The sequence below is a fragment of the Mytilus trossulus genome, chromosome 13 (genome assembly GCF_036588685.1).
Source record: "Mytilus trossulus isolate FHL-02 chromosome 13, PNRI_Mtr1.1.1.hap1, whole genome shotgun sequence".
In the NCBI taxonomy this organism is placed as follows: Eukaryota; Metazoa; Mollusca; class Bivalvia; order Mytilida; family Mytilidae; genus Mytilus; species Mytilus trossulus.
Window position 1 is genome coordinate 2,522,986 of NC_086385.1, and position 72,089 is coordinate 2,595,074.

Sequence of the window (72,089 nt, forward strand, 5' to 3'; positions counted from 1 at the left end):
TGTTGTACTATAAAATGATTCATAATTGCCAATGGCATTTGTTAGCAAGTACTAAACTATCCCCACAAAAGTTCCCGTAAATTTTGACGTCGTCATCAATATCTGACGTCACAATGGAAAAATAACAACCGACACCGGAAACACCGGAAGTAACTTGCACGAGATGCACTGTTATGGGTTTTTGCACGAGACGCCCCTGATATGGGTTATCAGACCGGGCTGATATGGGTTATCAGCCTGGGTGGGAAATTATAGCTTGTGTACTTCCGTTCGTTACACATATGCAAAAGCTATCATATTAATGCTAAGTATATGATAAAATACCATATTACATACTGTCAACATTATTTGTTTAAATAACAAAAATAGGCCTATCGGATATTGGATCAGATCCGACATTCGTTTTGTTTTTAGAGGGTGTAGTCGGCAAACCTCGGGCCTGAACAGTCAGGGGAAACGACTCTATTACTCTAATGGAAGCGCCATCTTGATGCTAAGAAATGTCTTTTTTCTGTTTACGAAAAGGTTGATTTAGCGGATCGTACATATCAGAATGACAAGTAAGTCAGCCACATAAGATTTTGTGAACATGAGCTTTCGATCTATCTATATGACAATAATAATCGCACCGAAAAAACTATCTAAATCAGACCATCAAAAAGTTGTGCTATAGAAAATAGGCACTGGCTACGGTTACATGGAAATGTAACAATAATAAAAATATTATTGTTACATAGGAGACTAAATGCCGGAATGCAAAGGCGGATAAGGAACCGATTATTTACGAATAATTACTGAGGCTACGGTTACATGGCGTTATTGTTACATGAAAAACAGCAATCATTAAACTTAAATCTTGTATAGTTTTGTTGCCTTAAGGTGGTATGGGTGTCTTTCGCCATCTTGGATTATAAAAAACAGAGAATCTAAGGTCCATATTTTCTATCAAATTAGCAAAATTTGATGCAAGAATGCAGATATTTCATGTGTTTTTACATTTAAAAGGTCCAATTTATAAGAATATAACTTATAAATATAAATATATGTACAAGTGTAGATTATTTTTGGTTGTATTTAAATATTTTGAAATTGTCATTTTAAGGGGAGGTAACTCTAAAACAGTGCATTTTCTGTTGGATTGTTCATGGAATTTTCCTACTTTGTATTTTAGCCGGAAAAAAACGTACGGTGACCCTGTCTTTTCTTTTGATATTATCAAAGCATTGTTTGAAAGCTATATTCTCCTAATTTATTTTACAATTCTATCATTTCGTTTAGTTTCTATTCACAAAATGGTGTTTTTTCCTGTATAATCCATACAAAATATGTCATTTTGTCACGACCCGTAGCTTGAAAAAATGCACGGTGACCTATCATTTTTATAATATTTTTTAACATGTATCAATAGATACTACATTTTGGCAAAGTATGAACAAATTCTATCATTTTTATTTTAGACTCCATACCACCTTAATCTTGCATATGTACGAAATAATACTTGTAATAATGATAAATAATAAATATTATCGTTAACAAATGGTGTTTAAAATTTTTTTTTTAACGTATAAATGTTTTTGGTGTTTTAAAGATACTACTTTAGATAAGTATTGCCAAAGGCGAAAATATAAACCAATGGTTTGTTGTTGAGAACTCGGGCTGAGAAAAGTGTTCACTTTAAGTATTTAACTGCACACCTACTCGTATTACTGTCAAAAAGGGATATTGCAGAATGGAACTGTACAGTATGTGATACGGACGTTCACAGTGCGGCATCACTGGTGTGTGATGGCTGTTGGAGTGGTTTCACCAAAAATGTGTCGAACTCAGAAATGCTCCAAAAACCACTTACTGGATATGTAGAAAATGTCATTGCAAATAAATAATTAAAGAATTTGTATTTAAGGTTTATGTACCCTTCTGTAGCAATTTTTGTACGAATTTTTCAAACCTCAATTGTATCAAAACTACAGATATAATGAATAATAGAGATAGGCCATTTAGGTCATATTCCAAGGGGAAACATGATGCAAAGCATTATTTTTTACTGTTTCGTTGCATTTGATAGAATAAGAGGACTTTGTGGCAAATAAATCAAGATTTTTTGTAGAAAATCCACAGCCTTTAATACAGAGATATTTTTTTTAAAATTTGAAACATAAATTACTCACTTGATATTCTATGATGTGCTAGTGTTTATTTTTTACAAAAAGTTCTAAGCAACCTGTAAATTCCAAAACACCTCGTGCTGAGTCACTAAAGTCGAGCGCACCCTAAAAGGTGTACTTGATTTTGGCAATATTTATATTTGTTTTAACCAATAACTACATTTCTAAACTTGTTTTAAGGAAATCAATGCTAGCACTGCATGCAATAATCCGATATCTATCAGTCATCACACTGTCAAATATGAGCTTACAAGGATAAAGGCTGTGGATTTTCTATAAAAATCTTGATTTATTTGCCACAAAGTCCTCTTTTTCTATTTAATGCAATGGAACAGTAAAAAATAATGCTTTGCATCAAGTTTCCCCTTGGAATATGTACAAAATGGTCTAACTCTGTTATTCATAATATCTGTAGTTTTGATGCAATTGAAGTTTGAAAAGTTCGTACAAAAATTGCTACAGAAGGGTACATAAACCTTAATAATTGTATGTATTGTAAATATAAAATAAATGTCTTTAATTTTTATTATCTAGTACATTTTAATAGACCCATCGTATATTGCTATTTTTCATGTTACAATAACGCTATGTAACCGTAGCCTCAGTAATTATTGTTACATTCGTAATTAATCGGTTCCTTACCCGACTTTGCATTCCGGCATTTAGTCTCCTATGTAACAATAATATTTTTATTATTGTTACATTTCCATGTAACCGTAGCCAGTGCCATCATTGAAAGGAAATCGCAAGGTACTTGCGATTTCAACTTTTTTCAAGAAAATGGCACATAAAGTTTAAATATTCATTTTATTTACATAATATCATGTACACATAGTGTTTAAAGTTGTACTTCTCGATATTGGAAGACAAAAATGAAATCAAACACCAAAATAACGAGTTTACAGTTGCATGCTTACTTTGTTGTTGTTCTATTGTTATGCTAATCAAACACCACGTCAGAAAATATTTACCACACAGTCATGACGAATCCAAGATATAGTTCCTACTTCAAGTGTTGGCAGAATGTAAGTGAACAACATCCTAAATTTTTATATAATTTACATTGGTTGATATACATAATATAAACATGTATTTTTTTTCACAAAAAAGTACCATGTTTGTACTCTCAGTCATTGTTTAATTACTAGCCTAGATCATTTTTAAATTGTTGTATTGCACATGGTAAGCATTTTTGCTAATTTTATAAAGGCAACCAAAGATGTGATAGGATTGCCAATGAGACACCTCTCTACAATGACACAGAATCATTTCTATATCTCAATATACATGTAGTATTGTACATCCTACAACATGACAACATGACAAAAGCCCATACAACAGTCAGCTAAAAAGGGCAGAAAAAATTACAAATGTATAACAATTCAATAGAGAAAACTAACTAATTTATGTAACATAAAAAGCAAACAAACAAATATACATGTAACACATCAACAAACGACATCCAATGAATTGCAGACTCCTGACTTGGGAAAGGCACATATATACATACAGAATATGGCGGGTTAAACATGTTAGCTAGATACCAACCCTTTTATGGGAAAATTTTGGTTGATTTTATAGCGAATCACTGAAGCTGAAGCAAGACTGGAGTGCCCCCCCCCCCCCCCCCCCTAAAGGAAAAGTTCTGGCTCCGCCACAGCTTGTTCTCTAATATGAACCAATTCAAGTACATCTTCTAATTGTGCACTCTACTTGAGTGACTCACCAGGTTTTTTAGAATGTTAAGGTTATTCAGTATATATAAAAAAAAAAGGGAAGATGTGGTACATGTATGATTGCCAAGAAGACAACTCTCAACAAGAGACAAAAATTACACAGAAATTACCAACTATACATTGTAGGTCACTGTACAGCCTCCAACAATGACCAAAGCCCATACGGCATAGTCAGCTATAAAAGGCCCTGAAATGACAATGTAAAAAACTCAAAGAAAAAAATGATGGCCTTATTTATTCTAAAAAATGAACGAAAAACAAATAAATGTATGTAACACATAAACAAACACTGAATTACAGGCTCCTGGCTTAATTGGGACAGACACTGTGGCACATACATGCATATAGTGGCTGGGTCAAACATGTTAGCTGGATCCCCCCCCCCCCCCCCCCCAATACCTGGGACAATGGTATAAAAAACCATTGCGTCTCATTATCACTATTTTGTATTTCATGCAATAAAACATTGAATAATATAGCTGCTTTGAAAGGAGTTTCCTCTTGGGTTACATGATCTTACATGTATGTGTGCAAAATGAAACATCTCTTATATTAATCATCTTTGCTGTTTTGACATACATGATTGATATCATTGCACTAAGAAAATTCCACCTTTTTTTTCTTCAAACTTTAGATTTTGAGTGTTGCAGATGATGTTCAGTTTGCAGAGGTATTTGAAATGGAAAAAAAGAGAAATATGAACATACATTGACTGCTTTGAATATAAGGTGTAAGTAAATTGTATATGTACATGATATAATTATTAGAAATGATCAGCTTATCAGTGAGTATAAAAACATTTATTAGAGTTCAATATTTCAGTTAAAGTAATTTGGGTATAAAGCAAGGCAAATGTAAAAGATGGTTTGTTAATAGTCATGATAGTACATTACTCATCTGAATTACAATATCATACTTCTAAAAAATCACAATTTTATTGGACTGTTTTCTCCTGTTGAAAATACAATTGATATTAAAATGAATCATCAGTTACAAGAAAATCGTATCTTCAGAGGCAGATTTAGGGGGCAGTGGGCTGACCCCCCCCCCCTTTTGTGTGAAGAATTTAGTTGATTATACAAGGAATCACTGAATAATGACAAGAGAAGGCCCCCCTCTGATGAATATTTCTGTATATGCTAATGATCTTTTAATCCTTATATAATAACATTTTGTTTTATTCTTGATTTATATTATCTGATTATCTATATGATTCTTCTCTTTTGTATGTAAAAAAGAGTTACATGTGCCAAAAAATATGTTGAAAATTTGAAAACTGTTAACAAGAGCATCAACGAATAGAAAAAAGAACAATACCAGGTCTGGACATTTGTGGCAACATGCAATTATTACCAGGAAAAAAATGTAGCTGCACAGAAGACACCCCAGATCATAAAATTGCATGTAAAAAAGGAAAGCATTCCTTTTCATAGAATCAAAGAACTCTTTTAACCAAGTCAAGATGTTATTAGACATGTTATCATATATATAGTACATTTGTATTTACAAATATAAGAAGTATGTGTGACTATGTCATGTTACATGTATGCTGAGAATATTTTAATGTCACAAGGATATGAAATGGATAAATGAAATATTGTCAACCATTTAAATAAAACAGACAGGCTCACATAAAAATCAACTGCCTATGTGAAAGTTTAAGTTGAATTTATTGTCTAGAATTAACATACCATATATCCAAAGCACAGAATTGCCTTTCTCAGAATTTTTATATGTTAAATAGAATGATATTTGTAGCTTTTATTTTCTTGGAACTGTTTCAATATAAAATAAGGGAGATGTGGTATGATTGTCAATGAGACAAATTTCCACCAGAGACCAAAGTAAATGTTAGAAAATACACGTCACAGTTATGTTTGACATTGTGTAGCAATATATATGAAAGACACAAAGATTATAGTGTAAAATAATTCAAACAAGATAATGAACTATAATGATTACTCTTAAACCTGGCAGCAAACTCACTGAAACTAAACATAAAAGCCAATTACAGTCAACTCATATTCACAAAAGGAACTATTGAATTCAAAAAACCATCAAAGGCAATGAAAGTCAACATTTAGATTGTTTTCCTTTTGCACAAAACTTGCCATATATTTGGAAACAACATAAATCCGCCATAGATTAGGAAATTAAAAAACTTGCCATAGATTTGGGATGGCATGACGTCACATTTACCATAGATTAGGAATCTGCCATAGATTTGGAACCCACCATAGATTTGAGTCCTACATATTGACTTTAGGTTAATTTTAATCTACACTGCTACTTTTGCAGGTACAAATCAAGTACTGTAAAATACAGATACATCTACCTAAATATTACAATAATTTTAAAGTAACACAATTGTACTGAAAATTAAAATTAGTACTACAGTTTTATGTACAAATATAGTACCTATGCAAAAGTAGCTGTGTAGGTTTAATACACATGGTTCAGTTTTCAAGAACATATGGAATGGAATCAAATGTTACAGGAATATTCAGGCTGTCCAACACTTGAAAATTTGTTTTGTGCTTTGCAACATTACAAAATGCATACCCTACATAAAGTATTATTTGTGACTTCATATTTGAAAAAGTTCATCGAAATGATAGCAATAATGGAACTAAATTACTTCTACCTTATTGAATTTGTTATCCTTAATTTTGTGTATTTGTATATAAGGTGCACAAATTTCTCTGCTTTTAAAACTTCCTATATGAAGCCGTCCAGGTTTCTTACTATTGGAATTTTCTCATTATTATCTGCATACATCGCTTATTACCCTAGAGAACCTCATGTTTATCATTGAAGATGTGCTTCACAACGGTTACCTTGGAAGTGTACTTGCTCACAATATGCTATGCCCCAACAGGAAAAAATATATTCCATTAAAAAGTAGCAGTGATATTGTTGGCTTTTTTCAAATCATTCAACCTCTACCCTTTTTTATTGGGAAAATATGCATCTTTTTCATCAAATTGGGAAATTTAAAATACACTGAATTTGACTGAAACTTCAATTTACAGACCCATTTTAAAGAGTCAAACCCTGCTTTAAAATAAGACCCCATTTTGTCAGTGATGACCCTAAAGTGTTCACATATAGTTATGTTAAGCATGAACATTTTTTAAATTAGTGTTTTTCAGTTTGTATTCATGCAACTTCTTCTGAGACTGCACTGTTTAGGAAAAAGTTGTCTTTTTGGGAATAATTTTAAGCCATTTTTTTTTTAATTACGATTCTTCTCCAGGGGGAAAGCCTTTATTCTCCATTAATTTAAGGCAAACAATATCACTGAGGGACACTGAGTAGTTAGCTGGTTTGTATTCTGTAATTATTGCATGGAACACAAAAATATAAAAGAATGACAGGATATAAGGGGACGACCATTTGATATTCTGGGGGGGGGGGGGGGGGGGGGGGGCAGGAGGATTTTGAAAATAAATAACTCAGCCTTGATAATCACAAAAATAAATGGTTTGTTCTGTGGTAGTTTGAAAATAAATAACCTGACTTGCAACGTATTGAAAATCAATAACTTAGCAGGTCTATAGCTTCTTGGGCCTTCAGCGGTATCAAAACCCTTTAGAATATGTTTAACAATGCTTGCTTTTGAAAAAGGCTAGATAAAACCAAACTAAATTAACTTTAATACTACATGTATGTTGTATGCCATACATGTATATTGCTTGGGAATATAAATGATTCATTTTGTGAAGAAAATTTTAAAATACTTAATCTAATTATACCAATTGTCTTTTATAATATACTTATTACTATGTATTTGTGTTTCGTTAGTTCTGTCTCGCTATGTATTATCTTAGTTTATTTGTATATATATTGTCCTCTTGTACACAAGTCATGCAAGTATGTGTCTGAGGTTATGAAATAAATCTTGAATCTTAAAATTTCTGCAGGGGATACTGATCTTTTCTGATTAAATGGTACATAATGACTTGACTATACATGTATTATTCATAATTAACAAATATTTAAAAAAAATGTATGTTTTCGTCTATCATAAATATAGTTGTGAAAATGAATAATCAGTCCCTTGCTTTAATGAAAATGAAAAATCTTGCTTCAATAGTGCAGAAAATGAATAATCTGTCCTCTCAGTTTACAAAAATAAATAACCGATCAAAAACAAATCCTCCTGCCCCCCCCCCCCCCCCCCCCAGAATATCAAATGGTCGTCCCCTAAAGCAAAGTGGGGAATACAGATTAACAAACAATGTTGATAGTGCTCCTAACATGCATCTGCCTGCTGAGATAACACAATTAAATCCATGCTAAGAAACCTACAAATTATTTGACTGCCTATTTCCTCAAATAAAAAAAAAAGACACAATGAACCCAGTGAAATAATTGGCAGATCCAGGGTATTTACCTAGGTTCGGAATTTCTTTTCAAAATGACTGGATCCTCGCCTGGAATATATCACAGCTTGGTGTCAAAGGGTGTTTTCCTAGGGTCGGAATTCCTTTTCAAAATGACTTGATCCTCGTCTGGAATATATCACAGCTTGGTGTCAAAGGGAAATGCTATCTTGTTTATCATGTATTAAAATACAAGGAGAATAGATGGTACAGTCTGTTATTGTTAGATGTATTTCTATTTGTAACCATCTGATGATCTGAGTCTAATGGTTTGTTCTTATATTGGAATATTCTACCATAGCCCATCTAAGTGGAAGGTAGGCGCCCAATACCATGTTTAAACCCCTTATTCTGTATGTGTTTTCCCCAAATCAGGAGCCTGCAATTCTGTGGTTTTCGTTAGTTTCTATATTTCATACTTGTTTTTCGTTCATTATTTTGTACATATCAGTGGCGGATCCAAGATTTTTCATAAGTGGGGGCCCACTAACTGACCTAAGAGGGGGTCCGCTACAGTCACACTTCAGTGATTCCCTATTTAAGCAACCAGCAAATTTTTTTCCCCCAAAAAAGGGGGGCGGGTCCCTGGCCCCCCTAAATCCGCCTCTGTATATTTACAACATTAGTTTTCTCCTTTTAATAGTTAGCTTTTGGGGCCATCAGATCTGGTTGCATGACCTATATATATTTGTTAATTTCTTTTTCATATTGGTATCGATATCTTGTGGAGAGTTGTCTCATTGACAACCAAGCCACTTGACTTTGTGTTTGTTAAGTCTACCTTTTGTATCAAAGGCGAGAAGGCGATCCTACATTTCTTCGTCGGCGGTGCTATGTCCACAAATGTTCACTCTTTGGTTAAAGTTTGTGGAATTTTAATAACTTTCTGAAACTGTTTTCGATTTCTACCAAACTTTGAAGGAAGCTTGTTTATGATGTAAAGAAAGTAACCATCCAGAATTAAATTTTGAAAAAAAGGTACGTATTCCTTATTTTACTTATGATTAAATGGACTTAGTTTTCCTGCCAGCTGTCATTTCATTAACTCTGGATTTTTATGATCTTTTATGCCCTACCTACTATAGTAGTCTGTCCCGCTTCAGGTCAAAGTGTTTGGTCAAGGTAGTTTTTTTATGAAGTTGAAGGCCTTTCAATTTGAAACTTAGTTTATGATATGATCTTTTTAATATTAATGCCAAATTATAGTTTTAACTCCAAATTTCACAATCCATTGGACATATTAAATGATTGTGCGAGTGGGGCATCCGTGTATTGGGACACATTCTTGTTTTTTTAGTTTTTTTTAATAACACTTAACTTACTATAATGGATTCGTACATAACTTGGATAGACTCTAGATTATGACCAAATGCTAGTATCTAGAAGGATATTTTATGATAATTTATTTTCTGTTTTCCGTATATTAATTACTTTTAAATGGACTTTTTTCACATGACACAGGGTGCCTTAAAAGTTTGCTTTTATCAGATTCATCAAGGATTTGTATTGTAACTATACAAATCCATTAATTCATAATCACATATGGATTTTGACCACACATAGACAAAATCAAAATATATATACAGTATCTATAAAAGACTGCGATTTTTTTTAAATCTTTTTTCCTTATTTTTTGTTGAGCCTACTATACATTTGAAAATACCTGTACCAAGTCAGGAATTTGACAGTTCTTGTCCATTCGTTTTTAGATGTGTTTTGTTATTTGATTTTGCCATATGGACTTTCCGAATTGATTTTCTTCTAAGTTCAAATTTTTTGTGATTTTACTTTCTACTATATTTTGTGCTTACACTCTTTTACAACAGAAGTATGCGAGACACTGGGTCAAAAAAGTAAAGAAAAATCAGAAAACTGGAATAAAGTATACTACTTGTCTAGGGTACTGTCATAAGTACAATTACTACTGACAAGCCGCTTTTTCAGTGTTATGATTAAATAGCTTAATTATGCATTCATGTTTTAGAACAAGAAAACTCTATAAATGATGAAAATGACACAAATTAAATAATCATCACTGACTCAAGAGTAACAAAGTTAAGAATCATAATACAACGGCCTGGTGACATGTGCACGTGTAAAGGAGCATTGCAGATAGAATGCAAATTAACTGTCACTGGATTCGAAGCGTTATTGAGATTCGTTAATAATCTTCAAAAATGTGTGCACAACAGAAACAAATAAATTGAAGGTTGCCATTTTACTAATCATATATAAATGAGGGGGAGGACCGGGGGTACCCTTCTCCCTCCTCCCATCCCTTTTCTCCTTTCTCCTACCCCTCTTCTCCTTATTTTTTTTTTTAATTTACCGAAAAAAAGAGATATTTTATTTTTTCATATTTTATTTTTTCATATTTTATTTTTTTCTCCTTTCTCCAAGCCTTCCTCTCCTTTCTCCTTTCTCCCACCCTTTCTCCTTTTTCCTACCCCCTTTCTCCCTGTATCCCTTACCCCTGTTCTCCCCCCTCATAAATATCATGAGTCGAACAAGCCCATGGATGTAATTAATACGCGTTAGTTTGTTATCAAACTGTGTATTGACCTTTCAATTTTAGAATAATAGAGTTCAAATATATCAATATTCATGTTCTAAGTTATTGTCATTTTGACGTAAACGTTTTTAAACCAATGACACGATACGATTTATTTTTCGATTATCTCTGATACTTACTCATTTGATATGGTAAAGTCCCAACAGGTTCGAATAAGATCGTCCCAGCATATTAACATTGGTTTCCCTCCCCTTACTTATATTCCCCTGGCCTGAACGACATCAGGAGTGTTGTTTTGACTGCGAGGCTGACACGACGCAATGGTTACTCGACTCTACGAAGAGCTCCGCGATTTTTGGAAAAACTCAGGGAACTCGGAATCAATGCCACTGAGGAATAGTTGTGCATTGTGTCCACTTAAAATCATCAATTGTAATGGCACAGGAGACTGGTCCTTTAGTGATGCAACGTTAGAATATACTACACGAGATGGCTGTTTGCTGGAACAGTGGTTTTTGAGTGGTATTAATTGGGTCACTGCAGCGCTATCACACCGAGGGAAAAATGAAATGAACCATGTTCAAAAAAAGGCATTTGATAGTCTTCTGAAATATGTTGGTGATATAGGTAATGAATTATTTACTTTATTCTCGGGCATACGATTTTAACCAGTCAGGGGACTTACTTAAACAAGTGATTTTCGAAATCACTGATTCAAGTAACATTATTTCCATAAAGGTTGGAAGTTAGAGTTGTCTTTCTTTAATAATCACCTATTTGGTCCGAGACCACAAATGTCGTCCCTTGATTTTCGTTGTTCACAAATATATAGTCCCTAGTGTTAACAGTGGGTTACTTGCCAAAATTTTTTATACCCCTTCCAAATTTATTTCTCCATTTTTAATGCCTCAAATTGTAAGTAGGGGGGTGAAATTACACTGTAAAAAAATTAGGGTCCAGAATTTTACAAGAAAGTAGTGATTTGGTCCAGCTGAAAAAGGTTAAAAATTAGCACAAGACACCCTAAACACAAAATTGTCCATATTTTGAGTTAGAGGCGATGAAGTTTTCTATAATTTTGATATAATTTGTCCCAAAAGTAGTACAACACACTGTAAAAATTTCATTGAGAAAGCGCAGGTGGGATTTTTTTAATTTTCATTTATGTTCTAAAAGAAATGCACTACGAATTAATTGTGTTCTCGGACCTAAGAGGTGAAGTCTGTAAATATAGAATCTGTACTTTGGCACCTTCCCTAAATGATTTGGTGGTGTCAATTTGTCAAATAGCATGAAACTAAAGGATTTAAACTTTTATTTTATAGAATTTCTGCAAAAGTGACCAATTTTGGCATTTATGGTCAAAATAGGCATTTTAAGGCTTTTTCAATATTGATGCATACATGGCATCCTGACTTTCTATCTGACAGGTTTTCATGTGTCAATACTTGTGTTTCTATGCCTTTATCTAGTTCTTTTACTTCTTTATGAACTCAGAATCTACAGAAAAGAAGATTATCTTAGACAATATGTACAAAATATGTTGTATAAATGACCCTTGTCTAACGCCCTGTTTGCATGAAGTCAAAAGTGGTGTTCTTGGTACATAAAATTTGAAGTCCACAATAAAGACCTCACTAAATTTGTATCAAAAGCACTTTACAATGTCTATTGTACCTGTTCCATCTCACATAATATCTTTCTCTTCTTCTGTAGGATAGCAAGTGGTTTAAATATAAGCCTGTTGAGACTAAAATTGCATTCAAGTTTTTCATTAAAAAGGCAAAAATCTTTGTATCAGACCATACTGTCTGTAAGAAAAGTCAATTGCAAGAGCCTTTTTGTGCTCAGATTTCTTGTATCATGTCACATGAGTATAGAAATGATAAAAAAGACACAATTTTTTATTTCTTATAGATCAATATGCATTTTTTAATGTAAACATGTGGCACGGCCTAAATTGACCCTTATTTTTTTCCAGTCTTACTTGGCTTAGGACCCTTTTAAACTAATATGATATGTTATTTGTGACTTTTCTTTCCATTTAAAATACATTAAATACATATGTAAGGATTATTTATAACCAAAAAGCTTCACAAATTTAAAATTGCTTGAAAATATTACATCTTCATGTAAGGCCCCCTTTCATTGAAAAACCTCAATTTTTAGGCCCAGGCTGATATAGATTGGACTTTTGAATAATTATGCTAAGTCTGATAAATCAAAGGAGTACTCTATTGCTTTTAGTTCATAATAAATGATATATTAGGGCATTTAAAAAGTATTTTTTTTGCAATATTTTAATTTTCAAAACCCAAAGTGTTGATAGTTGAAATTATTCAATTTTAACGTCAAAATTTAACACGCAAAGATGAGTATAGAATTTAACATATTGTCTATAATATATATTCTATTGTTATGAAACTTTGCAAGCAGTGTTATAATTTATTAAGCCTTGGTCATACCAAGTTTTTTTAAGATTTGTCAACTCTTTCTATCCTAAGAGGTGAAGTCTGTAAATTTAGAATCTGTACTTTGGCACCTTCCCTAAATGATTTGGTGGTGTCAATTTGTCAAATAGCATGAAACTAAAGGATTTAAACTTTTATTTTATAGAATTTCTGCAAAAGTGACCAATTTTGGCATTTTATGGTCAAAATATATAGGCATTTTAAGGCTTTTTCAATATTGATGCATACATGCATGGCATCCTGACTTTCTATCTGACAGGTTTTCATGTGTCAATACTTGTGTTTCTATGCCTTTATCTAGTTCTTTTACTTCTTTATGAACTCAGAATCTACAGAAAAGAAGATTATCTTAGACAATATGTACAAAATATGTTGTATAAATGACCCTTGTCTAACGCCCTGTTTGCATGAAGTCAAAAGTGGGGTTCTTGGTACATAAAATTTGAAGTCCACAATAAAGACCTCACTAAATTTGTATCAAAAGCACTTTACAATGTCTATTGTACCTGTTCCATCTCACATAATATCTTTCTCTTCTTCTGTAGGATAGCAAGTGGTTTAAATATAAGCCTGTTGAGACTAAAATTGCATTCAAGTTTTTCATTAAAAAGGCAAAAATCTTTGTATCAGACCATACTGTCTGTAAGAAAAGTCAATTGCAAGAGCCTTTTTGTGCTCAGATTTCTTGTATCATGTCACATGAGTATAGAAATGATAAAAAAGACACAATTTTTTATTTCTTATAGATCAATATGCATTTTTTAATGTAAACATGTGGCACGGCCTAAATTGACCCTTATTTTTTTCCAGTCTTACTTGGCTTAGGACCCTTTTAAACTAATATGATATGTTATTTGTGACTTTTCTTTCCATTTAAAATACATTAAATACATATGTAAGGATTATTTATAACCAAAAAGCTTCACAAATTTAAAATTGCTTGAAAATATTACATCTTCATGTAAGGCCCCCTTTCATTGAAAAACCTCAATTTTTAGGCCCAGGCTGATATAGATTGGACTTTTGAATAATTATGCTAAGTCTGATAAATCAAAGGAGTACTCTATTGCTTTTAGTTCATAATAAATGATATATTAGGGCATTTAAAAAGTATTTTTTTTGCAATATTTTAATTTTCAAAACCCAAAGTGTTGATAGTTGAAATTATTCAATTTTAACGTCAAAATTTAACACGCAAAGATGAGTATAGAATTTAACATATTGTCTATAATATATATTCTATTGTTATGAAACTTTGCAAGCAGTGTTATAATTTATTAAGCCTTGGTCATACCAAGTTTTTTTAAGATTTGTCAACTCTTTCTATCCTAAGAGGTGAAGTCTGTAAATTTAGAATCTGTACTTTGGCACCTTCCCTAAATGATTTGGTGGTGTCAATTTGTCAAATAGCATGAAACTAAAGGATTTAAACTTTTATTTTATAGAATTTCTGCAAAAGTGACCAATTTTGGCATTTTATGGTCAAAATATATAGGCATTTTAAGGCTTTTTCAATATTGATGCATACATGCATGGCATCCTGACTTTCTATCTGACAGGTTTTCATGTGTCAATACTTGTGTTTCTATGCCTTTATCTAGTTCTTTTACTTCTTTATGAACTCAGAATCTACAGAAAAGAAGATTATCTTAGACAATATGTACAAAATATGTTGTATAAATGACCCTTGTCTAACGCCCTGTTTGCATGAAGTCAAAAGTGGGGTTCTTGGTACATAAAATTTGAAGTCCACAATAAAGACCTCACTAAATTTGTATCAAAAGCACTTTACAATGTCTATTGTACCTGTTCCATCTCACATAATATCTTTCTCTTCTTCTGTAGGATAGCAAGTGGTTTAAATATAAGCCTGTTGAGACTAAAATTGCATTCAAGTTTTTCATTAAAAAGGCAAAAATCTTTGTATCAGACCATACTGTCTGTAAGAAAAGTCAATTGCAAGAGCCTTTTTGTGCTCAGATTTCTTGTATCATGTCACATGAGTATAGAAATGATAAAAAAGACACAATTTTTTATTTCTTATAGATCAATATGCATTTTTTAATGTAAACATGTGGCACGGCCTAAATTGACCCTTATTTTTTTCCAGTCTTACTTGGCTTAGGACCCTTTTAAACTAATATGATATGTTATTTGTGACTTTTCTTTCCATTTAAAATACATTAAATACATATGTAAGGATTATTTATAACCAAAAAGCTTCACAAATTTAAAATTGCTTGAAAATATTACATCTTCATGTAAGGCCCCCTTTCATTGAAAAACCTCAATTTTTAGGCCCAGGCTGATATAGATTGGACTTTTGAATAATTATGCTAAGTCTGATAAATCAAAGGAGTACTCTATTGCTTTTAGTTCATAATAAATGATATATTAGGGCATTTAAAAAGTATTTTTTTTGCAATATTTTAATTTTCAAAACCCAAAGTGTTGATAGTTGAAATTATTCAATTTTAACGTCAAAATTTAACACGCAAAGATGAGTATAGAATTTAACATATTGTCTATAATATATATTCTATTGTTATGAAACTTTGCAAGCAGTGTTATAATTTATTAAGCCTTGGTCATACCAAGTTTTTTTAAGATTTGTCAACTCTTTCTATCCTAAGAGGTGAAGTCTGTAAATATAGAATCTGTACTTTGGCACCTTCCCTAAATGATTTGGTGGTGTCAATTTGTCAAATAGCATGAAACTAAAGGATTTAAACTTTTATTTTATAGAATTTCTGCAAAAGTGACCAATTTTGGCATTTTATGGTCAAAATATATAGGCATTTTAAGGCTTTTTCAATATTGATGCATACATGCATGGCATCCTGACTTTCTATCTGACAGGTTTTCATGTGTCAATACTTGTGTTTCTATGCCTTTATCTAGTTCTTTTACTTCTTTATGAACTCAGAATCTACAGAAAAGAAGATTATCTTAGACAATATGTACAAAATATGTTGTATAAATGACCCTTGTCTAACGCCCTGTTTGCATGAAGTCAAAAGTGGGGTTCTTGGTACATAAAATTTGAAGTCCACAATAAAGACCTCACTAAATTTGTATCAAAAGCACTTTACAATGTCTATTGTACCTGTTCCATCTCACATAATATCTTTCTCTTCTTCTGTAGGATAGCAAGTGGTTTAAATATAAGCCTGTTGAGACTAAAATTGCATTCAAGTTTTTCATTAAAAAGGCAAAAATCTTTGTATCAGACCATACTGTCTGTAAGAAAAGTCAATTGCAAGAGCCTTTTTGTGCTCAGATTTCTTGTATCATGTCACATGAGTATAGAAATGATAAAAAAGACACAATTTTTTATTTCTTATAGATCAATATGCATTTTTTAATGTAAACATGTGGCACGGCCTAAATTGACCCTTATTTTTTTCCAGTCTTACTTGGCTTAGGACCCTTTTAAACTAATATGATATGTTATTTGTGACTTTTCTTTCCATTTAAAATACATTAAATACATATGTAAGGATTATTTATAACCAAAAAGCTTCACAAATTTAAAATTGCTTGAAAATATTACATCTTCATGTAAGGCCCCCTTTCATTGAAAAACCTCAGTTTTTAGGCCCAGGCTGATATAGATTGGACTTTTGAATAATTATGCTAAGTCTGATAAATCAAAGGAGTACTCTATTGCTTTTAGTTCATAATAAATGATATATTAGGGCATTTAAAAAGTATTTTTTTTGCAATATTTTAATTTTCAAAACCCAAAGTGTTGATAGATGAAATTATTCAATTTTAACGTCAAAATTTAACACGCAAAGATGAGTATAGAATTTAACATATTGTCTATAATATATATTCTATTGTTATGAAACTTTGCAAGCAGTGTTATAATTTATTAAGCCTTGGTCATACCAAGTTTTTTTAAGATTTGTCAACTCTTTCTATCCTAAGAGGTGAAGTCTGTAAATATAGAATCTGTACTTTGGCACCTTCCCTAAATGATTTGGTGGTGTCAATTTGTCAAATAGCATGAAACTAAAGGATTTAAACTTTTATTTTATAGAATTTCTGCAAAAGTGACCAATTTTGGCATTTTATGGTCAAAATATATAGGCATTTTAAGGCTTTTTCAATATTGATGCATACATGCATGGCATCCTGACTTTCTATCTGACAGGTTTTCATGTGTCAATACTTGCGTTTCTATGCCTTTATCTAGTTCTTTTACTTCTTTATGAACTCAGAATCTACAGAAAAGAAGATTATCTTAGACAATATGTACAAAATATGTTGTATAAATGACCCTTGTCTAACGCCCTGTTTGCATGAAGTCAAAAGTGGGGTTCTTGGTACATAAAATTTGAAGTCCACAATAAAGACCTCACTAAATTTGTATCAAAAGCACTTTACAATGTCTATTGTACCTGTTCCATCTCACATAATATCTTTCTCTTCTTCTGTAGGATAGCAAGTGGTTTAAATATAAGCCTGTTGAGACTAAAATTGCATTCAAGTTTTTCATTAAAAAGGCAAAAATCTTTGTATCAGACCATACTGTCTGTAAGAAAAGTCAATTGCAAGAGCCTTTTTGTGCTCAGATTTCTTGTATCATGTCACATGAGTATAGAAATGATAAAAAAGACACAATTTTTTATTTCTTATAGATCAATATGCATTTTTTAATGTAAACATGTGGCACGGCCTAAATTGACCCTTATTTTTTTCCAGTCTTACTTGGCTTAGGACCCTTTTAAACTAATATGATATGTTATTTGTGACTTTTCTTTCCATTTAAAATACATTAAATACATATGTAAGGATTATTTATAACCAAAAAGCTTCACAAATTTAAAATTGCTTGAAAATATTACATCTTCATGTAAGGCCCCCTTTCATTGAAAAACCTCAGTTTTTAGGCCCAGGCTGATATAGATTGGACTTTTGAATAATTATGCTAAGTCTGATAAATCAAAGGAGTACTCTATTGCTTTTAGTTCATAATAAATGATATATTAGGGCATTTAAAAAGTATTTTTTTTGCAATATTTTAATTTTCAAAACCCAAAGTGTTGATAGATGAAATTATTCAATTTTAACGTCAAAATTTAACACGCAAAGATGAGTATAGAATTTAACATATTGTCTATAATATATATTCTATTGTTATGAAACTTTGCAAGCAGTGTTATAATTTATTAAGCCTTGGTCATACCAAGTTTTTTTAAGATTTGTCAACTCTTTCTATCCTAAGAGGTGAAGTCTGTAAATATAGAATCTGTACTTTGGCACCTTCCCTAAATGATTTGGTGGTGTCAATTTGTCAAATAGCATGAAACTAAAGGATTTAAACTTTTATTTTATAGAATTTCTGCAAAAGTGACCAATTTTGGCATTTTATGGTCAAAATATATAGGCATTTTAAGGCTTTTTCAATATTGATGCATACATGCATGGCATCCTGACTTTCTATCTGACAGGTTTTCATGTGTCAATACTTGTGTTTCTATGCCTTTATCTAGTTCTTTTACTTCTTTATGAACTCAGAATCTACAGAAAAGAAGATTATCTTAGACAATATGTACAAAATATGTTGTATAAATGACCCTTGTCTAACGCCCTGTTTGCATGAAGTCAAAAGTGGGGTTCTTGGTACATAAAATTTGAAGTCCACAATAAAGACCTCACTAAATTTGTATCAAAAGCACTTTACAATGTCTATTGTACCTGTTCCATCTCACATAATATCTTTCTCTTCTTCTGTAGGATAGCAAGTGGTTTAAATATAAGCCTGTTGAGACTAAAATTGCATTCACGTTTTTCATTAAAAAGGCAAAAATCTTTGTATCAGACCATACTGTCTGTAAGAAAAGTCAATTGCAAGAGCCTTTTTGTGCTCAGATTTCTTGTATCATGTCACATGAGTATAGAAATGATAAAAAAGACACAATTTTTTATTTCTTATAGATCAATATGCATTTTTTAATGTAAACATGTGGCACGGCCTAAATTGACCCTTATTTTTTTCCAGTCTTACTTGGCTTAGGACCCTTTTAAACTAATATGATATGTTATTTGTGACTTTTCTTTCCATTTAAAATACATTAAATACATATGTAAGGATTATTTATAACCAAAAAGCTTCACAAATTTAAAATTGCTTGAAAATATTACATCTTCATGTAAGGCCCCCTTTCATTGAAAAACCTCAATTTTTAGGCCCAGGCTGATATAGATTGGACTTTTGAATAATTATGCTAAGTCTGATAAATCAAAGGAGTACTCTATTGCTTTTAGTTCATAATAAATGATATATTAGGGCATTTAAAAAGTATTTTTTTTGCAATATTTTAATTTTCAAAACCCAAAGTGTTGATAGTTGAAATTATTCAATTTTAACGTCAAAATTTAACACGCAAAGATGAGTATAGAATTTAACATATTGTCTATAATATATATTCTATTGTTATGAAACTTTGCAAGCAGTGTTATAATTTATTAAGCCTTGGTCATACCAAGTTTTTTTAAGATTTGTCAACTCTTTCTATCCTAAGAGGTGAAGTCTGTAAATATAGAATCTGTACTTTGGCACCTTCCCTAAATGATTTGGTGGTGTCAATTTGTCAAATAGCATGAAACTAAAGGATTTAAACTTTTATTTTATAGAATTTCTGCAAAAGTGACCAATTTTGGCATTTTATGGTCAAAATATATAGGCATTTTAAGGCTTTTTCAATATTGATGCATACATGCATGGCATCCTGACTTTCTATCTGACAGGTTTTCATGTGTCAATACTTGTGTTTCTATGCCTTTATCTAGTTCTTTTACTTCTTTATGAACTCAGAATCTACAGAAAAGAAGATTATCTTAGACAATATGTACAAAATATGTTGTATAAATGACCCTTGTCTAACGCCCTGTTTGCATGAAGTCAAAAGTGGGGTTCTTGGTACATAAAATTTGAAGTCCACAATAAAGACCTCACTAAATTTGTATCAAAAGCACTTTACAATGTCTATTGTACCTGTTCCATCTCACATAATATCTTTCTCTTCTTCTGTAGGATAGCAAGTGGTTTAAATATAAGCCTGTTGAGACTAAAATTGCATTCAAGTTTTTCATTAAAAAGGCAAAAATCTTTGTATCAGACCATACTGTCTGTAAGAAAAGTCAATTGCAAGAGCCTTTTTGTGCTCAGATTTCTTGTATCATGTCACATGAGTATAGAAATGATAAAAAAGACACAATTTTTTATTTCTTATAGATCAATATGCATTTTTTAATGTAAACATGTGGCACGGCCTAAATTGACCCTTATTTTTTTCCAGTCTTACTTGGCTTAGGACCCTTTTAAACTAATATGATATGTTATTTGTGACTTTTCTTTCCATTTAAAGTACATTCAATACATATGTAAGGATTATTTTTAACCAAAAAGCTTCACAAATTTAAAATTGCTTGAAAATATTACATCTTCATGTAAGGCCCCCTTTCATTGAAAAACCTCAGTTTTTAGGCCCAGGCTGATATAGATTGGACTTTTGAATAATTATGCTAAGTCTGATAAATCAAAGGAGTACTCTATTGCTTTTAGTTCATAATAAATGATATATTAGGGCATTTAAAAAGTATTTTTTTTGCAATATTTTAATTTTCAAAACCCAAAGTGTTGATAGATGAAATTATTCAATTTTAACGTCAAAATTTAACACGCAAAGATGAGTATAGAATTTAACATATTGTCTATAATATATATTCTATTGTTATGAAACTTTGCAAGCAGTGTTATAATTTATTAAGCCTTGGTCATACCAAGTTTTTTTAAGATTTGTCAACTCTTTCTATCCTAAGAGGTGAAGTCTGTAAATATAGAATCTGTACTTTGGCACCTTCCCTAAATGATTTGGTGGTGTCAATTTGTCAAATAGCATGAAACTAAAGGATTTAAACTTTTATTTTATAGAATTTCTGCAAAAGTGACCAATTTTGGCATTTTATGGTCAAAATATATAGGCATTTTAAGGCTTTTTCAATATTGATGCATACATGCATGGCATCCTGACTTTCTATCTGACAGGTTTTCATGTGTCAATACTTGTGTTTCTATGCCTTTATCTAGTTCTTTTACTTCTTTATGAACTCAGAATCTACAGAAAAGAAGATTATCTTAGACAATATGTACAAAATATGTTGTATAAATGACCCTTGTCTAACGCCCTGTTTGCATGAAGTCAAAAGTGGGGTTCTTGGTACATAAAATTTGAAGTCCACAATAAAGACCTCACTAAATTTGTATCAAAAGCACTTTACAATGTCTATTGTACCTGTTCCATCTCACATAATATCTTTCTCTTCTTCTGTAGGATAGCAAGTGGTTTAAATATAAGCCTGTTGAGACTAAAATTGCATTCAAGTTTTTCATTAAAAAGGCAAAAATCTTTGTATCAGACCATACTGTCTGTAAGAAAAGTCAATTGCAAGAGCCTTTTTGTGCTCAGATTTCTTGTATCATGTCACATGAGTATAGAAATGATAAAAAAGACACAATTTTTTATTTCTTATAGATCAATATGCATTTTTTAATGTAAACATGTGGCACGGCCTAAATTGACCCTTATTTTTTTCCAGTCTTACTTGGCTTAGGACCCTTTTAAACTAATATGATATGTTATTTGTGACTTTTCTTTCCATTTAAAATACATTAAATACATATGTAAGGATTATTTATAACCAAAAAGCTTCACAAATTTAAAATTGCTTGAAAATATTACATCTTCATGTAAGGCCCCCTTTCATTGAAAAACCTCAATTTTTAGGCCCAGGCTGATATAGATTGGACTTTTGAATAATTATGCTAAGTCTGATAAATCAAAGGAGTACTCTATTGCTTTTAGTTCATAATAAATGATATATTATGGCATTTAAAAAGTATTTTTTTTGCAATATTTTAATTTTCAAAACCCAAAGTGTTGATAGTTGAAATTATTCAATTTTAACGTCAAAATTTAACACGCAAAGATGAGTATAGAATTTAACATATTGTCTATAATATATATTCTATTGTTATGAAACTTTGCAAGCAGTGTTATAATTTATTAAGCCTTGGTCATACCAAGTTTTTTTAAGATTTGTCAACTCTTTCTATCCTAAGAGGTGAAGTCTGTAAATATAGAATCTGTACTTTGGCACCTTCCCTAAATGATTTGGTGGTGTCAATTTGTCAAATAGCATGAAACTAAAGGATTTAAACTTTTATTTTATAGAATTTCTGCAAAAGTGACCAATTTTGGCATTTTATGGTCAAAATATATAGGCATTTTAAGGCTTTTTCAATATTGATGCATACATGCATGGCATCCTGACTTTCTATCTGACAGGTTTTCATGTGTCAATACTTGTGTTTCTATGCCTTTATCTAGTTCTTTTACTTCTTTATGAACTCAGAATCTACAGAAAAGAAGATTATCTTAGACAATATGTACAAAATATGTTGTATAAATGACCCTTGTCTAACGCCCTGTTTGCATGAAGTCAAAAGTGGGGTTCTTGGTACATAAAATTTGAAGTCCACAATAAAGACCTCACTAAATTTGTATCAAAAGCACTTTACAATGTCTATTGTACCTGTTCCATCTCACATAATATCTTTCTCTTCTTCTGTAGGATAGCAAGTGGTTTAAATATAAGCCTGTTGAGACTAAAATTGCATTCAAGTTTTTCATTAAAAAGGCAAAAATCTTTGTATCAGACCATACTGTCTGTAAGAAAAGTCAATTGCAAGAGCCTTTTTGTGCTCAGATTTCTTGTATCATGTCACATGAGTATAGAAATGATAAAAAAGACACAATTTTTTATTTCTTATAGATCAATATGCATTTTTTAATGTAAACATGTGGCACGGCCTAAATTGACCCTTATTTTTTTCCAGTCTTACTTGGCTTAGGACCCTTTTAAACTAATATGATATGTTATTTGTGACTTTTCTTTCCATTTAAAGTACATTCAATACATATGTAAGGATTATTTTTAACCAAAAAGCTTCACAAATTTAAAATTGCTTGAAAATATTACATCTTCATGTAAGGCCCCCTTTCATTGAAAAACCTCAGTTTTTAGGCCCAGGCTGATATAGATTGGACTTTTGAATAATTATGCTAAGTCTGATAAATCAAAGGAGTACTCTATTGCTTTTAGTTCATAATAAATGATATATTAGGGCATTTAAAAAGTATTTTTTTTGCAATATTTTAATTTTCAAAACCCAAAGTGTTGATAGATGAAATTATTCAATTTTAACGTCAAAATTTAACACGCAAAGATGAGTATAGAATTTAACATATTGTCTATAATATATATTCTATTGTTATGAAACTTTGCAAGCAGTGTTATAATTTATTAAGCCTTGGTCATACCAAGTTTTTTTAAGATTTGTCAACTCTTTCTATCCTAAGAGGTGAAGTCTGTAAATATAGAATCTGTACTTTGGCACCTTCCCTAAATGATTTGGTGGTGTCAATTTGTCAAATAGCATGAAACTAAAGGATTTAAACTTTTATTTTATAGAATTTCTGCAAAAGTGACCAATTTTGGCATTTTATGGTCAAAATATATAGGCATTTTAAGGCTTTTTCAATATTGATGCATACATGCATGGCATCCTGACTTTCTATCTGACAGGTTTTCATGTGTCAATACTTGTGTTTCTATGCCTTTATCTAGTTCTTTTACTTCTTTATGAACTCAGAATCTACAGAAAAGAAGATTATCTTAGACAATATGTACAAAATATGTTGTATAAATGACCCTTGTCTAACGCCCTGTTTGCATGAAGTCAAAAGTGGGGTTCTTGGTACATAAAATTTGAAGTCCACAATAAAGACCTCACTAAATTTGTATCAAAAGCACTTTACAATGTCTATTGTACCTGTTCCATCTCACATAATATCTTTCTCTTCTTCTGTAGGATAGCAAGTGGTTTAAATATAAGCCTGTTGAGACTAAAATTGCATTCAAGTTTTTCATTAAAAAGGCAAAAATCTTTGTATCAGACCATACTGTCTGTAAGAAAAGTCAATTGCAAGAGCCTTTTTGTGCTCAGATTTCTTGTATCATGTCACATGAGTATAGAAATGATAAAAAAGACATAATTTTTTATTTCTTATAGACTCAATATGCATTTTTTAATGTAAATATGTGGCACGGCCTAAATTGACCCTTATTTTTTTCCAGTCTTACTTGGCTTAGGACCCTTTTAAACTAATATGATATGTTATTTGTGACTTTTCTTTCCATTTAAAATACATTAAATACATATGTAAGGATTATTTATAACCAAAAAGCTTCACAAATTTAAAATTGCTTGAAAATATTACATCTTCATGTAAGGCCCCCTTTCATTGAAAAACCTCAATTTTTAGGCCCAGGCTGATATAGATTGGACTTTTGAATAATTATGCTAAGTCTGATAAATCAAAGGAGTACTCTATTGCTTTTAGTTCATAATAAATGATATATTAGGGCATTTAAAAAGTATTTTTTTTGCAATATTTTAATTTTCAAAACCCAAAGTGTTGATCATGTTGATAGTTGAAATTATTCAATTTTAACGTCAAAATTTAACACGCAAAGATGAGTATAGAATTTAACATATTGTCTATAATATATATTCTATTGTTATGAAACTTTGCAAGCAGTGTTATAATTTATTAAGCCTTGGTCATACCAAGTTTTTTTAAGATTTGTCAACTCTTTCTATCCTAAGAGGTGAAGTCTGTAAATATAGAATCTGTACTTTGGCACCTTCCCTAAATGATTTGGTGGTGTCAATTTGTCAAATAGCATGAAACTAAAGGATTTAAACTTTTATTTTATAGAATTTCTGCAAAAGTGACCAATTTTGGCATTTTATGGTCAAAATATATAGGCATTTTAAGGCTTTTTCAATATTGATGCATACATGGCATCCTGACTTTCTATCTGACAGGTTTTCATGTGTCAATACTTGTGTTTCTATGCCTTTATCTAGTTCTTTTACTTCTTTATGAACTCAGAATCTACAGAAAAGAAGATTATCTTAGACAATATGTACAAAATATGTTGTATAAATGACCCTTGTCTAACGCCCTGTTTGCATGAAGTCAAAAGTGGGGTTCTTGGTACATAAAATTTGAAGTCCACAATAAAGACCTCACTAAATTTGTATCAAAAGCACTTTACAATGTCTATTGTACCTGTTCCATCTCACATAATATCTTTCTCTTCTTCTGTAGGATAGCAAGTGGTTTAAATATAAGCCTGTTGAGACTAAAATTGCATTCAAGTTTTTCATTAAAAAGGCAAAAATCTTTGTATCAGACCATACTGTCTGTAAGAAAAGTCAATTGCAAGAGCCTTTTTGTGCTCAGATTTCTTGTATCATGTCACATGAGTATAGAAATGATAAAAAAGACACAATTTTTTATTTCTTATAGATCAATATGCATTTTTTAATGTAAATATGTGGCACGGCCTAAATTGACCCTTATTTTTTTCCAGTCTTACTTGGCTTAGGACCCTTTTAAACTAATATGATATGTTATTTGTGACTTTTCGTTCCATTTAAAATACATTAAATACATATGTAAGGATTATTTATAACCAAAAAGCTTCACAAATTTAAAATTGCTTGAAAATATTACATCTTCATGTAAGGCCCCCTTTCATTGAAAAACCTCAATTTTTAGGCCCAGGCTGATATAGATTGGACTTTTGAATAATTATGCTAAGTCTGATAAATCAAAGGAGTACTCTATTGCTTTTAGTTCATAATAAATGATATATTAGGGCATTTAAAAAGTATTTTTTTTGCAATATTTTAATTTTCAAAACCCAAAGTGTTGATAGTTGAAATTATTCAATTTTAACGTCAAAATTTAACACGCAAAGATGAGTATAGAATTTAACATATTGTCTATAATATATATTCTATTGTTATGAAACTTTGCAAGCAGTGTTATAATTTATTAAGCCTTGGTCATACCAAGTTTTTTTAAGATTTGTCAACTCTTTCTATCCTAAGAGGTGAAGTCTGTAAATATAGAATCTGTACTTTGGCACCTTCCCTAAATGATTTGGTGGTGTCAATTTGTCAAATAGCATTAAACTAAAGGATTTAAACTTTTATTTTATAGAATTTCTGCAAAAGTGACCAATTTTGGCATTTTATGGTCAAAATATATAGGCATTTTAAGGCTTTTTCAATATTGATGCATACATGGCATCCTGACTTTCTATCTGACAGGTTTTCATGTGTCAATACTTGTGTTTCTATGCCTTTATCTAGTTCTTTTACTTCTTTATGAACTCAGAATCTACAGAAAAGAAGATTATCTTAGACAATATGTACAAAATATGTTGTATAAATGACCCTTGTCTAACGCCCTGTTTGCATGAAGTCAAAAGTGGGGTTCTTGGTACATAAAATTTGAAGTCCACAATAAAGACCTCACTAAATTTGTATCAAAAGCACTTTACAATGTCTATTGTACCTGTTCCATCTCACATAATATCTTTCTCTTCTTCTGTAGGATAGCAAGTGGTTTAAATATAAGCCTGTTGAGACTAAAATTGCATTCAAGTTTTTCATTAAAAAGGCAAAAATCTTTGTATCAGACCATACTGTCTGTAAGAAAAGTCAATTGCAAGAGCCTTTTTGTGCTCAGATTTCTTGTATCATGTCACATGAGTATAGAAATGATAAAAAAGACACAATTTTTTATTTCTTATAGATCAATATGCATTTTTTAATGTAAATATGTGGCACGGCCTAAATTGACCCTTATTTTTTTCCAGTCTTACTTGGCTTAGGACCCTTTTAAACTAATATGATATGTTATTTGTGACTTTTCTTTCCATTTAAAATACATTAAATACATATGTAAGGATTATTTATAACCAAAAAGCTTCACAAATTTAAAATTGCTTGAAAATATTACATCTTCATGTAAGGCCCCCTTTCATTGAAAAACCTCAATTTTTAGGCCCAGGCTGATATAGATTGGACTTTTGAATAATTATGCTAAGTCTGATAAATCAAAGGAGTACTCTATTGCTTTTAGTTCATAATAAATGATATATTAGGGCATTTAAAAAGTATTTTTTTTGCAATATTTTAATTTTCAAAACCCAAAGTGTTGATAGTTGAAATTATTCAATTTTAACGTCAAAATTTAACACGCAAAGATGAGTATAGAATTTAACATATTGTCTATAATATATATTCTATTGTTATGAAACTTTGCAAGCAGTGTTATAATTTATTAAGCCTTGGTCATACCAAGTTTTTTTAAGATTTGTCAACTCTTTCTATCCTATTAGGTCCGAGACCACAATTGTCGTCCCTTGATTTTCGTTGTTCACGAATATAGTCCCTAGTGTAATCAGTGGGTTACTTGCCAAAATTTTTTATACCCCTTCCAAATTTATTTCTCCATGTTTAATGCCTCAAATTGTAAGTAGGGGGGTGAAATTACACTGTAAAAAAATTTGGGTCCAGAATTTTACAAGAAAGTAGTGATTTGGTCCAGCTGTCAAAAGATTTCAAGACACCCTAAACACAAAATTGTCCATATTTTGAGTTAGAGGCGATGAAGTTTTCTATAATTTTGATATAATTTGTCCCAAAAGTAGTACAACACACTGTAAAAATTTCATTGAGAAAGCGCAGGTGGGATTTTTTTGATTTTCATTTATGTTCTAAAAGAAATGCACTACGAATTAATTGTGTTCTCGGACCTAAGAGGTGAAGTCTGTAAATAAGGCTTTTTCAATATTGATGCATACAATGTATTATCCTCCTACAGATAAGAAATTTGCTCCTTGACCTTGGTTGAAAACTGAATATTTTCCACAATGAATCAGGAATTAATAGTAAAAAACTTGATGACAGCTCTGTGAATTTGGGCTATTTCGGCCACTACAAATGAACTTCCAAAAAATTAAAAGTAATAGGTTCAGAAAGATAATTTTTGAAATGTTTAAAAAGATCTCTTTACTGGACAATAATAAACAAAAGGTTGGAGGTGAAGTGAAAACACCAATAAATATTATAATACGACAACAAAACAATTTTTGAGGTTGTATAATGGTATGATGCAGTCGTCTGCGGTGGCATCTGTAGACGCTTCACTTCCGGACGATAACTTACATCCAAGTTCTAGTTGACCAATCCTTATAGAATTTTAACACAATGTTCCTTGGCACAAAATGAAGGCTGGTATTGTGGCCCGTCCGTTTGTAAAAAAAAAAGGACCCAAAGCTTAGCTCTGACTGTTTCCGAGTTATAAAGGGCCAAAATCACACTTTTTTTAAATTTTATTTTTCATGGCATTTGTTTCTTTGGATTCCTCATGACCTTAGTTTTCGGTAGGGTGTTGATAGATTTTGCCTGGCTACCGTTTCTCAGCTATAAGGGGCCAAAGGAGGCCAAAATAGCAATTTTATAAAGTACATTAATTTTAAGCTCACCTGACCCAAGTGAGCTTTCCTCATCACTTGGCCTCCATTATCGTCCGTTAACTTTTTACATTTTGAACTTCTTCTAGAGAACCACTAAATGGAATGAAACCAAACATGGCATGAATGTTCCTTATGAGGTGCTAACCAAGTGTTGTTTTTTTGTTGTCGATCTGTGATCCGAGATGGCCGCCAGCAGGGGACTTAGTTTAACATAGGATCTTATGGGAAATACATACAAATATCTTCTCCTAGAGAACCACTGAATGGATTGAAACCAAACATGGTATGAATGTTTCTTATGAGATGCTGACCAAGTGTTGTTACTTTGTTGCCGATCTGTCATCCAAAATGCCCAACAGGGGGGGGGGCTTAGTTTAACATAGAACCCTATGGGAAATACATACAAATATCTTCTTCTAGAGAACCACTAAATGGATTGAAACCAAACATGGTATGAATGTTTCTTATGCGATGCTGACCAGGTGTTGTTACTTTGTTGCCGATCCATCATCCAAGGTGGCCACCAGGGGGAACATAGTTTAACATTGGACCCTATGGGGAAATGCATTCAAAGATCTTCTCTTCTGAAACTACTATACCAGTTGGAACGAAACTTGATCACAATAGCCCTTGGATGGTCCCCTTTAAAAATTGTATCTGACAGTTCCACACACGATCCAAAATGGCCACCAGCGGTGAACATAGTTTATCATTGGACCCTATATGGAGATATGCATTCAAATGTCTTCTCTTCTGAAACTACATGTACTATACCATTTGGAACAAACCTTTTTACATTCGGACTTGGCTACCAGAATAAAAAGACTAATTTTGATGCCTGCCTTCAGCAGGTGAGCGATACAGGCTCTTAAGAGCCTTTTGTTTTATTTTTCATCAGATTATATGAGGACTTGTTTCTTTGCATTCCTATTGACTTCAGCTTCCAGTAGAATGATGGCAAATTTACCCTAGCTCCTACATTTTTGAGCTATAAGGAGCCAACAGAGGCAAAAATCACACTTTAACAAAGTACCACAATTTTTAAAAATTTGAAACTTTATCTCACATTTCTGTGTATGACCAAGGTTGGGCGGTAAATTCAACCCCCGGTATTTACCTGACTGGCAAATATGACTCAAGTGGCAAAAACTGGCAAATACTGGTCGATTGAACTTTTTTTTACCTTAAAATGCTTTAAAAATCATAACTAAGTTAATTTAAAATAATACTCTAATAAATATAATGACTTTTAAATGGATTTGTTAATTATTTATATGATTTTAACCATAGGTTATAACATATTTAACAGTTAAAGCTGAATTTTTCCCACACAAATTTATTTGGTACATGGTATCTTAAATTTTAACCATATAAAATTTAATTTAAAAAAAAAATCTTATTATCAGTTAACTTTAGCCTTATATCTATCCCATACCACATAGCTACAAAAGGCCCCAAAATTAATGTAAAACATTTCAAACGAAAAAATTTATGGCATAATTTATGTACAAAATAATGAATGAAAAAAATTTGTTACACTGCAACAAACGACAACCACTGACTTACAGACTCATGGCTTGGGACATCACCACAACAAAGACACTAAGTACTGATATGAGAGAACTCGCAGTACTGACTGCTAGTTCAAAGTCAATCAAAAATAATTTAAAAAAAATATTCATCTTAGACTAAAATGTTTTTAATTTTTGAAAAGACTTCATATTATATTATATAATACTTCAATTGTACCTTCTATGAGCAAAATAAAATATGAAAACAAATTAATCACTAAAGAAACAGTTCCCAATTGTCCCACATTTAAACTTCCCAATTGTCCCACAAACATATTCCAGATTGTCCCACAAAATTTCATTACCTTTTTACCTGTAATTTCATAAAGTGGGACAATCGGGAAGACACCGGCCTAATTAAGAAGAACATGGGTCATAAATTGTAAAAACAACATGTTTCAAGAAATTGTTTATCCAGGGTAACATAGGACAGTCAGAGACAGGGATCATGGGGATGAAAACAATAAAATAAATGATTTCCTGTTCTAAACAGAGGTTAGAAAATTAATTTAGATGAAAGGAAAAAGAGGGGTCATAGGTACAGATTGAGCTATGGTATGGCTTCAACCCTTGAATACATTATAACAGTCAGACAATTTCTGGTCATATTCACTGATATTACAGTACTGTTAACTTGTACCAATTCACAATGAAATCCAAAGATCCCATTTGCAATATGTTTTAAGTAGTAGACAAAGACAACAAGACCACTGTTACATGTCTGGAATCCATTTCCATTTTTATTATTGTTTTGGGAAGGTTAACTTTCTGGTAATAAGACCCGTCACGGCCTGGCTGGGGAATTGGGTAGGCAAATGCTCACATTAATCTGTACCGATACAGGCTCCAAATGTCCTCCTTTATACGCCATAACTATGGTGGTGCTCCTATTTAAAGGAGGCTCATACGGAGACAAGAAGAAGTTATCCTGATTTTCTGTGAAATAGAGAGTGAAAGTGTGAATATTTGCATACCTGCCAAGTTTTCAAAATGCCCATGGGGGTTTTGCGTGCAAGATGGCTGCCGTACTCCTAAAAAAACCTTCAAGGGGGCCTTCAAATACAGTGTAATGTTGTTTTTTGGCTTCTTCATACTTTAATAAGCCTCAATTCATTGTAAAATTAATAGTTTTGTTAAAATTTTGAACAAAATTGCTCTTTGAAATTTCAATTTGGGAGCCTCCATGGGGGAAATCCCCCGCAAATAGTGACAGTTGGCAGGTATGTATTTGATTAGTTTGAGTATTGAAGGCTGAATTTGTTAATTATTTTTAAAATAGTATTTTCTATAATGGAAATATTACTCTAAGTCATTTATTTTTATAATAGTAAAATTAATTGTATTCAATATAAATAGTAAAATAAAAGTGTAAAACTAACCATTAAAATCCTTTATTCAGTATAAATAGGTTTAACTTTATCTTAAACACTAAGCCAATTGACCAGGATAAATAAAACTACTCTAAAAGGACATGTTAATATATAAATTCCAGGATGGTCAATTCAATTGACCAGTATTTGCTGGTATTTACCGGTATTTACCGCTGGCATGGAATTTATGGATAAATGCCGGCATTTTGCCAACCCTGTGTATGACCAACATAATATTGTCTCCATACTGGTTTTAAATGTACACTTATTCAACATGCTGAGGTTGTATCTGATGCGCTTTTGGGATTGTCCAATGTATGCACTACCGTGCATACTTTCTGGCAGCTTTAACTTGAATGTTTATAACCCTTGAATAATGAAATGTGGATGAAAACTGTCTCCGGACGAAAATTGTCAACGTTGCTCTATATACCTTACTATATGGGGGTTATACTAAAAAAACACCTTGCAAATTTTTGCATTTAATGTTCATACATGTATTTATGTAAATATTTTGAATTTTTTAAACAGTTACAAGGTTTTTTACAGGTGTACAAAATATATACATGTATGTTATTTCTATTGCTCCTGTGTGTTTGTTTGGCTGTAAGAGAAAAAAACTCTTTTAGTAGAGCTACATGTATAATTGTAGAATAAAGTTGAGGCCTTAAAAAAAATGTGTTGTTTCCGGTAAAGTCTTTTTCAAAATCAGAAAAATCTTTCAAAATTTTTTTTTTTTTTTATGGTCATAGTTTGGGTAACTTCAAACACTTCCCCATTCATAACACATTCAGCTTTTAAATCATCTGGTTTTTGAACATCTCTGTTTAAAAGTAGTAATGGACCTCCACATCAGAGAGCAGCATTTGATGGGAGGAATCAGGAATGGACACGTAGGCCAAATTTTTCGGATTTATGTTTTGCCGACGCCATAAAAAGATTAGGGTCGGGGGTAAAAAATAGGGTTAGTCGGGTTACCCGAAACACTTAATTCTTTTTTTAGGCTGGAGAATGTGAAAAATGGTTAAGTTGTATTATCGTGAAGAATTATTCTGGTTTCTGTGACTTTATAACATGCAAAAAATTGTAAACACAAAACTTTTTACAATTACTTGGGACACCTGCGTTAGGAAAAGTTTTGATCATGTTGTTAACCAAATCAATTAATGCAAAATGTGTATAATTTGTGTTGATTTTGTCACATTGTAAATACATGTGACACAAAATAATTTTTATTTAGGTGACATCATTCACACAACAAATAATCCATGTAAGTGAAGCTTCTAGTTATTCTTCTTTCACTTTATTTTCTGACAGATAAACACCAGAAATGTCTTTCGATTTTATGGAATCGTAAAATCAAAACAGAATCTGAGATTGTTGGAATATTAGCACATCATTTATTTGGACCTCTTGTGGATGGAGTTAATATAATTGAAGGCAAATCTAGGAAATCGTTTTGTTGTAAAGCAGATTTAAAAGTTGGAAATACATCATTTGGTAAGTAAAGTACATGTACAAATGCTAGGTCTATTGGTTATTTCACTTAAAAAAGTGAATAGAAAATAATTTCATTATATCCATGCACATACATGTGATGTCTCTTCATCTTCCAAGAGTCTCCCTGATCTAACCAAATGAAATCTTACTCCTGCCAGGAGCAGCAAATCTCCCGGATCTGTAGAAATTATTTCAGGTGTCAATTTTAAATAAATACAGATTAATACATGACCTTTTCCATATTGGCCTGGTTATCCCGGGACCCCTTATCAGCCCAAGGCATTAATTAGCATTCAATACATATTTATGTACCATTGTAACCTATATAATCCAGATTTGACCTTGACCCATGATTTCTCGAAAACTGCAAGATATAAAATTATGTGAAAATTATATCAAATTCTCAGTGTTTCCGAAGATCTGCTGTCATTTTCTGGACATTCTCTCCAGTAGTAGTTAAATTTTTAATCTACCACATCACATATTACCTGACCGAAAACTTGTTGGGCAAAGAAAAACAATTTTTGGTGGAAATTTCACTTAATTCAAGACTAAATTCAAAAATTTTGAACAACTTGTCCATTTCATTTGACCACCCCTCACAATTATTATAATTGTCATCATTGTCAGTATTAAAGAATGTTGTCATTCATTGTCAGTAAGAATGTTGTCATCATTGTCAGTAAGAATGTTGTCATCATTGTCAGTAAGAATGTTGTCATTCATTGTCAGTAAGAATGTTGTCATCATTGTCAGTAAGAATGTTGTCATTCATTGCATTAGCATCTTCCTGTTCTTCATATATCACTTGTAAGGCCTCAAGTTTTCAAAAATCAGTTTCTTAATTTTTTTCCCTCCTTTCCTCGTCAGTTTCTTCATGTTTTTTTTATTGCTTTTGCCAGGGATGGCCCCTGCCATGTACTTCAGCCCCAACATCATTTTTATACGACCACAAAAAATTTGAGGTCGTATAATGGTATGATGCTGTCGGCGTCTGTTGTCTGTAGATGCTTCGTTTCCGGACGATAACTTTATTTCTAGTTGACCAATCCTTATGAAATTTTAAACAATGTTCCTTGGCACAAAAGGAAGGCTGGTATTGCTTTTGGGTATTGTGGCCCTGTCCTTTTGAAAAAAAGGCCAAACGGGGCAAAATTGGGTGTATTCGTATATTTTGATGTAGAACCTTTACTATTTGTCAGTTTTTGATGGAGTTTCTTTCATTGTGTTCCTAACAAAATCCCCCATCTGGAGTATGTCAACTGATTTATTGTGGAATTGACCATTTTCGGGATACATTTTGCCCAAAAAGTGTAATCTCAAAAAAAATATTGTCTTTTTTAGCTCACCTGGCCCGAAGTGCCAAGTGAGCTTATGCCATCACTTGGCGTCCGTCATCGTCTGTCGTCTGTCGTCCGTCGTCTGTCGTCGTAAACTATTTCAAGAATCTTCTCCTCTGAAACTACTGGGCCAAATACTTTCAAACTTTAACTGAATGTTCCTTAGGGTATCTAATTTATAAATTGTATCCGTATTCCGAAGTTTTGATCTATCAACAAACATGGTCGCCATTGCTAAAAATAGAACATAGGGGTCAAATGCAGTTTTTGGCTTATAACTCAAAAACCAAAGCATTTAGAGCAAATCTAACATTTGATAATATTGTTTATCAGGTCAAGATCTATCTGCCTTGAATTTTTCAGATGAATCAGACAACCCGTTGTTGGGTTGCTGCCCCTGAATTGGTAATTTTAAGGAAATTTTGCTGTTTTTGGTTATTATCTTGAATATTATTATAGATAGAGATAAACTGTGAACAGGAATAATGTTCAGCAAAGTAAGATTTACAAATAAGTCAACATAACGGAAATGGTCAGTTGACCCCTTTAGGATTTATTGCCCTTTATAGTCAATTTTTAACCATTTTTCGTAAATCTTAGTAATCTTTTACAAAAATCTTCTCCTCTGAAACTACTGGGCAAAATACTTCCAAACTTTAACTGAATGTTCCTTAGGGTATCTAGTTTGTAAATTGTATCCCAAGGTATGATCTATCAACAAACATGGTCGCCATTGCTAAAAATAGAACATAGGGGTCAAATGCAGTTTTTGGCTTATAACTCAAAAACCAAAGCATTTAGAGCAAATCTGACCTGGGGGTTATATTGTTTATCAGGTCAAGATCTATCTGCCCTGAAATTTTCAGATGAATCAGACAACCCGTTGTTGGGTTGCTGCCCCTGAATTGGTAATTTTAAGGAAATTTTGCTGTTTTTGGTTATTATCTTGAATATTATTATAGATAGAGATAAACTGTGAACAGGAATAATGTTCAGCAAAGTAAGATTTACAAATAAGTCAACATAACGGAAATGGTCAGTTGACCCCTTTAGGAGTTATTGCCCTTTATAGTCAATTTTTAACCATTTTTCGTAAATCTTAGTAATCTTTTACAAAAATCTTCTCCTCTGAAACTACTGGGCAAAATACTTCCAAACTTTAACTGAATGTTCCTTAGGGTATCTAGTTTGTAAATTGTATCCGAAGTTATGATCTATCAACAAACATGGTCGCCATTGCTAAAAATAGAACATAGGGGTCAAATGCAGTTTTTGGCTTATAACTCAAAAACCAAAGCATTTAGAGCAAATCTGACCTGGGGTTATATTGTTTATCAGGTCAAGATCTATCTGCCCTGAAATTTTCAGATGAATCAGACAACCTGTTGTTGGGTTGCTGCCCCTGAATTGATAATTTTAAGGAAATTTTGCTGTTTTTGTTTATTATCTTGAATATAATTATAGATAGAAATAAACTGTAAACAGCAATAATGTTCAGCAAAGTAAGATCTTCAATTAAATCAATTTGATAAAAATTGTCAATTGACCCCTTAAGGAGTTATTGCCCTTTAAAGACTTTTTTCACAATTTGTTCATCATGTTGACTTACTTTAAAAAATCTTCTCCTTTGAAACTGCTGTATCAATTTCAGCCAAACTTAGGCTAAATGCGTTTCAGAGTATCTAGTATAAATTTTATATTTTATTTCCTTGTATGTCAAGAAACATAGCTACTATGGCTAAAATAGAACATAAGGAGAAAATGATTATTTTTTTTGGCTTTTGAAGAAAATAGGACGATCCAAAAAACATTTAAATAAATTGATAAGCCAAAATAATCATTGATGAGAGATTTAACCAAAAGAATTAAGGTGAGCGATTCAGGCTCTTGAGAGCCTCTTGTTTTATTTTAAGTCTGATTTTGGCTGCATTTTTTTTTTTAATGGATTTCCTATAAAAATTAAACATAGAGCTCAGCAATATTTTTTTTTTATAATTCTTTCAATTTCTGAGCTATAAGGGACCAAAGGAGGTCAAAATCACACTTTTACTAATACAAATTACCTAAATTTTTTTATTTTTCATCAGATTTTAGTGGGATTTGTTTCTTTGGATTCCTCTTGACCTAAGCTTTCAGTAAAGTGTAGAGGGATTTAAATAGCTTTTACCGTTTCTGAGCTACAAATGTATAAGGGGCCGAAGGGAGCCAAAATCACACTTATTCAAAGTACCTCAAATTTTTATTTTCCCATCAGATTTTCATGGGATTTGTTTATTTGGATTCCTCTTGACTTCAGCTTTCATAAGGGTGTCATTGGAGCTATATAAGGGCCAAAGGGGGCCACAATCACACTTTTTCAAAATGCCTCAAATTTTTGTTTTTATACAGTTAGCTCATTGTGATCAGGACATCTGTCGCTGTCGATTACTGTGTATCGTGTCAAACCGTTAATTTCAGATTAAACTCCCAGATTTCTCCTAACCTTTCCTCTAAACACCGCCAGATTTATTGCTGTGTAGTCCAATAAAATTTAGTTAAATGTACCTGTTGTAAATTCAATAATCAGCATGGTTTTTTTTTGGATGTGATGAGCATTTTGTTTAAATTATTTTTTCATTGCTGGGAATGACATTGTTTAACCATTTAAAATATAAATTAACCCCTTTGATATTTTTGTTTTGAACAACACTAATTTAAAGATTGAATTCATTTGCGTGGTTGCAGAAAAAGTGCATCAAGATCCAAAGACGTACATTTTGGTACACACAATTTTTGTCAAAACACATGGCACACGTTTTGTGTAACAGACACGTTTACTTCATGTTTTCTAGAATATTTCATACTTCACGGCGGTTTTCACATTTTACAAGAAGACAATGCATTTAAAATTATTAAAAATATGCAAACTTGAGTGTTCTTCACGATTAAGAGAATTCAGCCTATTGTACCCTGCTCCCGGATGATGTACAAACATCTTACAATGGCAGTATTGTTGGAAACTCTGGTTTTCCATAAGTAAACGCAGCTTGTTGGAAAATATGCAAATTGTCTAAAAATAGAATTTAAATCATTCAGTCAAAAATCTTTGTATTTATTTATTAGATCTACATAGGTCAAACAATGTGAATGTTGCAATTTTATGCATTTTCGTAGACCATGTGTACCCAACACATCAATTTATTTTCAACACATGTGTCCCCGTAATTTTCAAGGGCGATTTATTTATTTTTTTATCAAGGACAATTTATATTTTGTATCAAACTATGATCATTAGCACAAACTATAATCTTTGTAACAGTACAAGTGTTTAAATGTCAATGACACTGCAATCAACTGGTGTGTTGGTCAGTAATAGATCAAACGAACACAGGTAATAAACTTCGCGGTGTTTTGGGTATTTTCCTTTTCTGGGCAACTATAATGACACCATAATTCGAATTTTTCCTCCAGGTTTACGCCGATGAATTTATGGTAAATATAGGCGTTTGGCAGTGTCTCACTGTTTTATTACTTGGTGATGGAAGGGAGGGAACCTTTTCGCGTTGAGCTAACTGCACTCACTTCAAATGTACACTTGTTCAACTTTCCTGTGTCAACATGCTGAAGTCATATCATGAGCTTTGGCAACTGATGTCTAGCATCTGATATTTATGCTGATTGTATTAATAAAGCAATTGATTTCAATGAAAACTTAAAGAATGTTAAATTCAGAATTGAATCAAAAGTTAAGAAAAAAGTTACCAGGTACAACGAAACTATGTGCATTCAGCACGCTCATGCGATCAATGGTATTCAATAAATCCATGTAAAACATCCATATTCCATGGCTTTCTGCAAATACTTTTTGAGCATTTTCTAAAATCACACTTTTACAAAGTACCTCAATTTTTAGCTCAGCTGACCCAAAGGGTCAAGTGAGCCTTCCTCATCACTTGGCGTCCGTTGTCGTCCGTTAACTTTTTATACGCCCGTCGTCTTTTAAAACGGGACGTATTATGGTATACCGTTGTCCGTCCGTCTGTCCGTCCGTCCGTCGTCCACACTTCGGACAATAACTCAAAAACACTTTCACCAATTTCCATGAAACTTAAGTGAATTGTTTAGATCTATTGACATAAGCTCCCTTTCGTTTTTTATTTATTTCACATTTTAAGTTTTGGATTTATGGGGCTTTATTCATAAAAAAGGGGGGCTTTTCAACACTTCGGACAATAACTCAAAAAGTCTTTCACCAATGTCCATGAAACTTTGTTGAATTGTTTATATCTATTGATGTAAGCTCCCTTTCAATTTTTATAAATTTCAGATTTTAAGTTTTGGATTTATGGGGCTTTATTCATAAAAAAAAGGGGGGCTTTTCAACACTTCGGACAATAACTAAAAAGGGTTTCACCAATGTCCATGAAACTTTGGTGAATTGTTTATATCTATTGATGTAAGCTCCCTTTCAATTTTTGTAAATTTCAGATTTTAAGTTTTGGATTTATGGGGCTTTATTCATAAAAAAAAGGGGGATTTTCAACACTTCGGACAATAACTCAGAAAAGCTTTCACCAATGTCCATGAAACTTTGTTGAATTGTTTATATCTATTGATGTAAGCTCCCTTTCAATTTTTATAAATTTCAGATTTTAAGTTTTGGATTTATGGGGCTTTATTCATAAAAAAGGGGGATTTTCAACACCTCGGACAATAACTCAAAAAGGCTTTCACCAATGTCCATTAAACTTTGGTGAATTGTTTATATCTATTGATGTAAGCTCCCTTTCAATTTTTGTAAATTTTAGATTTTAAGTTTTGGATTTATGGGGCTTTATTCATAAAAAAAAGGGGGATTTTCAACACTTCGGACAATAACTCAAAAAGGCTTTCACCAATGTCCATGAAACTTTGGTGAATTGTTTATATCTATTGATGTAAGCTCCCTTTCAATTTTTATAAAATTCAGATTTTAAGTTTTGGATTTATGGGGCTTTATTCATAAAAAAAGGGGGATTTTCAACACTTCGGACAATAACTCAAAAAGGCTTTCACAAATGTCCATTAAACTTTGGTGAATTGTTTATATCTATTGATGTAAGCTCCCTTTCAATTTTTGTAAATTTCAGATTTTAAGTTTTGGATTTATGGGGCTTTATTCATAAAAAAAAGGGGGATTTTCAACACTTCGGACAATAACTCAAAAAGGCTTTCACCAATGTCCATGAAACTTTGGTGAATTGTTTATATCTATTGATGTAAGCTCCCTTTCAATTTTTATAGATTTCAGATTTTACATTTCCGTGTTATGAATTTTCATGCTTAAAAAAGGGGGGATTTTCCAATTTTTGGACAATAACTAACAATTTCACAAAATTTTATGCAACTTTGATAAATTGTTTATATCTATTGACATAAGCTCCCTTTCCATTTTTATAAATTTTAGATTTTACGTTTTCTTAAGTAATGAATTTTTATACTTAAAAAAGGGGGATTTTATGAAACTTTGGTGAATATATTAATGTAACATCCCTTTTGATTTGTATATATATTTCTAGTTGATCATATAAATTCATTTAAAGCATAAAAGACAAGTTAAAAGAGTAACAGGCGTATCATGCGCTAAAGCGCAGCCCTTTATTACATTTTGAACTTCTTCTAGAGAACCACTGAATGGAATGAAACCAAACATGGTATGAATGTTCTTTATGAGGTGCTGACCAAGTGTTGTTACTTTGTTGTCAATCCCTCATCCAAAATGGCCTCCAGCGGGAGACTTAGTTTAACATACATGTAGGACCCTATGGGAAATACATGCAAAGTACTTTTTTAGCTCACCTGGCCCGAAGGGCCAAGTGAGCTTTTCCCATCACTTTGCGTCCGTCTTCCGTCGTCCGTCGTCCGTCGTCGTTAACTTTTACAAAAATCTTCTCCTCTGAAACTACTGGGCCAAATCAAACCAAACTTGGCCACAATCATCATTGGGGTATCTAGTTCAAAAAATGTGTGACGTGACCCGGTCAACCAACCAAGATGGCCGCCAGGGCTAAAAATAGAACATAGGGGTAAAATGCAGTTTTTGGCTTATAACTCAAAAACCAAAGCATTTAGAGCAAATCTGACATGGGGTAAATATGTTTATCAGGTCAAGATCTATCTGCCCTGAAATTTTTAGATGAATCGGTCAATCGGTTGTTGGGTTGCTGCCCCTGAATTGGTAATTTTAAGGAAATTTTGCTGTTTTTGGTTTTTATCTTGAATATTATTATAGATAGAGATAAACTGTAAACAGCAATAATGTTCAGCAAAGTAAGATCTACAAATAAGTCAACATGACCAAAATGGTCAGTTGACCCATTTAGGAGTTATTGCCCTTTATAGTCAATTTTTAACCATTTTTCGTAAATTAAAGTAATATTTTACAAAAATCTTCTCCTCTGAAACTACTGGGCCAAATCAAACCAAACTTGGCCACAATCATCTTTGGGGTATCTAGTTTTAAAAATGTGTGGCGTGACCTGGTCAACCAACCAAGATGGCCGCCACAGCTAAAAATAGAACATAGGGGTAAAATGCAGTTTTTGGCTTATAACTCAAAAACCAAAACCTTTTGAGGAAATCTGACATGAAATAAAAATGTTTATCAGGTCAAGATCTATCTGCCCTGAAATTTTCAGATGAATCGGTCAATTGGTTGTTGGGTTGCTGCCCCTGAATTGGTAATTTTAAGGAAATTTTGCTGTTTTTGGTTTTTATCTTGAATATTATTATAGATAGAGATAAACTATAAACAGCAATAATGTTCAACAAAGTATTATCTACAAATAAGTCAACAAGACTGAAATGGTCAGTTGACCCGTTTAGGAGTTATTGCCCTTTATAGTCAATTTTTAACCATTTTTTCGTAAATCTTAGTTATCTTTACAAAAATCTTCTCCTCTGAAACTACGGGGCCAAATTAATCCAAACTTGGCAACAATCATCTTTGGGGTATCTAGTTTAAAAAATGTGTGGCGTGACCAGGTCAACCAACCAAGATGGCCACAAAGGCTAAAAATAGAACATAGGGGTAAAATGCAGTTTTTGGCTTATAACTCAAAACCAAAGCATTTAGAGCAATCTGACTTGGGGTGAATTTGTTTATCAGATCAATATCTATCTGCCCTGTAATTGGAAGATGAATCTGACAACCTGTTGTTGGGTTGCTGCCCGTGAATCGGTAATTTTAAGGAAATTTTGCTGTTTTTGGTTATTATCTTGAATATTATTATAGATAAAGATAAACTGTAAACAGCAATAATGTTCAGCAAAGTAGGATCTATAAATAAGTCAACATGACCGAAATGGTCAATTGACCCCCTAAGGAGTTATTGTCCTTTATAGTCAATTTTTAACAATTTTCATAAAATTTGTAAATTTTTAATTAACATTTCCACTGATACTACTGGGCCAATTTCATTATAGATAGAGATAATTGTAAGCAGCAAGACTGTTTAGTAAAGTAAGATTTAAAAACACATCACCATCAACAAAACACAATTTTGTCATGAATTCATCTGCTTCCTTTGTTTAATATTCACATATACCAAGGTGAGCGACACAGGCTCTTTAGAGCCTCTAGTTATGTAAATCTAATCAAATGTTTCTCTTTTGATTCTAAGAAATTCGTTATTAAGTTAATATACTTTGGTGCCGATCAGTCAACAAACATGGCTGCCAGACGCGGACTTAGTTTAACATTGGACCCTATGGGAAATACATGTAAAGTACATTTATATCAGAACCGTTGAACTGAATGTAATCAAACTTTACACAATTGATTCTTAGAAAGACGTTATTAAGTTAATATACTTTGGTGCTGATATGTCAACAAACATGGCTGCCAGGCGCAGACTTAGTTTTAACATTGGACCCTTTGGGAAATACATGCAAATACATTTCTTTCAGAACAATTGAACCAAATGTTATCAAGTTAGTATACTATGGTGCCTACCAGGCACAGACTTAGTTTAACATTGGACATACATTACATGCAAAGTACATTTATTTCTGAACCGTTGAACCAAATATAATCAAACTTTACACAATTAATTCTAAGAAGGACCTAATTATCAAGTTGATATACTTTTGTGCCGATAGGTCAACAAACATTGTTGCCAGACGCGGACTTAGTTTAACATTGGACCCTATGGAAATACATGCAAAGTACATTTTTTTGCTCACCTGACCCAAACTTTGGGTCAAGTGCGCTTTCCTCATCACTTGGCGTCCGTCGTCCGTTAACTTTTTACATTTTGAACTTCTTCTAGAGAACCACTGAATGGAATGAAACCAAACATGGCATGAATGTTCCTTATGAGGTGCTGACCAAGTGTTGTTACTTTGTTGTTGATATGTCATCCAAAATGGCCGCCAGCGGGGGACTTAGTTTAACATAGGACCCTATGGGAAATACATACAAATATCTTCTTCTAGAGAACCACTGAACGGATTAAAACCAAACATGGTATGAATGTTCCTTATAAGGTGCTGACCATGTGTTGTTACTTTGTTGCTGATCGGTCATCCGAAATGGCCACCAGCGGGAGACTTAGTTTAACCAAGGACCCTATGGGGAAATGCATACAAATATCTTCTTCTAGAGAACCACTGAATGGAATGATCCCAAACATGGCATGAATGTTCTTTATGAGGTGCTGACCAGCTGAAGGACGCCTCCGGGTGCGGGAATTTCTCGCTACATTGAAGACCTGTTGGTGACCTTAATTAGCTTCTGCTGTTGTTTTTTATTTGGTCGGGTTGTTGTCTCTTTGACACATTCCCCATTTCCATTCTCAATTTTGACCAAGTGTTTTTACTTTGTTGTTGATCCGTCATCAGAGATGGCCGCCAGCGGGGGACTTAGTTTAACATAGGACCCTATGGGTAATACATACAAATATCTTCTTTTAGAGAACCGCTTAATGGATTGAAACCAAACATGGTATGAATGTTCCTTATGACATGCTGTCCAAGTATTGTAACTTTGTTGCCGATCCCTCATCCAAGATGGCCGCCAGCGGGGGACTTAGTCTAACATAGGACCCTATGGGAAATACATACAAATATCTTCTCCTAGAGAACCATTGAGTGGATTGAAACCAAACTTGGTATGAATGTTCATTTCATGTTATAAGTGGAACCCATGCCCAAAATTTGTTGAAAGGGGCCCTCATAAGGGGCTCAGATGTTGCACGGAGGTCTAAAAAAAGTTCTGAAACTTAATGGCCGAACTTTAGCAGAATATTTTGACAATATTATTGGATCTATATGGACAAGTTGTAACAGGGATGTATCCAGGTGAGCGATACAGGCTCCTGGGAGCCTCTTGTTTTAATAAAAATTGAACCAAATGTAATCAAACTTTACACAACAGATTCTTAGAAAGACCTTATCAATTGAACTGTTTGAATAAATCTCCTGTTTCACATTTTGTTAAATACAGGTGAGAGATTTAGGCAACTGTGAGCCTCTAGTTTATTTTTTATTGGATTATAAGGCCACGGTTTTTGTCGAGCCTGCAACTTTTGTTGCAGAAAGCTCGACATAGGGATAGTGATCAGGCGGCGGCTACGGCGGCGGCGTTGGCTAACTTCTTAAAAGTTTTATATTTTAGAAGGTGGAAGACCTGGATGCTTCATACTTTGTATATAGATGCCTCATGTTACAAAGTTTCCGTCAGTCACATGTCCAATGTCCTTGACCTCATTTTCATGGTTCAGTGACCACTTGATAAAAAAGTTCAAATTTTTTGTAATGTTAAATTCTCTCTTATATGTAATAGGATAACTATATTTGATGTGTGCGTACCTTGCAAGGTCATCATGTCTGTCAGACAGTTTTCACTTGACCTTAACCTCATTTCATGGATCAGTGAACAAGGTTAGGTTTTGGTGGTCAAGTCCATATCTCAGATACTATAAGCAATAGGGCTAGTATATTCGGTGTATGGAAGGACTGTAAGGTGTACATGTCCAACTGGCAGGTGTCATCTGACCTTGACCTCATTTTCATGGTTCAGTGGTTATAGTTGTATTTTTGTGTTTTGGTCTGTTGTTCTCATACTATATGCAATAGGTCTACTATATTTGTTGTATGGAATGATTGTAAGGTGTACATGTCTAGCGGGCAGATGTGACCTTGACCTCATTTTCATGGTTCAGTGGTCAAAGTTTAGTTTTTTCGTCGTATATTGCTATCACGTTGGCGTCTGCGTCGTTGTCCGAATACTTTTAGTTTTTGCACTCTAACTTTAGTAAAAGTGAATAGAAATCTATGAAATTTTAACACAAGGTTTATGACCATAAAAGGAAGGTTGGTATTGATTTTGGGAGTTTTGGTCCCAATATTTTAGGAATTAGGGGCCAAAAAGGGCCCAAATAAGCATTTTCTTGGTTTTCGCACTATAACTTTAGTTTAAGTTAATAGAAATCTATGAAATTTTGACACAAGGTTGATGACCATAAAAAAAGGTTGGGATTGATTTTGGGAGTTTTGGTTTCAACAGTTTAGGAATTAGGGGCCAAAAAAGGGCCCAAATAAGCATTATTCTGGGTTTTCGCACAATAAATTTAGTTTAAGTAAATAGAAATCAATGAAACTTAAACATAATGTTTATGACCACAAAAGGAAGATTGGTATTGATTTTGGGAGTTTAGGTCCCAACAGTTTAGGAATTAGGGGCCAAAAAGGGCCCAAATAAGCATTTTTCTTGGTTTTCGCACCATAACGTTAGTATAAGTAAATAGAAATCTATGAAATTTAAACACAAGGTTAATGACCATAAAAGGAAAGTTGGTATTGATTTTGGGAGTTTTGGTCCCAACAGTTTAGGAAAAAGGGGCCCAAAGGGAAACTTTGTTTGATTTCATCAAAATTGAATAATTGGGGTTCTTTGATATGCCGAATCTAACTGTGTATGTAGATTCTTAACTTTTGGTCCCGTTTTCAAATTGGTCTACATTAAGGTCTAAAGGGTCCAAAATTAAACTTAGTTTGATTTTAACAAAAATTGAATCCTTGGGGTTCTTTGATATGCTGAATCTAAAAATGAACTTAGATTTTTTATTATTGGCCCAGTTTTCAAGTTGGCCCAAATCGGGGTCCAAAATTAAACTTTTTTGATTTCATCAAAAATTGAATAAATGGGGTTCTTTGATATGCCAAATCTAACTGTAGATGTAGATTCTTCATTTTTGGTCCCGTTTTCAAATTGGCCTACATTAAGGTCCAAAGAGTCCAAAATTAAACTAAGTTTGATTTTAACAAAAATTAAATTCTTGGGCCTCTTTGATATGCTGAATCTAAACATGTACTTAGATTTTTGATTATGGGCCCAGTTTTCAAGTTGGTCCAAATCAGGATCTAAAATTATTATATTAAGTATTGTGGAATAGCAAGTCTTTTCAATTGCACAGTATTGTGCAATGGCAAGAAATATCTAATTTCACAATATTGTGAAATAGCAAATTTTTTTTTAATTAGAGTTATCTTTCTTTGTCCAAAATAGTAAGCAAGAAATATCTTATTGCAAGATTTTTTTTTAATTGGAGTTATCTTTCTTTGTCCAGAATCAACTTAAATCTTTGTTATATACAATATACAATGTATATTCACTTTTTACTACCAACTGATAAATTTAAATAATCTTTACCATTCAGTGATAACAAGCAGTTTTTTTTTTACATTTTATTTACAGTTTATTTTATGATGTATTTAAATGAGTAGTTATTGTTGCAAACTCCATTAGAATATTTTAATTGAGATTAGTTTTGGAATAAGGGAAAGGGGGATGTGATTAAAAAATTGGGTTCAATTTTTCTCATTTGAAATTTCATTAATAAAAAGAAAATTTCTTCAAACATTATTTTGAGAGGATTAATATTGAACAGCATAGTGAATTGCTCTAAGAGAAAACAAAAATTTTAAGTTCATTAGAACACATTCATTCTGTGTCAGAAACCTATGCTGTGTCAACTATTTAATCACAATCCAAATTTAGAGCTGAATCCAGCTTGAATGTTGTGTCCATACTTGCCCCAACCGTTCAGGGTTCAACCTCTGCGGTCGTATAAACACTGGTATTAGAGATAATAGTAACTGCAATTACGATTATCCCAATATGGCGACGGTAGATATAGGTAAAATCTTTACACTCGTTTTTCTTAAATGTAGCATGTATTTGTGAATAGTTACTCAGCTGCAAGGTTTATATTTATACCATTTCATCATATTTGAATCATAACGGTGCACTGGAATTGTCTAAGCGCTGTGAAAATAGCCGTTGAAAAATTCGGGATGATAATCTTAACTCGGAAAAAAGATAATCGTAATTTTGGTATCTAAAAATAAAAAAGATAATCGTAACTGGAAACTGTTTTATATATATTGACACTAAAAACGTAAATCTGATAGCATATTATGAAATTATGGCGATGAATTATTTACGAAACGTACCAACATCTCATGACATTTCTTTTTATGCATATTTAATTAATAGTTCTTATGAAAACAGCTACATACTAGTATATCATAAAATTGGAAGGGTTAACAAGCTTCAAGAAATTTCGAAATGGGAAATCACGAACTTTGTTAATTTACAGAAATTTCCAAACACTAGGTATGCCACAAAATATGTGAATGAGCGATGGAAATTATGATACATGACAATAATTGTCAGGCGACACGCATGTGTCACCTTATATCAGATTTCTGATTAAGACAGTAAACAAAAATTAATTTATCCTGAAGTAAATAGTAAATATAGTCAATATTGTTTAAATTCATTTATTGCAGGTGGTTATATGTGCTATTTCTGCCCCCAGGAAGCCACTGCTGATTTAATTCTAGAACATACCCTATTTTATCATAACAAAGTAGGAAAGACATTTAGTATTCGTCAAAAACCGTTTGACGAGAAATTAGTTGCTACAGTTTTCATGTCACTTCGATCATTTTTCATTGATGATATCACAACTTAAAAGTTATGATGAACAAGGGATAACTTTGAAAAGTGTTTTACAGTGTCATTTCGGAGTCTTTTATAGCTGAATATGCGGTATGGGCTTTGTTCATTGTTGAAGACCGTATGGTGACCTATATTTGTTAATGATGAGTCCTGTCGGTCTCTCGTGGAAAGTTGTCTCATTGGCAAACATACCACATCTTCTTATTTATATTGGCTACTTCATGACTGTCACTGAAATTTCAGTATCTCAGATATAAACTTTTAAAAACACAAATTTAATTTTGAATTATGATAATATGACATCCTTAAAACATTTAATGCTATATAAGACTAGAGAAAGATTGGCCCTACACGGGATTCTTTGTGTATTATGAAAATAAGTAACGTGGAGTTCATTGACAAACATGTATTTGTGTTCTTTTATAGTTTGGCCAAAAGCCTAAAATCAAGAAATAAAATTGATGTGGCTTTAAATTTTCTAACAAGAAATACTTATTCAACGAATGACTGCAAAGTTGAGAATTAAATAACGCATATTCCGCAAAAAAAGAAACAAACTTATTAAAAATTCATAAATACTCGGTATATGAAAAGTATGCTGCATACATATGCATGGAAGATATTGTAGAGAAAAATATTGAAGGTACTAAACAAGGAACATTTTTGTATTTGCATGCTTGCCATATTATTAGTACTTTTCTATTAAATGAAAACAAAAATTAGCCTTTATTACCTAATTTTCATGCATTTTTCTGAAGCACAAAATATTTGTTTCAAAATCTATAAAAATCTTTGTAATTAAACCAGTTCCGACTGTGATGATCTACATGTTATGCCCTTTGATGTAATTTATCAATATACATATTGTGGTTTTTTTTCCGTCTGTCAAATGCTTCGTAAAAACAAAAGTAACAATAAACAAAATTAAAAAAAAAAAAAAAAAAGTGACAATAAACAATAGTAACAATAAACTGGTAACTATTCTAGATCCTTTACCATTGCACTGTTTAAAGAAACGTCCTAAAATACATGGGTATAATTTGATCAAAACATTTGAACTTAATTTTTCAAATCATATATTATATCAGTATATAATAGAAAAAAGTAAATCCAAGGGAAAAATATGTACGGCTGAATTTATTGAATTATAAGGAAAAGGGAGATATGGGGGGGGGGGGGGGGGGGGGGGGGGGTCAGATATGAACACTAAATCCGATAATGCAGTTTTATAGATTATCGTTAATTATCTCAACGAGATTGATTTTCTCGCTTGAGCTGGTACAGAGAATCTGTTTATCGCTATTTTACCGATGACGACGTTGTCAATTTCAATGTCAATTTCGTTAGCAACGCCACGTGGCCTCCTTAGTTTCTAGCGATATTTTTTCCATCTCAAGCGAGAAGCATGATATGAAAATTATCACAAAAAAGATCAAAGGAAAAATGCACAAAATAGCGATAAATAAAGTTATTAACGGAAACTTGTTCATTTCGCACAGAATTTTAGTATAAACGTGATATAAGAGGCAAACAACATATGACATATGAAAATGTGGTATACGTGACTTTCATTTTGAGCAATGAATTGAAAGGATTGCACTTTTGGAATATGGGATATAGTTTATCCATCCTTTTTCTCATCAAATAGAGATATATAGGTAAATTTATCCTAGATATTAACCTGTAAGTTTCTTCATTTATTTGTATAGGCGTTAATGTCATCGTTAAACTGGGCATTTACAGTTTTAACACACAAAATACCATTGAAATGCTGATAGACACATTTATCATGTTTCAGTTACTATTATCCGATTAAGAAAATTACGATTATCAAAGAAGAAAAATACCATAGAGTTACGATTATCATCCCGAATTTTTCAACGGCTATTTTCACAGCGCTTAGACAATTCCAGTGCACCGTTACGATTCAAATATGATGAAATGGTATAGATAAACCTTGTAGCTGAGTAATTATTGACAAAAGCATGCTACATGTAAGAAAAATGAGTGTAAAGATTTTACCTATATCTACCGTCGCCATATTGGGATAATCGTAATTGCAGTTACCATTATCTCTTTAATACCAGTGATAAAGCTACGCCCTGCGAAGCATCTGGTTGAGTTTTGGTCTTTTTATCTAATACTATATGCCATAGGTCAACTATATTTGGTTTATGGAAATATTTAATGATCTTTATGTCAGTCGCGCAGGTTTTATTTGACTGTGACCTCATTTTCACGGTTCATTGCACAGTGTTAAGTTTTTGTGTTTTGGTCTATTTTTCTTAAACTATAAGTAATAGGTCAACTATATATGTTGTATAGAAGCATTGTTAGCTGTACATGTCTGCCTGGCATGGTTCATCTGACCTTGACCTCATTTTCAAGGTTCTTTGGTCTTTGTTTAGTTATCTTGGTTAATGTTAAGTTTATGGTACAGTTGTTATAAAATATTCTTGCTCAGCTGTCATAAATATCGCATGACATTGTCCATGTTGTCTAATGATTTGCCGTAAAAAAAGGGGGGTGTTTACAGACAAAGACGAAATTAAATCGTCTTTTCACAAACAAGAAAAACAAATTCGCGTAGCTCTTAATCAATTCCAGAAAACTTGGTGAGTAATGATCTTCAAAAACGAAAACTGATAAAGAAAAAAATGTAAAAAACGTCGTACGAAAATAAGTTTCAACACACGTGTCAAAAACGTAATAGACTCGTCCACGGAAAAATTGAGAATATCGGGTTAATCTAGTGTCATGCATCCCCTTTTTAATCCAAATGGACGATATGTTTTTTTATTATCCATGAAACAAGAAAATTCTAAATGACTTGTTGATATTCAGAACTTTTACTTCCAAGGTGCTTTCCACCTGTCCACATTTGGACAAGTCTATTTCTATGAGATTATGCATCTTACAGACTGATAAGACAAATAAGGGAAACGAACTTATTGTGTAATGGGTTTTAAACACAAATTTCGTTCCGCAAAATTATTTGGGTAAACGACATTTCAAGGTCAGTAATAATTGATTTGTCTATTTTTAGAAACGTAAACTGGAAGTTTTATTTTTTCACAACAGACAAATGACTGAGAGTGTTATCAATTTTGTTAGTGATTCATGCATTTCATTTCATAAAAAAAGAAAAAATTAATTTTCAGCGATAATGTATTTGTTTGGGTCGTGGGAATAAAAAAGCATGAAAAGTCAATTTTATTTTTATACTAGGAATCGGCAAAATCGGGTCGGCGGATCCGTAAACCAACAAATTAAAAAATCCTGGCCTAATGAGACTCATTTCTTATATAACTCGAGCTTCTGGTAGAGTGTTGATGGATTTTATGTAGCTCTTACTCTTATAAGGTGTCAAAGGGGGCCATGATCGCAAGTTTACTAAGTACAAATGTACCTCATTTTAAAGCTCACAGTGAGCTATAGTCGTCACTTTGTGTCCGTGGGAGTCGTTGTTGCCGTAAAACATCTCCTCCTAGACAGCTGGGCCAATTGAAACCAAACTTGGCAGGAATGTTCTTTGCTATGAAGACATGAAAGTTTGCTCATTTAAACCTGATTAGAAAATCATGGCCTAAAATGCAATTTTATTGGTAGATTACATTTTGATCAAGTCCCCTGAAACATGGCTGCTAGCGCAGAACATACATGTAGTTTAACTTTGTCCCCTATGGGAAAACATGTTAATCATCAACTCCTCTGAAAGTACTAAAGAAAATTGAACCAAACTTGGCAGAATTGATGTATGGAAGGTCTTGTACAAACATTACCAATTTTGTTCCGATCTATCAAAAACATGACTGCCAGCGTAGAACATAGTTTTAACATTGGAACCTATGGGAAAAAAACCATGTGAGTGATATTTGGTTATCTAACAGTTTACCAGGTGATTTGCTACATACTTCAGGGGGCCTCTGGTTATATATTTGATGTAGCTATAGGACTAACATTATATTGTGTTCACACTCACTTTAAATGTACACGACGGGTGCCGCATGTGGAGCAGAATCTGCTTACCCTTCCGGAGCACCTGAGATCACCCCTAGTTTTTGGTGGGGTTCGTGTTGTTAATTCTTTAGTTTTCTATGTTGTCATGGTTGTGTCATGTGTACTATTGTTTTTTCTGTTTGTCTTTTTCATTTTTAGCCATGGCATTGTCAGTTTGTTTTAGATTTATGAGTTTGACTGTCCCTTTGGTATCTTTCGTCCCTCTTTTATTTAACTTTAATGTGTCAACATGCCGCAGTCATATCCTGGGCAGCAACCAAGCCCTTCATTTAAATTCCTGATGATTATTAGAAGGGTTTATTTCAGTATAAGGAGTCATCCCAACCCACTCATTATAGTGAACTTTGATAAGTTCTAAATCAGTTGAGATTCCCACACGAAAACCATACATTTTTCATTCCTCTTTGCAAGACAGCTCATTTAAGAGTATGTCTAGGTCCCTGGAGTTGTTCCCAATAATCTTTGTTATCTACATATTTGTTTTGAGATCCCCAAAAAAACAAAATGACTTTACATTGCTGATGATGGTAAGGCAATATTTCCGTGTGGATTTTGATCCTGGGGTGTTATCCCCACCCCGATAGGGGAATGAAGCAGAGACACATGTTTTAGTCCTCTTAAAGAGGACCTCCTAGTTTGTATTTTGTTCATAAACATACCAAGTTATTGCATTCAAAATTGCTCTGCTGATGTGAAATCTATGAGGATGTGTTGAGTTGAGAGTTAAAGGCTGCTTACCATAAAAAATTATGTTAATTAAGTATGTACATATGAATAACACTAACATTGTTTTAAAGATTAAATTCACTTATCAACCAAATAATAGTAAGTTAAAAGTGGGTTATGTGCAAAACCATGTTATTAAAAAATGTGAAATATTTCTCTCTTCTTTTTTTTTTGAAGGCAACAAAGCAGTTTGGCATGGAAATGCAGATATTGTGGTTAGACATAGTATTGTGGAAGTTAATACAACAGAAGAAGATACTGGTGCATGTGGTGATGAAACGTACCCGGAGGAGAAAGACCTGGCAGAAGGGAGTGGTGAACTAGGACAAATGAGCTTAAATGAAAGTGATTTGGAGGGGCATGAAGATGAGTGCTCCACGTCAGTTTTAGGGCATGGTTGGTCAAGCATTATTGAGCTCAAGCTTCAAACAGCACCAAAGAAAAAAATGCTGTCTCAAGTTCTTGCTCAGACAATAGTCAATGCATTCTGTAATGCTAAAAAGAACAATTCTTTATCAAATTTATTCATTCCATCATTTTTAGTAAAAGGATCAGAAGTTTCCTTTCATATGTACAATTGTGATCAGGACAAATTGCTGACTAGTGAACCGCAAATGTTATGCAGAGAAGATGATGTAGATGTATATAAATTAAATATTAATACTATTTTATACATTTGGATAGCATTGCATTTTGACATATTTGACTCAAAAGTTGAAGAGAAATTACAGGAAAATTTTCCCTGTTCCAACTTCAAAGCCATTGTGGGTAGTAAATATCAAATATATAAAGAAAAAATAACACGCCCTTTGCATATTTTTGATAACATGAAAATACAATCTAAACAATTTACGATAGACCCATTCTTAATAGTGCCAAGCCGATTTGTTGAGGAATATAAGGAGCTTACAAAGGATTTAGTAGCTCAATTCGAAAGTGATGGTGATTAAATTCTAGATAGGGAGATGCAGTTACAAATCATACCGGGTTTACATTTTCCACTTACAGAGCACATAAATTTGCCAAGGTCTAATTCCTCAGTGAAGTACGTTTTTAACTAGAAATTCACCAATGTGAACCAAGTTTGATCACAACACTCCGTAGATGAGTTCCTTTCATTATTATGAAATAATAAAATACTAGAAAGTAAAATTATGTCCTGTGATCTGCATCCAATCCGAGATTACCACCGGCAGGGAAGATACTTTTACATAGGTGTCTTAATTGAACTGTCGAAGAGCTATGCTCCAAGTGAGCGATAAAGGCTCTCGTGAGCCTCTTGTTCAAAACTGTCAAGTATTCAATACTGAATGTTTGCGTGAACAACGTGCATGATGTTGTTTTTTTTATTGTTTTTTTTACTGATCGCACATGTCGACAATAAAAGATGCAGTTTACTTAAGTGTTGTTGTCAATGTAGCGGTATTTGATCGCAGATTTAGCGAAAATGTCCATGTTTAAAGTATGCCACGCCACTAAGTGGCATTTCGTTCAAACATATTCAGTAACTAGACGTCCTTTCGAAAGTTCTTTGCCTGGAAAAGAATTTCTTCATTTTCAAATTTCTTCGTCCTGCATTTCATCAAAATCTTTCAATTTCGGTTATTTTTATATGTTTTTGAGTCTTTTTTCTGTTTAAGAGTAGAAAATGAAGAAAACATATTCAAAGCTATACAATTTGATAATATACAAAAAGTTTTAAAATATATTGCATCAAGGTATATGTGTCAAAAGTGCTGTTTACTTGATTGTCTGCTTTTCTTATTATATACAATCTTTGATGCAGGAGTAAGCTTCTCCCTTTTGTTGTGATAATAAACCAAATGATAAAATTTGGTTCGAGGATATCTATATATTTGTAGTGCAATGTTAACTTTGTCAACACATGCAAAATATACGCCTTCTGTTTTATTTGTATAATTGGTGTCTTTTTTTTCTCATTTTTGGGGCGATTAAACAAAAATCTAAAAAGGCGATAAAATCTGAGGTTAACGAGAAAGAAGAACTTCAAGTGTATTCAATAATTGAGAAGCTTATCATTAGATTGAACTTTGGACAAGATGGTGGATCAATTTCAATTACCATCACGCCCCAGTCCAAACTACCAGGAGTTTATTTTTGTTGAATAGTGTAAATAGTTATGTAAACCTTTTTGGTAGAATTAGATATTGATGTATCCGCATGTAATCGTCGTTTCACTCTAGGTATTTTTTAAGTAATTTGCAGAGTGATGATACTGTAGAAAGGTGTAGAGATCGTAAAGCTGGTCTTCTTATACCCATAATTAAAAAGTTCGAACTTGAGCCAAATTTTGTAAGCATAGTTACTTTTACCAAGAAAAATAATTAAGAAAAATTGTGAATGGCTTCATTCTCTATATAATGATCCCATTTATCGGTCCATAATACACTAGTTTTATATGTTTGGCTACTTTGGACTTATAAAGCCACCTGGATAATTAAGTCATGATGAGTTTTTTAGCTCAGGTGAGCTTTTCTCATCACTTGTCGTTCGTCGTCGTCCGTCGTCCATCGTCAACTTTAAAAAAAAATCTTCTCCTCTGAAACGGCTAAGCAGATTGGATTGAAACTTCATAGGAATGATGTATGACATTTTCTCTACAAACGATCCTCATTTTATATTGATCCGATGAAAAACATGGCCGCTGTTGCTAAAAATAGAACCTACCCTGCAATTTTCAAGAAAATCTGAAAACCCATCTTAGAGTTATTATTTTTTGTCTTTTATTTCCAAAACTATAAAAGACAGAGGTTAAGTTTAAGTTTACCTGTCTTGGAGTTATTGCCCTTTTTTTATCAATTTTTTCTTGTAAACGTATTCAAAGATCTTTTCCCTTGAAACGGCCTGGCCATTTGGAACTAAACTTGGTCACAATAGTCCTTAGGTGGTCCCCTTTAAGAAGTATAGCCAACATGTCTGCACCTAATCCAAGATGGCCACCAGCGGGGAACAAAGTTTAACATTGGACCCCAAGGGGAAATGCATTCAAAGATCTTCTCTTTTGAAACTATTGTGCAATTAGAACCAAAGTTGGTGATTGGTCCTTGGATTGTTTTCATTAAAAATTATATCTGACACGTCCGCACCCCATCCAAGATGGCTGCCAGCGGGGAAAATAGTTTAACATTGAACCCTATGGGGAAATGCATTCAAAGATTTTCTCTTCTGAAACTACTACCAGTTGGAACGAAACTTGATCAAAATAGTCCTTTGAAAATTGTATCTGACAGTCCCACACTCGATAAAAAATGGCCGCCCCCGATTAGGGTCTCTACTCCACTGAAATATCACTTTCATTTTTATTTTCATAACGTCCCTCAACCAAAAAAATTAGCCAAATTCTTATTAAAGAAATAATTAAATTAAATTAAATGCTGGCCTAACTTGTGTTTTACTGGCTTTTGATATGTTTTAGAAAAAAATATCATCATAATTTTTTTGGAATTTCTTTGAATTTGTTTTAAAAAATCGTATCCCCCTCATAATGTTGATTTTTGTTGTTAACAAAAACGTTTTTCAAAATACAGGTGTTAATTTGTCATACATTTTGTTATTATTATTTTTATATTGTGCATTGCTTACAGATAGGTCAAATGATTATACAGGTCATTTGATATCATGTACAGACCACGCCTTATTGTTTTAAAATAGATCTGGACAACAAGATATATAAATCACTGTCACTTATTTATTGTAGAAATTTCTTCATTTACTACAGAATCAAAACAGTTAAATCCCGTTGTTTCCATTGGTCACAATTGTACAGCATGATAAGATTGTCGTCTATAATCCACGTGCTATAATCAGTTTAAGCGACAGAGAATAATGAAATAAGAACCGCTGATTATATTCTCATTTAAAGGTCTTTCTAGTATTACTAAATAGTGCATAACTGTGATTTATGGAACTCGTCAAATTCCGTTCATGATCTGTGCTCTATCTTTAAAAAAAAAAAAATATTACGGAGACTTTAGTTGTGTAAACAGCAATGATTTTGTTACTCCCAGTGGAAATTTTGTTTCAAATACTGCGATTTGTAGCTGTTAAAGATTTAGCAATATTGCGTGGTGTCTGCAAATATCTACACGAAACAGTATTTGAAGGTTCTTTGTTAAAAAGGTTTGTGGTGAATGATTCAATAACATTTACTGGCAGTGACCTAAGTAATATTTTAATGTATGCAAACCAATTAGAAACTCTAAGCTTATTCCGTTGCTCACAAATAACTGGAGAATTCACAGAAAATCTTGTTCTTGACAAATTCGTCTCTTTGCGAGTGTTAAATGTTGCACACACAAAAATAAACGACAAAGCATTGTGTGATATTCTAAAAAACACGCATAACCTTCGTTGTTTGTGGATTAACGATTGTCCAAATATCAACGACAAGTCTGTTAACACAATATGCAGTTTATCGTTCCTTGAAGAAATGTATACTGGACATACTTATCTCGAAGACGTCACTGGTTTAACTACTGACGGGCTTTTTCAAATTGTTGCCAATTGTAGTGGCATTAAACGTCTAAATGTAGAACAATTTGTCTTAAGTGGAAATGAATTTATAAGATTAGTAAAAACCGGTTCAAATCTGCGTGTTCTAGATGTATCAGGATCCGATATATGTGATGAAGATATGACAGTGGCTACCGAATATTTAACAAAAATGGAAGTCCTGTTTTTGATTAACTGTCGTGTGACCGAATTGAAAAAAAAACAAGTTCAAAAACAAATTCCTACATTATTAATAGTCAAAGATCCTAATTTTTTTTAATTTAACGTCAAGTGGGTTAGTTTTTTCCGGATTATTCCAACTACAAACACTTAAAGTGCATAGTTCATATTTAAATGTCAAGTATTTAAAGATTCATGGAATTTCGTATTAATCATATTACCGATGCTGTTGACAATACACACGCCGTTTATCAGGATCAAACAGTACATACACCAGACAATAATTCTAACTTAAAGTGCACTTTTTAAATGCCTTTCGATACCTAAACTAATGTGAACGGATAATGTCCATAACTAAGCGTGCAACAACAAACTACTTTTATTGTTGTACCTCTGCCAACTACATTTGGACAATTTACTAAAATGGCGAATGATTATATGAATATATATATATTTTGAACTGATGGTTATTGCATAGTTCTTCACAATGTAAGCGTGTGGGTTGTTTGTAATTTTGTCTCAGTGGCAAATGAATATCCGAGAGTAATGTTCATATTTCCTTGCTAAAATAATTACTTTTTGCAAAGATTTTTCATTTAAATGTATTTATTTGTTTCGTATTGTGTTGTGAATGACCTGTATCAGGGAAAATATATACATAGTATAAATATATACATAGTATAAATATATACATAGTATAAATATATACATAGTATAAATATATACATAGTATAAATATATACATAGTATAAATATAAACATAGTATAAATATATACATAGTATAAATATATACATAGTATAAATATAAACATAGTATATATTGTCCCTGCCTGTATAAATAATTTTCCAGGAAATGATCAAAAGCTTTTTTATTATTAAGAACTTAACATGTCCTCATGTTTTTTTCTTAAACGTTTAAACCTTTTGCATAATTTTAGATCCATGTTTATAGAGGAGGTACTTATTTCTAGTTGATGAGATTTTGGGTGATTTTTAACGTTGGTATGGGGATCTTAAATACTACTTTCAGTACTGACACTGAATTTTAATGTGAGGATGGTGATTCCTAGGTACTGCTTTCAGAAATGAAATTGTATTTTAACGTTGGGGGGGGAGGGTTCCTAGGTACTACTGTCAATACTGACACTGTATTTCAACGTGGCTGTGGTGGTCCCTAGTTACTACTTTCAGTGCTGACACTGTAATTTTAACGTGGGGATTGTAGTTCCTTTGTACTACTTCAGTACTGACATTGTATTTTAACGTTGGGGAAAAGGGGGGGGGGGGGTCCTAGGTATTACTTTGAGTACTGACACTAAAGAACAGAATTGTCTTACAATCAAGAAATAGTTCTTTAAATTTGTCATTCCACAGCCTGAACCCTCCACCTTCCTCAATTTCTGTTGCAGCTTTCTTTTAAACTTACCTATCAACTGTACATTGTAAGACAGTCTCATTATATCTGTAAGTTTGATGGACCATGTGCTCATGTTATGGTTTTTTGTCTCATTTTGTTGAAAAAGCATGTTGTCCATTCTCAGGTTTATATATTCTTGTATATTGATATATTTCATATTTATTTCCTATATGTGTTTGTGTGTTCACTTGTAAATTTGTTTCTAAAAAATAAATAGTGTATGTATCTTTCTTTCCTCTTATTCCTTATAAGCTAACCTGATCACAGGCCATGTGAGCTATTGCTTTCACTTGGCGTCCGTCATAAACTTTTTACATTTTCCACTTCTCCACTGAAACCACTTGGACCAAACTTGGCACATATTGTCTATGGATGGTCCTATACAAAACTCCCTCATTTCGTGGTGTTTGGTCAACAAACATGACTGCCAGAGGCAATTCTTGTTTCTGATTCGTAGAAATTTAAAAGAAATCTTCTCCTCTGTAACAACAAAGGCACAGTAATGATGTACGAGAGGTTTTTTACAAAAAATTTCATTACGTGCTGATATGGTACCACTTATGGCCGCCACAGACATTCCTAGTGACTGTTGGTAAACATTTAAAAAAATCTTCTTCTCTGAAACTACAAGGCTAAATGATTTGTTACTTTGTAGGAATTTGGCCAGGGAGGTCATTTACAAAGTATCCTCAACTCATGCTGATTAGGCAACAAACATGGCCGCCACAGGCAATTCTTATTTCTGACTTTGTACGAATGATGTATTGGAAGTCATATATAAAGTTACCTAATTTGAAGCTGATTGGATTTGTTACTTTATACGAATGATTAGTTAGAGGTCCTTTACAAAATTAATTCATTTCATGCTGACCACACATCAAAACAACAAACTCTTGTTTCTGATTTATCGAAAATATAAAAACTTCTCTGAAATAACAAGACCAAATGATTTGTAATTTGTGTGAACAATGTATTGGAGGTCATTTATAAAGTTACTTAATTTGATGCTGATTGGGCAATTATTATATGTTACTAGACGAGCGACACAGGCTCGCATAATCCTCTAACTTGAAAAATACATAAAAACATATTAAAACTCACGTAGTTAGCCAGGCATTCATTATACTTGGTTATCTAGTATAAATATCAACGTTACACAAAATAGTTTTTATTATTTAAAACCAATTATCATTTGTTAAAGGTATAATGCACATTCAGTTGTATTTTTTAGTGTTTGTCAAGGACTCAGGTCCAGGAAGATATCCACATTGCAAAGTTTACCAGCTGCTGTTTACCAGTTGCTGTTTACCACTTTTTGGATTTGAACGTTAATCAAAATTGGCCAGTGTTATAAAAATTAGTTAAAAATTCAGCACGACTTGAATATAGTTATTCAGTTAAATATTCAACATGAGTGATTATTAATGCAATTCAGCAATGTTAAGCTATATTGAGGTGACAATGTATAAACCTTGTTGTTTGAAGGGTCCAGCTTCATTGACTCTGCCTGAAGGCCTTTCATCAATCTTGGGATTATAACGTCTCCCAAATTAATTCAGCAAGTAAGACCAAATATATGGCAGTACCACATGAAATTAACAATATATACAGCACAGGAACGCAAGGGCATCTATATATAACAGGGGGTTGCGACAATCCCCATGAGATATACTTAAACTGAATTGAAACAATATTTTTATCATGAAACTGAGAAAATATACAATTTAGGGGTGGGGATTTCAACTGCTTTTGAGATAACTGAAGATTACTGTTATACGGGGTAGGGCAAAACCGAAACTTGTTATCAGGCATTAAAACCATTTGGTTATGTTGGAGATCTCAAAAGTTTTGGATACAATTAAAAATTACTAATATGTGGGGAGTGATGACAACCCCAGGGATTGAGTTTTTAATTGACAATTTATGATTTATTAGAGTGGGTGTTAAGCAACCACTCTGTAAGGATTAATAAATTATTAGACACCCCAGATTGATTTGATTGATGTGTTATGTAAGGACGGTTTCTATTGGTCTACAGGCAATACTAATTGTGTTGTTTTAGTTGATTGATTGCACTGGTTTATTTGTACAAAAATGAATGTACTTCCAGTTTTGGCATAGAAAGCATAACATTCAAAAACATACATAACATACTTTATTTACTAATCAAGGGCACACAAAGGGCAATGATATTCATCAATAATGATTAAGTTACAAGTTAAGAATAAACAAGTACATATAAAATATAACATTACACATTTTAATTGACAATATATCTTTTTTTTAAATAAATAAATAAATGTGTTTATCAGAAGTGAGAATATGAGGATGAATAAGGATGAATTTTGTTAATGATTGCAATACTGGAAGAGACACCAGGGGGCAGTACATAATAATTAAATGAGATTCTCCCCATGTCTGATCCAAAACTGCAATATTAATTAAAGACTAGAGGTACTGTTGTCACAGGAGTCCAGCATGCTGGACTGTTTTAGTATGCTAAAACTGATGTCTCCCCTTCCATTTCATAGTTTTTTAACATTTTTTAGGGATCATCTTTTAAGTGGAAACTTAAGAGCTATGGTACAAAATACATGTAGTTACCTATAGATATGTGCTTCAACCAAGGAATGAATAAGGAAATATATAGTTTTGGGGAAGGTATCTGAACCATTTTTAATATAAATTTAGGTTTCTGATCTTGAGGGGGTGGGGATGACCCCCAGGGCTAAAATGTATATTGCATGCAACTGGTCTTGTAACCATGAGTAGTACAATATATGGTTAAGGGGTGGGATTCCAACCATTTTCAGATAAAATAAGGTTTCTGATCTTGAGGGGGTGGGGATGACCCCCAGGGCTAAAATGTATATTGCATACAACTGGTCATGTAACCATGAGTAGTACAATATATGGTTAAGGGGTGGGATTCCAACCATTTTCAGATACAATAAGGTTTCTGATCTTGAGGGGGTGGGGATGACACCCAGGCCTAAAATGTATATTGCATACAACTGGTCATGTAACCATGAGTAGTACAATATATGGTTAAGGGGTGGGATTCCAACCATTTTCAGATAAAATAAGGTTTCTGATCTTGAGGGGTAGGGGATGACCCCAGGGCTAAGATGTATATTGCATTCAACTTGTCTTTTCATTGTGAATAAGGAAATATATACTTTTAGGGAGGGGATCTCAACCATTTTTAAGATAAATTAAGGTGTCTGGTCTTGAGGGGTGGGGATGACCCCTGGTGCTAAGATGTTTATTGCATTCAAGTCGTCTTGTTACCATGAGTAGTACAATATATGGTTTAGGGGTGGGGATTCCAATATTTTTTTAAGATAAAATAAGGTTTTTGATCTTAAGGGGTGGGGATGACACCCAGGCCTATGATGTATATTGCATACAACTGGTCTTGTTACCACGAGTAGTACAATATATGGTTTAGGGGTGGGGATTCCAACCATTTTTAAGATAAAATAAGGTTTCTGAACTTGAGGGGTGGGGGATGACCCCCATGGCTAAGATGTATTCAACTCGTCTTGTAACATGAGAAGATGCAATACATAAATTAAAGTTTGTTTTGACTCAAAAAATGTGTCACCCTCCTTTCCTTGAATATGTTGATACAATAGCAAAAAAAATGATAATATTAACATACTGCCCTTGCATGAAGGTGTTAGGGTAAATTAACACACGAGGGGAAAAATTATCACCCGAGACAAAGTCGAGGGTGATAATTTTTTCCTCGAGTGTGTTAATCACCCTAACACCTTCATCCAAGGGCAGTATGTTTTTTATTATACTGAATGCCTAAATAAATTATAGGTTATTTTTATTAACAACAACAAATCATCAAATAGCAACACAAACGGTTTGTTGTCGTCTAGTGATAACGAAAATAACGAGGAAATATGAATCGGTAAACATCGGCCGTAGTGGGTGTTAATTTTTCTGAATCAGCAATCTTCGGGCTCAGCGGGTGTTAATTTTTCTGAATCGGCAATCTTCGGGCTCAGCGGGTGTTAATTTTAGGCATTAACACCCGTTGCTAATATTATCACATGTTGCTAGGGATGGGCGGGGCTTATAGAAGGTTAGCTGAAATTAACCAAATGCCGCTTGTCCAATGAAATGAATCGATAATATAAGAAATTTGCATAAAGTATAATAATATATATTATTGCATCTATGTAATAAGTAAACAGTATACATCAAATATGTACTGGTACTAGTATTTGAAAATTATGAAATAGTATCATTGTTTCTTACTGGTGTAGCAAGTAAAAACTAGATGGAACTGTGGCCTGGTGGGCCACAAAGTTATACCCTCGCTTCTTCTATATCTTTTATTAACAAAGAAAACTTAATATTCGACGAATCAATCTGAAAATAACAGAGGCACAAGCTTAAGTTCATATGGTAGTTAACATTCTGACAAAATTTGACAAAGAATTTATAAACTGTTTCTGAGATTTCCTCCGGACATTTTTTTCCCCATATAGATACCAAGTACCAAACAATCAAAACAGCTGTAACTTTTTTCTAAATTCGAGGAATCCATCTGAAAATACCAGAGGCATAAGTTCATATAGTAGTTAACATTCTGACAAAATTTGACAAAGAATTTATAAAGTTTCTGAGATTTCCGAAAGACAAATTTTTGTCCCATATAGATACCAAGTACCAAACAATCCAAACAGCTGTAACTTTTTCAAATTTCGACGAATCAATCTGAAAATAACAGAGGCACAAGTTCATATGGTAGTTAAGATTCTGACAAAATTTGACAAAGAACTGAGATTTCCGCCGGACAATTTTTTTCCCCATATAGATACCAAGTACCAAACAATCCAAACAGCTGTAACTTTTTCAAATTTCGACGAATCAATCTGAAAATACCAGAGGCACAAGTTCATATGGTAGTTAAAACATTCTGACAAAATTTGAAAAAAAAAGCTATAAACAGTTTCTGAGATTTTCTCCGGACAAACATGTTATATCATATATACCAAACTATTTAACACTTCGACAATTAATCAACTTGGTTTGTAGTTGCTGTATGTAAACTTCAAGTTACTGGTTGAACTGTGAAACAGTACTAGTGAGTAAATATTATTCAATTATGGACTTTTGATGATTGACCTAGTAAAATGATATTGACAGAGGACAAAGTCAGAGGTCAATATAATTCTACAGGTCCATTTAAAGTGTATTGGCCGAGTCATAAGTCCTTAATTTTTATATAACATATCATCGGAACATAAAATCTATGTGAGCTGGTAGTTTGCTGTTTCATTTGATCATTGTCTCATGGACTTTTATTCCACATCTCGGTATTTTCAATGAAAGGTATGCTTTTTTGTGATTCTATCCTGCATGGAAATGTAAATGAGAGATAATGCAAAGAACAAGCAACTCTCAAATAGAGTCTGTAAACACTATAGGTGTTAAACTGAAAGACACAAACAACATAGAAAAAAATCGCTACTTTGAATTGATTGTTTTGCGATTTGAAACTTCAACTTTTAACATCTGGATAATGTTAAAATTAATGGTAATATTTTAGCAGTTCATCAAGTATGTGACTAGTAACAAAGGAGCTCGATCTGGCGATTACAGAGTTCTTTTCAGTAACTTCTTCTCGAACCTCACATTGATTGAATATTTCATCCAAACCATTGATGGAAAAAAATCAAAAGAATGGTCACTAGATAAACCTGCATCATTCATGATTACTTGGTAGATAGATATACCAGTTCCGTGGCAGTCAGTGGCGTAGGGGATATCTTTCTGTCCATGTTTTTGTCTATAATATCTACCAAGCACATTTACTTTTTAAAAACAAGTCATTATTAAAGTAATACTGGTATATTAAAAGGTGTTGCTCTGTGGTTTTTTTGCAGAGGATAGAAGAACTTTGTGATGTGCTGATATTTCTTTAACAATTTTAAACAATTTTAAAAGATTTAAGAAAAGGGTTTTTTGATTATATAAAGTTCATTTTTGTTTTCATTTTAAAATAAAATCAATAAAACCAATTCATTTTCATCGATATAAATTTAATATTAAAAGGGTTTATTGGTATTTATTTACAGTGTATTCTATTGAGGTTCCTATATCAACATAAAATAAAGCCTCTTTAAATGATCTTAAAGATATGCTATGAATATTACCATGATTACAGTAGGTTGTACACATATTACTGTCAGAACCAACTGTTTTTTGAATGAATCATTACCAAGAAAAGTATTGTAACTTAGTAACTAATTTACTTATCCAGTCTCTTTAATGGTGCTATGAAAGTGTTGCATCACATATAAAACTAATCTAATTAAGATTACATATAAACAGTAGCATGGTATAAACTGTCATAATAATCTAGATATAAGTATCACAACAATAATTACATCAACAGACACTTGTTATATATCCAGTCTCTTTAATGGTGCTATTAAAGTGTCTCATCACATATAAAACTAATCTAATTAAGATTACATATAAACAGTAGCATGGTATAAACTGTCATAATAGATTGAGACTTGAATTTGATCTAATTATGGTAACATGTAAATTTTATTATGATATAATTTGATTTAAAGTTGTCAATGCAATTAATTTCAAATTATGCTTACATGTAACTTACCTGTATAGTTTGTAATAATTACAAATGATTTAATTCAATTATAGAGCTATCAACAGCAATTTATTTTACACCATTGTTACCTGTAATATTGCTGTAAAGGTCATCATGTAAAGTTTAGTGTAAAAAAGTGTGACATACGTAAAGGTTTGTACTGTATAATCAACAATGTATACCAAAAACAAAACCAGATGCTCCGCAGGGCGTAGCTTTATACGACCGCAGAGGTTGAACCCTGAACAGTTGGGGCAAGTATGGACACAACATTCAAGCTGGATTCCGCTCTAAATTTGGATTGTGATTAAATAGTTGACACAGTATAGGTTTCTGACACAGAATGAATGTATTCAAATGAACTTAAAATTTTTGTTTTCTCTTAGAGCAATTCACTATGCTGTTGAATATTAATCCTCTCAAAAAAATGTTTGAAGAAATTTTCTTTTTATTTATGAAATTTCAAATGAGAAAAATTGAACCCAATTTTGTATTCACATCCCCCTTTCCCTTATTCCAAAACTAATTTCGATTAAAATATTCTAATGGAGTTTGCAACAATTACTACTCATTTAAATACATCATAAAATATTAAGATGTAAAAAAACTGCTTGTTATCACTGAATGGTAAAGATTATTTAAATTTATCAGTTGGTAGTAAAAAGTGAATATACAATGTATATTGTATATAACAAAGATTTAAGTTGATTCTGGACAAAGAAAGATAACTCCAATTAAAATAAATTCTTGCAGATATTTCTTGCTTACTATACTGGACAAAGAAAGATAACTCTTAATTAAAAAAAAAATTGCCATTGCACAATACTGTGCAATTGAAAAGACTTGCTATTGCACAATACTTAATATAATAATTTTAGATCCTGATTTGGACCAACTTGAAAACTGGGCCCATAATCAAAAATCTAAGTACATGTTTAGATTCAGCACATCAAAGAGGCCCAAGAATTTAATTTTTGTTAAAATCAAACTTAGTTTAATTTTGGACCCTTTGCACTTTAATTAAGACCAATTTTAAAACTGGGCCAAAAATTAAGAATATACATACACAGTTAGATTTGGCATATCAAAGAACCCCAATTATTCAATTTTTGATGAAATCAAACAATGTTTAATTTTGGACCTCGATTTGGGCCAACTTGAAAACTGGGCAAATAATCAAAAATCTTAGTACATTTTTAGATTCAGCATATCAAAGAACCCCAAGGTTTCAATTTTTGTTAAAATCAAACTAAGTTTAATTTTGGACCCTTTGGACCTTAATGTAGACCAATTTAAAAACGGGACCAAAAATTAAGAATCTACATACACAGTTAGATTCGGCATATTAAAGAACCCCAATTATTCAATTTTGATGAAATCAAACAAAGTTTAATTTCGGACCCTTTGGGCTGGGCCCCTTTTTCCTCAACTGTTGGGACCAAAACTCCCAAAATCAATACCAACATTCCTTTTATAGTCATAAACCTTATGTTTAAATTTCATAGATTTCTATTTACTTATACTAACGCTATGGTGCGAAAACCAAGAAAAATGCTTATTTGGGTCCCTTTTTGGCCCCTAATTCCTAAACTGTTGGGACCGAAACTCCCAAAATCAATACCAACCTTCCTTTTATAGTCATAAACCTTATGTTTAAATTTCATAGATTTCTATTTACTTATACTAACGCTATGGTGCGAAAACCAAGAAAAATGCTTATTTGGGTCCCTTTTTGGCCCCTAATTCCTAAACTGTTGGGACCGAAACTCCCAAAATCAATACCAACCTTCCTTTTGTGGTCATAAACATTGTGTTTAAATTTCATTGATTTCTATTCACTTTACCTAAAGTTATTGTGCGAAAACCAAGAATAATGCTTATTTGGGCCCTTTTTTGGCCCCTAATTCCTAAACTGTTGAAACCAAAACTCCCAAAATCAATCCCAACCTTTCTTTTGTGGTCATAAACCTTGTGTCAAAATTTCATAGATTTCTATTGACTTAAACTAAAGTTATAGTGCGAAAACCAAGAAATTGCTTATTTGGGCCCTTTTTGGCCCCTAATTCCTAAAAAGTTGGGACCAAAACTCCCAAAATCAATACCAGCCTTCCTTTTATGGTCATAAACCTTGTGTTAAAATTTCATAGATTTCTATTCACTTTTACTAAAGTTAGAGTGCGAAAACTAAAAGTATTCGGACGACGACGACGACGCCAACGTGATAGCAATATACGACGAAAATTTTTTCAAAATTTGCGGTCGTATAAAAAGTTGAAAATTACAAACACATAAGAATGGTATTTCATATATTTATTCAATTTTTAGAATTTTTGAATACACTGAGTTATCATCAACAAAGTATACAAAAAAAACCACCCAAATTACAAACATATAGGAATGGTTCTTCATATTTTATTGAATTTTAGAATGTTTTAATACACTGCATCTGACTGTCTTGTCAACATATATATTATTAGTTCAAATAACACCAAAAATAACTGATTTTTTTTAAGAAAAATCTAAAGCTTAAAACATTAATAGAAAGTTTCTTGCTTCTAGAATTATTTACCAGTTCTATTAAAATCTGTAACATAATGTTTATACTTAAGGGGGTAGACCTTGTTTCAGGGAGATAACTCTTTAAATCAGTTAGGCGTTTGTAAAAGTGAAATTCATCAATGTATTTTAAGCATTTACCTGAAACAGATTGAGAATAATCTATGTAACCTAGAAACTAAGAATATATTTATGAAAATGGTTGACTCAAACGTATTGATGATTTTAAGAGTTATTTCCCTTAACCTAGGTCTGCATCCTTAAACTGTTATAAATTTATATTATTTGTTTTACAATATTGTTGTTATCTTTTGTAATGGAATATAGAAACAAAGGGCAGACAACTCATTTCCATGTCTGCTTCTCCTGTCCTTCTTGAATGGCACATATCTTCACATGTCTCGACTAGTACTGCTTTAATACTTCAGAAATAGCCAGTATTTCTTTACATGTTAAATTAATTTTTAAGCATAATTTTAAAATGTATTTCAAGATATTATCACAACATGAACATCATAAACTTTGCATTTGTTTCATTAATTCGTCCAGACTTTGTCCTGAAACATCTCCTACTGTTGCTGATGTGTCCTACAACAAGAAAAACACAAATACATATTTTATTCACTTCAGATGTATCCTAAAACATGTACAACCAAAAAAAGACTAATCTGTATTTTTTTCACAATGACATAACATTATTTTGGTTGCATGCCAGAGATTGTCTTCTTAGCCATTGATTTTTTTTGGGTGATTTAATTTAAATCAGGATTGGGGGTTCCTCATTTTTGTATTCTCTATCTTTCATATTTTAGCACCATTTTTATTTTTTAGGTATAAAAATGAAATTCACTAATTACATGAATTATGTGAAGAAAACACTGTTACTACATTATACTATTGAGCAACACGACAAGTGCCACAGGTAGAGCAGGAATAGCATACCCTTTCAGAGAACATTACAAGCCCCCTGGTTTTTGTTGAGGTTCCTGGAGTCGGTTTCACAAAAATACTATTGACTAAGATTGGTCGTAAGTCATGAACAAATCAGTATTCTTACGATCAATCTTAGTCGTAAGTTTTATTGCGAAATTGACTCCAGAAAGTCAGTCTTTAGATTTCTATGTTGTGTTATGTGTACTGAAACATGTATTTGTGTGTCTTTTTCTGTTAAGCCATAGAGTTGTCATTTTCTTTTCAACTTGCAAATTTTGAATGTCCCTTAGGTCCTTCTCCTCTCTTTTAACAAAGGATTCTTTTTGTGAAAGCAACATTGGAAAACCTATAGATTGTTTCACCAGACACCAGATGTTTTGCATGAGTGGAAAGTTTGACATAGTTTTCTACATAAATGTCTACTTAAAAAAGTCTATAAACTTTGCAATGTTCGAATTTCCTATCCTTTACATATTTGTGGGTATTTATTATCTCTAAGAAATAGCCTTTGAGACTGCTGTAACAACTTGATAATAAATAACTCTTTGTTTACCCAAACTTACATTTGTGGCTGATTTGGCGGGTTTTGTGTATGCTACTGTGACCCCTTCTGTTAGCTGAGGTTTCTCTCCTTCAGCCTGTTTCAATTCCTCTTCTGTTGTTTCAGAAACTATTTCTATTTCTGTAAATAAACAATAATTATGTATAAATAAGTTTCAATAATTTCTAGATGTTAGACTTACCGTAATCTAACTTGCTAACATGTCTTTGCCCTTGGTCTCTTTTACATTATAATTACTTGTATTATTTATTGCTTCAACTTGCTTTTCTGGATAAGAGACAAGGTGGACCTCTGTTAGCTATCTATATGATGGAATAATTAAACTATTTTTATTGGCACACTGGCATGGCAGTAAATCAAACATAAAACTTTGAAAGAACTAAAATAACTTATAAATAATAACAATAACAATTGTTTTATCTTGTGATATCTTATTTGATTATATATATTCTATGATATTATCAGATAATATCATATCCTCTTTATGTGAATTATAAATTTAATTTAACTTCATTATATGTGTATATGTGTAAAGAATCAGAATGTATTATGTATTGTTGTCATTATGTCCCGTCAGGTGACCATAATTGGAAATAAAGAACTTTGAAATAATTAAAGCGGTTATTTTTAGCAGGGTGTAAATTTTCACTTAGTTTTCCAGATAGAACAAAATCATCAAAATAAATTCAGCTTATTTAAAAGTGTACATGCAAAAGTATAGATAAACTAGAGGCTCTAAAGAGCCTGTGTCGCTCACCTTGGTATATGTGAATTAAACAAAGGAAGCAGACAGTTCATGACAAAATTGTGTTTAGGTGATTTTGATGTGTTTGTTACTTTACTAAACATTCTTGCTGCTTACAATCATCTCTATCTATAATGAACTTGTCCGTGTAGTTTCAGTGGAAAATGTTAGTAAAAATTCACAAATTTTATGAAAATTGTTAAAAATTGATTATAAAAACGATAACTTCATAGGGGGTCAATTGACCATTTTGGTCATTTTGACCTATTTTTTAGTCTTAAATTGCTGTATATTATTGCTGTTTACAGTTTATCTCTATCTATAATAATATTCAAGATAATAACCCAAAACAGCAAAATTTCCTTAAAATTACCAATTTAGGGGCAGCAACCTTACAACCAGTTGACCCATTCATCTTAAAATTTCAGGGCAGATAGATTTTGACCAGATAAACAATTTTGCCCCTTGTCAGATTTGCTCTAAATGCTTTGGTTTTTGAGATATAAGCCAAAAACTGCATTTTACCCCTATGTTCTATTTTTAGCCATGGCGGCCATCTTGGTTGGTTGGCCGGGTAAAAAAACACAAATTTTAAACTAGATACATCAATGTTGATTGTTGCTAATTTTGGTTTAATTTGGCCCAGTAGTTTCAGAGGAGAAGATTTTTGTAAAAGATATGGAAATTTACGAAAAAAGGTTAAAAATTGACTATAAAGGGCAATAACTCCTAAAGGGGTCAACTGACCAATTTGGTCATGTTGACATATTTGTAAATCTTACTTTGCTGAACATTATTGCTGTTTACAGTTTATCTCTATCTATAATAATATTCAAGATAATGACCAAAAACAGTAAAATTTCCTTAAAATTACCAATTCAGGGGCAGCAACCCAACAACGGGTTGTCTGATTCATCTGAAAATTTCATGGCAGATAGATCTTCACCTGATAAACAATTTTACCCCATGTCAGATTTGCTCTAAATGCTTTGGTTTTTGAGTTATAAGCCAAAAACTGCATTTTACCCCTATGTTCTATTTATAGCCATGGCGGCCATCTTGGTTGGTTGGCCGGGTAAAAAAACACAAATTTTAAACTAGATACATTAATGATGATTGTGGCCAAGTTTGGTTTAATTTGGCCCAGTAGTTTCAGAGGAGAAGATTTTTGTAAAAGTTAACGACGGACGACGACGACGGACGACGACGGACGACGACGGACGACGGACGCAAAGTGATGAGAAAAGCTCACTTGGCCCTTTGGGCCAGGTGAGCTAAAAATTTGAATCCACCAAAATATTTTGTATACCTTTTTCAATGAAAATCACGGAATTCTACACCCCCTGAATATAACCCGCTATATGGTACTATGAGCAACATTATGAGTATCAATTAAGGAAAAGGATTGAATTTTTGAAATACAGTAACTAAGGATTTTCTACCTCGATATGGATTACCTTAAATTAGCTGTATTTTGCAAAACTTTTATGATTTTTTTTATTTTCAATGCTCTTAAACTTTATGCTTTATTTGGCCTTTTTAACATTTTTTTATTTGAGCGTCACTGATGAGTCTGTTGTAGATGAAGGGCGACGATATTTACCCTTCTGGAGCACCTGATATAAGCAAGTTATTGGTGTGATTTGTGTTTCAGTTTGTAGTTTTTTACATTATGTTTAGTTTTGTCTTTTGTATTATTCTACATGGCATTGTCAGTTTCTTTTGGTCTTGTGAGTTTTTAATGTCCTCTTGATATTTTAGGTCTCATTTTAAAACAATGAATTTTAAAACATTCATGTAAAAAAAAATAAAGAGTTATCAAAATCTTGAAATTTTTTGAAAATTTGTAAAGGTATAAAGAAAGTAGTATTAATAAACTATTATCATGTTGAGGAGAGAATGTTTCAGATTACAGAAATGTTATGATTTCAACCATGTAAAGGCTGTACCTTGACCTATAATGGTTTACTTTTATAAATTGTAACTTGGATGGAGAGTTGTCTCATTGGCACTCATACTAAATCTTTCTATACCTGCTTGAATATGAGCTGGCTTGAAAAGATCCAAGGTAAAAATATTCAAATGGATAGAAAAACTAAACCTATTTTCATACAGGCCCATAGCCAGGAATTTCAAAAGGGGGGTTCGTTTGACTCACAAACTTGACTTTAACAGTCACAATTCGAACAGAACATTGACTTTAACAGTGCTTATTTGTTTTCAATGGGGGGGGTTCGTCGGAACCCCCCGAACCCCCTGGCTATGGGTATGTCATAAGACTTTTG

The 72,089-nt window shown here is 32.5% G+C and overlaps 2 protein-coding genes across 3 annotated transcripts in view; one reads left to right on the forward strand and one right to left on the reverse strand.

Annotated features, from left to right (window-relative positions):
- The first annotated feature begins 11,052 nt into the window (after positions 1–11,052).
- LOC134695494 (uncharacterized) lies at positions 11,053–53,660 on the forward strand. 2 transcript variants are annotated; one of them, XM_063556771.1, is made up of 3 exons: positions 11,053–11,425; positions 33,005–33,187; positions 52,436–53,660. In XM_063556771.1, exons 1-3 carry the CDS (start codon positions 11,119–11,121, stop codon positions 53,206–53,208), a joined length of 1,263 nt encoding a protein of 420 aa, XP_063412841.1. In that variant the 5' UTR covers positions 11,053–11,118; the 3' UTR covers positions 53,209–53,660. The 2 variants fall into 2 exon arrangements, with proteins under 2 accessions (XP_063412841.1, XP_063412843.1); XM_063556773.1 differs by lacking the exon at positions 33,005–33,187.
- Positions 53,661–67,537: 13,877 nt separating this feature from the next.
- LOC134693998 (ubiquitin-like modifier-activating enzyme 5) overlaps positions 67,538–72,089 on the reverse strand; it is a 15,289-nt gene continuing 10,737 nt past the window's right edge. Inside the window, exons 10-11 of the mRNA XM_063554980.1 lie at positions 69,061–69,179; positions 67,538–68,152 (exon numbers count right to left, since the gene is read on the reverse strand). Of these exons, the coding sequence (XP_063411050.1) occupies positions 68,078–68,152; positions 69,061–69,179 (194 nt within the window). The 3' untranslated portion in view covers positions 67,538–68,077. The remainder of the gene's footprint in view (positions 68,153–69,060; positions 69,180–72,089) is intronic.

What these genes read in the sequence shown, in the direction of transcription:
- LOC134695494 (XM_063556771.1), top strand. Translation starts at nt 11,119, where the DNA reads ATGGTTACTCGACTCTACGAAGAGCTCCGCGATTTTTGGAAAAACTCA. An exon ending in GAAATATGTTGGTGATATAG is followed by an intron (nt 11,426 to 33,004) that starts GTAATGAATTAT and finishes ATTTTCTGACAG; the next exon opens with ATAAACACCAGAAATGTCTT. An exon ending in AGTTGGAAATACATCATTTG is followed by an intron (nt 33,188 to 52,435) that starts GTAAGTAAAGTA and finishes TTTTTTTTGAAG; the next exon opens with GCAACAAAGCAGTTTGGCAT.